General features: G+C 37.7%; 1 protein-coding gene and 1 pseudogene across 2 annotated transcripts; one reads left to right on the plus strand and one right to left on the minus strand.

Moving 5' to 3' along the window:
* The first annotated feature begins 4,437 nt into the window (after nucleotides 1-4,437).
* On the plus strand, nucleotides 4,438-42,367 carry LOC112637845 (annotated as a pseudogene).
* A 21,589-nt stretch (nucleotides 42,368-63,956) lies between these two features.
* LOC112637847 (acyl-CoA Delta(11) desaturase-like) lies at nucleotides 63,957-70,086 on the minus strand. Of its 2 annotated transcripts, none has more exons than XM_025408503.1 (5): nucleotides 69,791-70,086; nucleotides 65,202-65,311; nucleotides 64,928-65,133; nucleotides 64,450-64,632; nucleotides 63,957-64,342 (listed from the first exon to the last, which is right to left on the minus strand). In XM_025408503.1, the coding sequence occupies exons 1-5, from the start codon at nucleotides 70,038-70,040 to the stop codon at nucleotides 64,069-64,071; spliced, it is 1,023 nt and encodes a 340-aa protein (XP_025264288.1). In that variant the 5' UTR covers nucleotides 70,041-70,086; the 3' UTR covers nucleotides 63,957-64,068. The 2 variants fall into 2 exon arrangements, with proteins under 2 accessions (XP_025264288.1, XP_025264287.1); XM_025408502.1 differs by having other exon boundaries at nucleotides 65,202-65,332.
* Nucleotides 70,087-72,089: the final 2,003 nt, after the last annotated feature.

A 72,089-nucleotide genomic window follows, 5' to 3' on the forward strand; every position in this document is an offset into this window, starting at 1 on the left:
GCAAGAGTTATACTTTTGAAATATCTGAATCAGATATTGCCACAGAAGGCCTCTCCGAGCTCAAAGTGGTTGAACATGTTGAACAAATCCTATGAATGGTTCAGCACATTTCCAAATATCTCGTATCTAGCAAAATATTATACAAATAGTCTGTTAACCCCAGTAGTATTTTCAGAAGCTATGCGTTTTATTCCAAATGACGCGGTGACGATTGAGATAGCGCCGCACGACATTCTACAATACATTCTTAATGATTCGTTAAATGCAACTGTGACAAATGTCGCGTTATACAAATTCTCTCACAAACCAAACATTGAGATATTCTTACACGGAATTGGAAAACTTTATAATGCAGGATTACAGCTGCAAATCGCAAAATTATATCCGAAAGTTAAGTTTCCTGTGAGTCGTAATACATCAATGATTTCTCATCTTATAAGGTAAATTTTGTTTAACGTAACATAAGATTCTTCAACGTTATGTTTATTACAAAAAATAGCAGAAAAAAAACAGAAAAAAACAGAAAATTAAATTTGCATTATTTTTAACGACATTAAACGCTAATAAAGCTAATGTTTTACATATTTTTAAATTAATAACACGTTTTACAGATGGGATCATTCCGAAGATTGGTATGTATGTCATTATTTCGGACAAACAAAATTTGATATTGGGGAAGTAATTGTTACCATTAATTTACTCGAGGAAGAATTTTCATATATGACTGGGCATGTCGTTAATAGAAAAAATTTATTACCGGCTACAGGATATCTTTTTCTGATATGGCAAATGATCGGCTGGTTAGAAAAGCAAAATTATCTCGATGTACCAATTGTATTTGAAAATGTCAATTTCTTACGTTCTACAGTTCTGTCGAAACAAAATCCAATCGATTTAACTCTTATGATACAAAAAGGTAACTTGTGCAATTAAAATAATTTTATGATATAGATATATAAAAAGATAAACATTTTTTAAGACATAAAATGTGAATAAGCAAAAAAATTCAATTGAAAAAAATAAATTAAGAAAAGATTTGTATCTAATAAACAAACTATTAACAGTTTGCCAATAAAGTAGCAGCAAATTTGAGCAAAAATTGCAATATATTAGTACTGCATTAAGTTTGTTTCTGCTGAAAAAGTAAACATAATCAAGAAATTTTAATTTCTGCTGTCAGTTTACAATAAAAAATGTATTGTTAATTTTGTTGATTTATTTAATTTTTATACATATCATTTTTATTTTTATTTTTGCTATTTTAATTAATGTATTGCTAAAAATCTATGCTCGATAGATTGCAATTTAAAGATACTATACCTAAATTAATTTTCTGTAATTCATTAAAATTATTGGTTACCCAATATAACTAAGTTTCTTATGCAAATGCATATCAGAAGTAGCACTTATCTGACCAATAATAATGCTATGGGAACACTTTCATTAAAATGAAAATTTATTTTTATTTATTTAATTTGCAAATTATGTACTATGATTGGTATTTCCTTTTCATGATTGAAGGCTGGCTGGAATTTATTCTTTGTTAAAAATATCCTCTCATTATAACACATAGTATAGAATTTCGTTATAAAACATGGAGTACAATTTCCGTTTATAAATTAAATATTCACACAAGAAATTGATAATTGTACTCTTATAGATAGTTGCAAATTTGAAATAATCGAAGGAGAGAGTACTGTCGTCACTGGAACAGTACGAATTCCAGTTAATATTGAAGACGAAAAAATATGTAGCACATTTGTTGATCGAAATGACAATGACACAGAGGAGATGAATACAAAAGATATTTACAAAGAATTGAAACTTCGTGGTTATCAATATACCGGCGAATTTCGTGGATTAAGAAGCGCATCAATCACAGGAAAGAATGGTCATATTGCCTGGAATGACAATTGGATAACGTTTATGGACAATATATTAGAGTTGATGATTTTAGGGCAGGATTCGAGCAGCCTTTTTGTACCAACAAAAATTCATAAAGCGGTAATCGATCCAAAATCTCACATAAAATATATTGAAAAACTTTCAAATGAAAAAAAACGTAAGTATTACAGTATTATGAACTATATACGTATTTAATCGAATATTATTTTTCGAAAAATATATACTTGATATGCTATTGTCTTTATATCCGCAGAAGTCCTTGTACAAAATTATAAGCACTTAGATGTTTTGATATCTGGAGGAATAGAAATACACGGTCTCATAGCTACAGCTATATCTCGTCGACAAAATGTAGTCAACCCCGTTTTTGAAGAGTACAAGTTTGTTGCTCATTGAGATTTAAATATGACATCTTTGGAAGATGCAATAAGAATGTCGGTGCACGTTGCACTTGAGTGTCATAATCTGATAAACGTAAAAATCATTGAATTTATCGAAAGTAGCGACGAAATGATGCCGGAGAATTTAAATTCTTTACATGTTTATAAAATTTTAGACGACTTACCGCAAATTTGTTACAATATCAAAATAGTAACGAGTAACGAACGATTCAAAGATATTTCTTTGCCCGACAATATTTCTACGATGGAATTTGATAAACTAACGAAAAATGAAAATTGTTTGATGATCATAGGTTTCGGAATTTTAACAAAAAATAGAAACGATTTATACGAACAATTGTTGTCTGCCATAATGCCAAGAGGATTTCTTCTGACATTGGAAGAGTTAGATGCTATTTACGATTACTCATGTCTGGACAAATATGAATTAAAAGTAATTTTGGAGAAACGCACCAATGATAAGACAATTATATTATTAAGAAAAATACAAGATTTTAAGACGAATCAGCAGATTGTGAATGTAAATAATTACGAATTTTCGTGGATAAATGAGATTAAATCATTCATGAACGTGAAAAATGACAACATAAATACGAGGATTATAATCGTTGCAGAAGGAGATTTCGAATGCGGTCTACTCGGCCTTGTCAATTGTTTGCAAAAAGAACCGGGTGGTGAAATGATTAGAAGTGTATTTATTCAAGATGGAGATGCGCCTGCTTTTTCATTGCAAGAATCGTTATATATGAAGCAGCTACAACTAGATTTACCCATCAATGTTATACGTTCCGGCATTTGGGGATCCTATAGACATTTTCCATTATCATTATTAGAACAAAAACTCGTACAGAATGCTTATGTTTCTCAAATGATACGATTTCAAAAAGATTCAGTATTTAGAAAAATAGTGATAATTCCCTTAATAAATTAAGAAATAGTTTTTTTTACTGTAATTTTAAGAAGTTTAAAATAACTTGTTATATTTATTTATTTTAGGTGCGAGGTGATCTAAGTACTCTTTGTTGGATGCAAAGTAGGATATCTTTAGTCAACAGTAATGAAGAAAATCTAGTAAGAGTAGTCTATGCATCTATCAATTTTAGAGATGTCATGATAGCTAGCGGTGGACTCGCCATTGAATCTATTACAACCGAACGAAATAATAATTCTTTAATTGGAATGGAATTTACTGGTTTTAATAAAACTGGGCAAAGAATAATGGGATTATGTTCAACAGGGTAAGCGAATATTAGATAAAAACTTGATAAAATCTTAATATGTATGTGAATAGAATCTTAATGTGTATATTCTTAATAAAAATAAACGAATATTCTAAACGTATATTCTTAATGAAATAATTAAATATTTGTATATTTAAATTAGAAAGTTGTTTTCGGTGAAGTAAAAAATGAAAAAGTTGCTATATTTTACATGCTTCTTTTCATTCTTTACCTAACCTTTACATATTATTCACAAAAAATATTAAAAAACTTCTTTGACTTAATTTTAACATAATATATTTTTATATGATTTTCTAAATTATATTATTTTCAGAGGAATGACAAATATTCTCATAACTGACAAATATCTCTAGTTGGATCATACCTGACATGCGGACGATGAAAGACACGGTTCCTTGTGTATATAGCACGTGTTATTACGCTTTGTATTTGAGTGGTAAAATGAAAAAAAACGACAAAATATTGATTCATTCTGGTACGGGAGGTGTTGGTCAAGCTGCCATTTATCTTGCCCTTTACGATGGTTGCGAAGTGTTTACGACGGTTGGGAGTATCGAGAAACGAGACTTTATAAGAAAAACGTTTCCTTCTATTCCCGAGGATCACATTGGAAACTCTCGTGATACGAGCTTCGAACAAATGATTATTCAGGGAACAAAAGGTCGCGGAGTGAATATCGTATTAAATTCTTTATCTGAAGAGAAACTACAAGCGTCCGTCCGTTGCTTAGCAAAGGGTGGTCGTTTTCTCGAGATTGGAAAGTTTGATATGGTCTTCAATAATCCTCTAGAAATATTTGCATTTTCAAAAGATATTAGTTTTCATGGCATCTTATTGGATAAGTTATTTTCTGCAGAACCAGAGAGTAAGGCATACTATGGAACAAGTTAATGAAAGGCTTAAAGAATGGCGCCATCAAACCGTTATGCAGAAAAGTTTTTGAAAAGCATGAAATAAAAACTGCTTTTAGATATATGGCTGCTGGAAAGCATATTGGAAAGGTATGATAGTTAATGTACATATAATGGAGGAAGTATAATTACAATTGAAATATTAAATTTTCAAAAAAATGCGCACATTTTTTGTTTTCTTTATATTATCTTTAATATTAGAATTATTTTAATATAAATAAAAATCACTCCTGTTTATATTTTGAAACACAAACATATCTGTGCCAAGAATACTTCTGTTTATTTTCCTTAATTAAATTTTAATATTGAATGTAAATTGTGACGCAAACTTTTCCACTTTAAGTAATATTTTTATCAAGAGATTTTAAAATAAAAAAATTAAATAGCTTTTTCTGATGTATCTTCTTAACTATGTTGTAATATGTAAAAGTCCATTGTGCTTCTTTTCTCTTTATGTTTATTCCGTATGTTCCAACCGGAATCTGGATCGCGGAAGCCACCTATCGATCACGCAAGCCTCAGATGTTCGCGCGACTCCTCCGAAAACTATCATTCTTATTGCGATACGTACAATTATCCGCCAATACAATTAAGCGCCATCCCTTCGCGTCCACTGAAAAGTTCTGGCGCCGTATTCTAACTGCGAGCTTACGCCTAATTCCGGCGCGCAGGGATTTATCGATCTGCCAATCCTCAATCGATTTATAACGCGTCAACAATTAATTGGTCCACACAAGCAGCAAGAAAGCTTCCGCCTTCTGCTCCGACTTGTGTGCCTGCTTCTTGTTTTGCCGTTTGTTGCTTCAACATCGCGCTGCTCCTCAGCGTTTGTTGTTTTCCCGAAGTACCGCGAATGAAATTTGCTGTGAAAGTTTCACGTTTGTCGCGTGTAATTAAAATCGCAAATCGAAGGCGAGTTTCGTCCTGTTGGTCCCGCGCGTGGTCAAATAAGGAAAGCGAAATCTTCCTCGCCGTGTGTGCGGATTCTCTGCTATCTTGGCTATCGAAGGACCGGGGAGAAATTCACGAGAGCATGTGCGAAAGAAATATTTTCCAATGGTCCGCGTAATATCAATTGACTGTCGCGTGAATAATCAAATTTCATGAACATTGTAAGTACGATTCCGAAATATATTTGTGACTCTTATAGTGAGAACAACTCTGATTCTTTCACGCTTTCCGCGTATCGGTTCCCAGTCGGGAGCGATCCCGCGCCTGATCCCGATTAATTATCCTAATTTCTATACAATGTTTATTTGGAAAAACTCTCTTTCTTTTAAATATTTTTTATCAATTCTTTTAAATCTCTTTACAAATACATTTTATTTGATAATTTATTCATTTTTATAGGTTCTTATCTGTAATCTTCATTTTTCCTAATAGCTTCTCGCCTTTTGTATGTTCTTCTTTTTTCCTCTTCCTGATACTTTAAAATATAATGTAATATTATTTACAGATAATGATAAAAGTTCAAAAAGAAGTTGAACTGGAAGCACCTATACTTGCATATCCCCGGTATTATTGCCTGGAACACAAATGCTACATCGTTATAGGTGGTCTGAGTGGCTTCGGTCTAGAATTAATTGATTCGTTAATTTTACGTGGCGCAAGAAATTTAGTATTAACTTCGCGTACTGGGATAAAAAATGGTTATCAACAATCAAGAATAACGTTATGGCAATGACGTGTCTGTCATCAATCTTATGAGGTGAATGTTCAAATCGTTACAGCTGCTGATACTTCGAAATACGAAGACTGTAAATCTATATTGCAATTTGCCGAAGAACAAGGTCCCGTGGATGCTATATTCAATCTCACAGTTGTGTTGAAAGATGACATATTCAAGAATCAGTCCCCACAAACATTCGAAGAATCCTTTATCTCAAAGGCATGGACGACGAAAAGAATGGATGAAAGTAGGAGTATAGGGAGAGTTCTAACTCTGGTCCTCTCAGGGGGGTGAGGCGCGCGGGGGATTACGGAGGCGCGGGGGAATGACGTCACGCGGGACGGAGGGATTTCGGCGGCGGCGCGTGTTAGATGTTTTATGGTAATATTATATTACATGCCCGGCTGATAAACAGTATTGCGTACGGACATGTTCGGTTTATAAATAATATAAACATCAGCATTTTTTAAATTGAGATTATGATCATAAGTAGGTATATAGGGGGAGTTCTAACCCTGGTCCTCTCAGGGGGGGGTGAGGCGCGCGGGGGATTACGGGGCACGGGGGAATGACGTCACGCGGGACGGAGGGGATTTCGGCGGCGGCGCGTGTTAGATGTTTTATCGCAATATTGTATTACATGCCCGATTGATAAAATATTTATAAACAATATAAACAGCGGTACTCCTTAAGCAATATTGTATTATATATCCTAACGCGTTGGAACATGTTTTTGCAAAACAAAATGGCTCTCGCGGTACACCCCACCCCCACCCCACCCCCTCGCCTCCAATATAGGTACCCACCACCACCCCCACCCCCACTCCCTCACCTCCGATATAAGTAACTCTAGATTTTTTTCCGTTCAACGTATCCTTGTCTCTCTCTCATTGAATTACGCAGCATGCACATTTATAAACAATATAAACAAATGGTACCTCCCTGAATCGTCTTCCGCAATTTTTTCTCGGAAGGAATGCAATGCATATCAGCGCAGATGTTCGGCTGCTTTGTACCCTTGCTTCCACCGCTCGTATATCAGCGCCGATGTTCGGCTGCTTTGCGTTTTCGCGGTACATCCCTCACCCTTGATATAAGTAATTCTAGATTTTTTCCCGTTCGACGTATGCTTATCTCTCTCATTGAATTACGCAGCATGAGAATTTGTAAACAATATAAACAAATGACACCTCCCAGAATCGTCCTCCGTAATTTTTTCTCGGAAGGAATGCAACGCGTATGAGCGCCGATGTTCGGCTGCTTTGCACCCTTGCTTTCGTGGTACACCCCTTACCCCCGATATAAGTAATTCTAGATTTTTTCCCGTTCGACGTATCCTTATCTCTCTCTCATTGAATTATACATCATGCGAATTTATAAACAATATAAACAAATGGCACCTCCCAGAATCGTCTTCCGCAATTTTTTCTCGGAAGAATTTTTAACGTATCAGCGCCGATGTTCAACCTTTTTATAAACGCAAGCAAACGCAAAAAAAAGTACACCACGATATAGTAAACTTAAAACTCTTTATTCATGTTTTTTTTACATATTTGTTGTCTTACGTATTATATGGACTAAAAGTTAAAGCCGCCAGCTCGCAATCAACGAGTTGATGCTTGTTGAAAGCGTCACTCGCGCGTATTACATTCGATACTTCTTTAAGATCCGTTACAGCGGACGCGATATTGGAGAATTGCGTAAATTTGACATCGACTGTTTGGATAATTTTACCTAATCGATCAAAAGTTACATCTATGCATTGATCGAGATCGAACATACGATGTAACGTCGATTCTACCATCATCATGCATACGTTCGAAGATTCGAGACTTATGAGTTTAGCGTCGTTAATCGTACGAACTCGCACTGTTAGCGGTCCAACGCTTATAAAATTATACATGTCGTGAGAGTCGTTCCGAAGGAGATTTAGAATATCGCGACGTTGCTCGCAGAGTCCCTTCCATGTTTCGAGAGATAATATCAGTCCCTTTCCCCGATGATCTCCTATGATAATCTCCACGTAACTCGGCGGACCCACGTTGATACAGATTTCGAGGAATTTGAATTCCGTAGCTGTCAATGCGTATCGTCTGCCTAGTATACGAACCGCACGACGCTCCGACGAAATGCTACGGGAAAAATTAAAATTAAGTAATACTAATAATACAATTTGTAAAAAATAGAAAAATGTTAAACGAAACTTACTCGTCGTATTTGTTCTCAAACGATGGAGTTTTATCACGACTCGGCACGTAATTATTCACGTGTCTTCCGATACCGCCACTGCTGCTACCGCTGCTGCTTCTTTCAACGTAGTACATTTCTCTGGGAGGTTATGAAAAGTGAATTCACGAGCGGTTAACACGACACTGATCGTACAGGAATTAATCGGTTATACCCGACGCTCATTTATTAAAAATATAATGTAGTGGTGGGGAATCAATGTTTCTAACGCATTGGAATTTAGGAGAAGGGGGAGGCGGTGCTCGAACAAAAGAATTCTTAGAAACGCATGCAAAGGATTAGGGTGGGGTAAATAAGAGATAACGCATATTAATGTTTACATATTTTATTTTTATCGCAATTCTTTCTGGCGTCGCGACCACCAATTAAATATTTTGAATACATTTTGTAAGGCGCAATTCTTAACATGTTTTCCACATCGCATACTATTCGTATCGTCTAATTTATTTAGAGCATCGATATCTTCGTAATCCGCATCCAAGGTTTCAATAATACAGCCGTTCCCCGCATCGTCTAGTATATCGGCCAACCATTTTCGCTTTTCAAGTCCTTTGACGTACACGACGGACGATTCTTCTTCTTCTTCTTCTTCGTGTATCGTACCAACGACAGCTGTTGTAATCGCACGCTGAGCCAAGCCATACGGAACGTTTCCGTCTTCCCATTGTAATCCGTGATGATTTCTAATCAGCCATGAGACTTGACATCGCTCAGATTTTGTAAGCGTGTGCCACGGTACGGGACTTGCGAAAAAATAATGCGATAGAACGTATCCCTTTCTCAAGATTGCCGCTTCCTTCACGATAAAATTTTTCCCAACGATAAATCCTTGCAGATCCACAAACGTTGGTACGGACATGACGAGATCTCTCTCTCTCTTCGATACGCCAGTCGAGAGGAACGGCAAAACTCTAAAACCATCTCGCAAGACTTTGATTTATATCATGCTCCTCTTCCCCTTCTCTCTTGCGTCGATGTTATCGCAAACACTTAGGTGATTTTGCGTACAACGTTGGTCAACGGATTGTACTGGATCACGCGATCGTGTATGATGAGACAGTACGCAGTGGTATTCGGCGGCACGTTCTCCTTACACTCGAATTCCAATCTCACATCCACAGTTGCGCTCTTGACCGATTCGTTTTGTCGAGAACAATCGATAATCACGAACGGACCGTAAAGTTGAAACATCCCGACGGAGAGACTCGGCTCGAGATACTCGTATCCGCAATAATTCTTGCAGAAGCGCATATACGTGTCGTACAGAATGGAATATCTGTTTTTATCGAAATCCCGATTCATATCATCGTACGGATAATATTCCGAATTCAGATAAAGTTTAACGTTGACCAATTTACAGTGGTCGAATTCACTCGCATCCTTAGACATGACATTCTTCCGACCTGCCTGCAAAGCGAAAACGACGTATCGTGGTTTCTCCAGCTGAGTCGCGGTCTTAATGGCCCACGAATGCTTGGTTGTAAGCTGCAATAGCGGATACTCGTACAGATCCCACGAGCGAAAAGCCATGCTGAGATATCGTCCGCTTTCCAGAGCACGGAGCATCGACAACTTTTTGATTTCGCTCAACAGCACGTGAGGTATTCGCCATTGTATCTTGAATATGTCGAGCTCAGGCTCCTGCGCCGAATTTCCATGCAGACAATTGTCGTCGTTGCGCGATCGTATCAAGATTAATTCGTGACGAGCGTTAATCACCACGCGTCTGTAATCCTCGCAAAATCCCAGCAACATGTAGAGCGGTACGCAAAAATTGAAATATCCATTCGCGTTGGTCGACGGCTCCCAGCCGGCGTTTTTCATAATCACGCTTCTATCGGATGATACCGTTACATAGTTTTTGAACGTAGTAGTTATTCCTACGTTTCTATTGCGATCAATCTCAACGCCGTCGAGTTCGTATCGAATTTCGTCGAACATGAATGCGACGCAATTATTTCCCAGTACCAATTCACTTTCTCCTTCAGCTGCTGGTCTGTGTTTCGTTAGTCGTCCCTCGATGTATAGGAAACTCTCATGCGGCAGCGTATACAGATCCTGTTGTTGTATGGGTATTCTTATCTCGTCATTGTGTCCGAACGTTGTATTGGCGAACGGGTTGTGTGAGTCTCAACCTTGACGATACGATCGTCAAAGATAGGTTCGTCACCGATGTTGAGAATGTCGGTCATCGTTCAGCTGTTTCGCACCGCGAATCCCAAAGATTGCAAAAACGCAACGTTCGATGCGCTGAGTTTCTTTTTCTCGGATGATTGGATATTAGCGAACGTCGACGTTGATGTTGTTGGTGTCGCTGATTTCGTAAAGATTGCGTTATCTCTCGCGTCTTTCGATCCGTTCAACACGAGCATCTCATACGTCGCATACGTACGTTATCGCCGCAGCCGTCGTACGTGCAATCTTACGGTGATCTCTTCTCCTCGAAAATCGAGCAATCGTCCGTTCTGGTCGACAATGCGTAACGTTAAATCCGTAATGCTCCGCGCGATGATCGGAAGGTAAATGATCTGCGCCGGCGTTTCCGATATCTTATATCCCGGCGGTACCCTCGGTGAAAATTCGTGTATCGTATGAACGAGTTTGCCGTTGTTGTACGCGCCCGCGGTCACGTTACATTCTACGCGGATAATATTAACGTTGATAATGTTAATCGGCATGTTCGATTCGTACCATTTTCCCGGCTCGAGAATACGATTCGAGAATCCTAGCAGCGATCCAATGTTGTCGGGTTTGCTAAAGTTTAATCTGTATGCGCATTTGATCTCGCTTCTCATTGTATTGTAATTAGCGCGGAGCACTATCGGATATTCGCCATCTTCGTAGTCATCGCCGTCAATGTATTTCTTATCGCGATGTTTCCGTGAAATTGCACGTTTCAAAAATTCATGTATATCTCGCAACTCGTACGATCCCTCGGGAATCGTAATTTCCGCGTCGTCTTTGCCAAAGTAAAATTTATTATTCGAGGAATTCACGTTCGGTATCGTGTGATAAGTCTCAAAATCCGTTAGACCGAGTTCGTATTCATCGTCGCCCAAGTCTACAGTGGGAAAGAAATTTGCCGCGAGAACGCTACTCTTCCCAGTCAACGTGAATGTCATAGACATGTCGACAAAACTGTTGAACGAATACTGAGTTAAATAGCGCGATATCCGTCTTTAAACTCGCACGCATCGACCGTTCGAAGAAATTGCAAGCACAATTGTCCGCAAATGCTCTGATCGTAAGTTTGAACAGGCGTGTGATTGTACTGTATCTTCGTTACGTTTCGTCCGAAATATCGCACAAGTTCCTTGGGAGGTCGAAGATTGCCGAAACTGTCGAAATATACGACGCGATTCCCCCTCTTTGCGTACGCTACCCAATGAGTACCCGGTCCTTCGACGCTATCTAAATTTACGATGCCGTTCTCGTTTTGATAAATATCACCGATCGGTAAAGAGTCGCGCATGAAAACGCCTCTAAAATATGGAATGCGCATACGTTTCGCCAGTTGTAGCAATTGTACGTTGGTAGTTGCGCCCTGCGGCATTTTTAACGTCTCTTTGACGTTTTTTTTTTTTTCTTCTTCTCGTTGAGACTCCTCGTCCGTGTTTGTAAGGAGCGAGGTATAATCCGCGACCTTCCATGGCGCGATTGTGACGTAGCATCTCGTGCATCTGACGTTGCGCGGCTTTTCCGTCGTTCACCACCTTCGCTACACCCGCCGCTCCGCCGATCAGGGATCCGAGCGCGCCCAGCATTGGTAGAATCGGCAATACGCCGCCGCATTTCGCTACCGGAAGTATCCGTTTCTTCACAGTTTTCTTCTTCGTCTTCGTCCTCTTCAGGCCCATACCGAGCTTCGTCTTGGCTTTCATCGCCGCCCAGACAGCTGTGGCGGCGGCTCTCTCAGCGAGAGTCGAATCTCTCGCACCGATACGATTTCGCGCTTTCTCGGCGAGTATCTTATCCGCCGCGTGTCTCTCGGTGAGATCGTTGCTCCGAGAGTACGCTATATCGTGCTCGCGACACGCCGCGTCCAATAAATTTATACCTCGATCGCCTCTGGCTAATCGCTTCCGCAACCGCGTGCCTGGGCTGCAAAACTGATAGCCGGGAATATGGAATTCGATCGGAAGTGCGTTTATCGCACGATTTAAGAGACCGCTGCCTCTTACGATTCTCGCTGACATACGTAGCAATCTTTTATCAACGGAGGCGGACTGTCAATGTGCGTTCGCTGCCACGGCTGGTTGTAATGTCGCATGCACGAACGATATTGTCGAACCTCCGGATCAGCCTTTATATATTCAGGAAGCTTGTCCCACAATCGTTCCACGTAATCACCGAAATTTTCCAGTAAAAGAATCTTCGGAATATACTGCAGCTGTTTGGCGGTAAGTCCGAGAATGTCTCTCTCGTCCGACAGAAGGAGAAACATTTTTGATACTGAACGGTTTCGAGTCGCGACACCTCTATAAATAGGCCTCCCCCTCGCGATCATTCGCAAAATTGATTCGAAACAGAAAACATGCGGTTCGTACGACAGCCTTTGACGATACGCGTGACGAATTGCGACGACAGATTACGCTCGATGGGGGACAACGCGGAGATGCGCAGACACGGTACGATGTTACCGACTACTATACGCGCGATCGTTTGTGGTCCCTCGAATTGTGGTAAAACTAACGTTTTGATAAGTCTACTGGAAAGTCCACACGGTGTACGTTTCGAGAACGCGTACGTGTACTCAAAGTCGCTGCAACAGCCGAAATATCGATATCTGGAGAATTTATTGACGCCGATCGACGAAATCGGCTATTTTACGTTCTGGAATAACAGTGACGTCATTCCACCGTGCGAGGCACGTCCAAACTCGATTTTTGTCTTCGATGACGTGGCGTGCGACAAGCAAGATACGATAAGAGAGTACTTCTCAATGGGTCGTCACTCGAACGTCGACTGCTTCTATCTTTGTCAGACGTACGCGAGAATACCGAAACATCTTATACGCGACAACGTTGAACCTGCTGATCTTGTTTAAACAGGACGGTACAAATTTGAAACACGTGTACAACGATCACGTGAATACCGATATGTCGTACGAGGATTTCAGTGAATTATGCCGTACTTGTTGGCAGCAAAAGAATGGATTCCTAGTGATTGATAAGGACAGCGCGCTTACGAACGGGCGATACAGAAAAGGATTTAACGTGTTCGCGATACCGCGAAATGATTAGTCGCTGTCGACATTCCGTCGAGAAGGGTGAAACGCTCGACGTTCCGTCAACATGGCTGGAAACGATAATATTCGCGAGCGTGAAAGGATTGCGCGGGAGATGGAGAAAACGAACGAATCGATCCGCAAGAAACATCGCGCTTTGGAGACCGGTAAGATCGACGAAGATATCGCGGTCACGACTCATTTTAGACTTATTATCGAGCCGCTGCAAAAGATCGTCGACAACTCTAGCGCAATCGCGGTGAAAAAAGAGCCGGAGAGTAACGCTGACGCTATAATTAAAACGTTACCCATCAAGCGATACAAGGAGGAGGAAGAGGAGGAGGAGGAGGAGGAGGAGGATGCGATACCGAAAAAGAGGAAACGATCGGTGAAGGCGAAACGTTTATCGATGTCGCGTATATCCGATCTATCGGAGACTTTATCGGATGAACCGCCGATAACCTCTACACCGTTCGCGCCTAAAATCGCGCAACTCGCGATACCCGAATCACTCGCGATCGAAGATGTTTTCGAAACTACGGGCAATCCGCCCGAAACATCCGTTCGAAACATGTTACAAACGTCGGAAGGTCAAGAAGTGTTACGAGAGAACTTGGGACCACTGGGGCAAAAATACATGGGCGGTCTTCTTAGCGGTGACGAAAGAAAAAAAAACGCGATCGATCACGTGTATGGCGTCTATTTCGACGAGAATGGAATGCGTCTCGGTAACAAACGATTCGGCATTGACAAAGATGACTCTATAATCATAGACAATGTAAGATACATCGGTACACCGGGATTATACGAGTTGATCTTCATGAGAATTCCCAATGACGCCATATATACTGAGGACGATGCGCAAAAATATAAGAGCATATTGATGGCAACGAGTGCGCATAAACGTCGATATAATGCGCAAGGTCAATTAAAAAGCAACAAGGGATACAAGTATAAACAAATAATCGCGCCGTTGATGTCGTTCGAATCGAAAAAGAAAAAAACGGGAACGGGAGTATTCACGCCTCGCGCGATGACGCTAACCGACAATAAGATCGATTACGTGCACTGGGACGATCCCAACGAGCTAGTGGATCGCCTGCGATTGCTCGATGCTTCGCGTCGAGCTGGCCACAACGCTCACGACAACGAGATCTTGTCGATCATAGAGGAACTTCGCGAAGCCGGCATTATTATAAATTAAACGGCGCCTCGACGAAACTAATCAGTCGATCGACGTCACTCGCATCGAAAAACAATGCCTATCAACAAATTTGGATTATTCGAACGGAGAAACGAAGAAATCAGCACGAGCGATCATTGGGGTAAATTGGTGACGAGTTACTTGCGTCAAAACGCTCTGTGTCGCGTCACAACGGACTATGACGCGAGGTCGCGCAAGATTCGCCGTGTAGCGCAACCTGAGGCTGATACCGATGCTGTCAACAAACTGTACGTGGAAGAATGCGTTAAAACGTTGAAAAATCAACGGAAAGAATCAGATGAGAAGCTGACTGCGTTCGAGAAGGATCTGCGAGCTTTGCAGGCTGCGATAAACGAGCTTCGTTGTACGATTAACGCTAATTCAGAAACGGCTATCAATCTGTAATGTGCTGTAGTGAACGGTTAAGGAACGGCTATTGTACAATTATTAAACATCTAGAAAGGTTTACCGAACGGCTACGAACAATTATCCGACGATTATCGAGCTATAATGAGTGGCAGTGATCGAAGAGGAAACGGTCTCGAACGAGGCTACGAACGATTCAAGAACAGCTGCGAACGAGGCTACGAGCATCTCAAGGACGGCTGCGAACAAGGCTATGAACACATCAGGAACGGCTACATACGAGGCGGCATACAAGTCCACAACGGCTACGAACGAGTCAAAAACGATTGTCAACGAGGCTACGAACGGGTCAGAAACGACTGCGAACGAGGCTACGAACTGCTTAAAAACGACTATCAACAGGGTCAATCGCGCCAACAAAGTGATCAAGAACGGCAGTGAACGGCAATTGAACGGCAGTGAACGGCTAAGGAACGGCTATAAACGGCAATCGAACGGGTCAGTAACGGCAATCAAACAGCTATTGAACGGGTCAGCAACAGCAATCGAACGGCAGTGAACGGCAATTGAACGGCTACGAACGGCAATTGAACGGCTATAAACGGCAATCGAACGGGTCAGCAACGGCAATCAAACGACTATTGAACGGGTCAGCAACGGCAATCGCAGGCGATCCACTAGCTCGTTGGGATCGTCCCAGTGCACGTAATCGATCTTATTGTCGGTTAGCGTCATCGCGCGAGGCGTGAATACTCCCGTTCCCGTTTTTTTTCTTTTTCGATTCGAACGACATCAACGGCGCGATTATTTGTTTATACTTGTATCCCTTGTTGCTCTTTAATTGACCTTGCGCATTATATCGACGTTTATGCGCACTCGTTGCCATCAATATGCTCTTATATTTTTGCGCATCGTCCTCAGTATATATGGCGTCATTGGGAATTCTCATGAAGATCAACTCGTATAATCCCGGTGTACCGATGTATCTTATATTGTCTATGATTATAGAGTCATCTTTGTCAATGCCGAATCGTTTGTTACCGAGACGCATTCCATTCTTGTCGAAATAGACGCCATAAACGTGATCGATCGCGTTTTTTTTTCTTTCGTCACCGCTAAGAAGAGCGCCCAAGTATTTTTGCCCCAGTGGTCCCAAGTTCTCTCGTAACACTTCTTGATCTTCCGACGTTTGTAACATGTTTCGAACGGATGTTTCGGGCGGATTGCCCGTAGTTTCGAAAACATCTTCGATCGCGAGTGATTCGGGTATCGCGAGTTGCGCGATTTTAGGCGCGAACGGTGTAGAGGTTATCGGCGGTTCATCCGATAAAGTCTCCGATAGATCGGATATACGCGACATCGATAAACGTTTCGCCTTCACCGATCGTTTCCTCTTTTTCGGTATCGCATCCTCCTCCTCCTCCTCCTCCTCCTCTTCCTCCTCCTTGTATCGCTTGATGGGTAACGTTTTAATTATAGCGTCAGCGTTACTCTCCGACTCTTTTTTCACCGCGATTGCGCTAGAGTTGTCGACGATCTTTTGCAGCGGCTCGATAATAGGTCTAAAATGAGTCGTGACCGCGATATCTTCGTCGATCTTACCGGTCTTCAAAGCGCGATGTTTCTTGCGGATCGATTCGCTCGTTTTCTCAATCTCCCGCGCAATCCTTTCACGCTCGCGAATATTATCGTTTCCAGCCATGTTGACGGAACGTCGAGCGTTTCACCCTTCTCGACGGAATGTCGACAGCGACTAATCGTTTCGCGGTATCGCGAACACGTTAAATCCTTTTCTGTATCGCCCGTTCGTAAGCGCGCTGTCCTTATCAATCACTAGGAATCCATACTTTTGCTGCCAACAAGTACGGCATAATTCACTGAAATCCTCGTACGACATATCGGTATTCACGTGATCGTTGTACACGTGTTTCAAATTTGTACCGTCCTGTTTAAACAAGATCAGCAGGTTCAACGTTGTCGCGTATAAGATGTTTCGGTATTCTCGCGTACGTCTGACAAAGATAGAAGCAGTCGACGTTCGAGTGACGACCCATTGAGAAGTACTCTCTTATCGTATCTTGCTTGTCGCACGCCACGTCATCGAAGACAAAAATCGAGTTTGGACGTGCCTCGCACGGTGGAATGACGTCACTGTTATTCCAGAACGTAAAATAGCCGATTTCGTCGATCGGCGTCAATAAATTCTCCAGATATCGATATTTCGGCTGTTGCAGCGACTTTGAGTACACGTACGCGTTCTCGAAACGTACACCGTGTGGACTATCCAGTAGACTTATCAAAACGTTAGTTTTACCACAATTCGAGGGACCACAAACGATCGCGCGTATAGTAGTCGGTAACATCGTACCGTGTCTGCGCATCTCCGCGTTGTCCCCCATCGAGCGTAATCTGTCGTCGCAATTCGTCACGCGTATCGTCAAAGGCTGTCGTACGAACCGCATGTTTTCTGTTTCGAACCAATTTTGCGAATGATCGCGAGGGGGAGGCCTATTTATAGAGGTGTCGCGACTCGAAACCGCTCAGTATCAAAAATGTTTCTCCTTCTGTCGGACGAGAGAGACATTCTCGGACTTACCGCCAAACAGCTGCAGTATATTCCGAAGATTCTTTTACTGGAAAATTTCGGTGATTACGTGGAACGATTGTGGGACAAGCTTCCTGAATATATAAAGGCTGATCCGGAGGTTCGACAATATCGTTCGTGCATGCGACATTACAACCAGCCGTGGCAGCGAACGCACATTGACGGTCCGCCTCCGTTGATAAAAGATTGCTACGTATGTCAGCGAGAATCGTAAGAGGCAGCGGTCTCTTAAATCGTGCGATAAATGCGCTTCCGATCGAATTCCATATTCCCGGCTATCAGTTTTGCGGCCCAGGCACGCGGTTGCGGAAGCGATTAGCCAGAGGCGATCGAGGTATAAATTTATTGGACGCGGCGTGTCGCGAGCACGATATAGCGTACTCTCGGAGCAACGATCTCACCGAGAGACACGCGGCGGATAAGATACTCGCCGAGAAAGCGCGACATCGTATCGGTGCGAGAGATTCGACTCTCGCTGAGAGAGCCGCCGCCACAGCTGTCTGGGCGGCGATGAAAGCCAAGACGAAGCTCGGTATGGGCCTGAAGAGGACGAAGACGAAGAAGAAAACTGTGAAGAAACGGATACTTCCGGTAGCAAAATGCGGCGGCGTATTGCCGATTCTACCAATGCTGGGCGCGCTCGGATCCCTGATCGGCGGAGCGGCGGGTGTAGCGAAGGTGGTGAACGACGGAAAAGCCGCGCAACGTCAGATGCACGAGATGCTACGTCACAATCGCGCCATGGAAGGTCGCGGATTATACCTCGCTCCTTACAAACACGGACGAGGAGTCTCAACGAGAAGAAGAAAAAAAAAAAACGTCAAAGAGACGTTAAAAATGCCGCAGGGCGCAACTACCAACGTACAATTGCTACAACTGGCGAAACGTATGCGCATTCCATATTTTACAGGCGTTTTCATGCGCGACTCTTTACCGATCGGTGGTATTTATCAAAACGAGAACGGCATCGTAAATTTAGATAGCGTCGAAGGACCGGGTACTCATTGGGTAGCGTACGCAAAGAGGGGTAATCGCGTCGTATATTTCGACAGTTTCGGCAATCTTCGACCTCCCAAGGAACTTGTGCGATATTTCGGACGAAACGTAACGAAGATACAGTACAATCACACGCCTGTTCAAACTTACGATCAGAGCATTTGCGGACAATTGTGCTTGCAATTTCTTCGAACGGTCGATGCGTGCGAATTTAAAGACGGATATCGCGCTATTTAACTCAGTATTCGTTCAACAGTTTTGTCGACATGTCTATGACATTCACGTTGACTGGGAAGAGTAGCGTTCTCGCGGCAAATTTCTTTCCCACTGTAGACTTGGGCGACGATGAATACGAACTCGGTCTAACGGATTTTGAGACTTATCACACGATACCGAACGTGAATTCCTCGAATAATAAATTTTACTTTGGCAAAGACGACGCGGAAATTACGATTCCCGAGGGATCGTACGAGTTGCGAGATATACATGAATTTTTGAAACGTGCAATTTCACGGAAACATCGCGATAAGAAATACATTGACGGCGATGACTACGAAGATGGCGAATATCCGATAGTGCTCCGCGCTAATTACAATACAATGAGAAGCGAGATCAAATGCGCATACAGATTAAACTTTAGCAAACCCGACAACATTGGATCGCTGCTAGGATTCTCGAATCGTATTCTCGAGCCGGGAAAATGGTACGAATCGAACATGCCGATTAACATTATCAACGTTAATATTATCCGCGTAGAATGTAACGTGACCGCGGGCGCGTACAACAACGGCAAACTCGTTCATACGATACACGAATTTTCACCGAGGGTACCGCCGGGATATAAGATATCGGAAACGCCGGCGCAGATCATTTACCTTCCGATCATCGCGCGGAGCATTACGGATTTAACGTTACGCGTTGTCGACCAGAACGGACGATTGCTCGATTTTCGAGGAGAAGAGATCACCGTAAGATTGCACGTACGACGGCTGCGGCGATAACGCACGTATGCGACGTATGAGATGCTCGTGTTGAACGGATCGAAAGACGCGAGAGATAACGCAATCTTTACGAAATCAGCGACACCAACAACATCAACGTCGACGTTCGCTAATATCCAATCATCCGAGAAAAAGAAACTCAGCGCATCGAACGTTGCGTTTTTGCAATCTTTGGGATTCGCGGTGCGAAACAGCTGAACGATGACCGACATTCTCAACATCGGTGACGAACCTATCTTTGACGATCGTATCGTCAAGGTTGAGACTCACACGTACAACCCGTTCGCCAATATAACGTTCGGACACAATGACGAGATAAGAATACCCATACAACAACAGGATCTGTATACGCTGCCGCATGAGAGTTTCCTATACATCGAGGGACGACTAACGAAACACAGACCAGCAGCTGAAGGAGAAAGTGAATTGGTACTGGGAAATAATTGCGTCGCATTCATGTTCGACGAAATTCGATACGAACTCGACGGCGTTGAGATTGATCGCAATAGAAACGTAGGAATAACTACTACGTTCAAAAACTATGTAACGGTATCATCCGATAGAAGCGTGATTATGAAAAACGCCGGCTGGGAGCCGTCGACCAACGCGAATGGATATTTCAATTTTTGCGTACCGCTCTACATGTTGCTGGGATTTTGCGAGGATTACAGACGCGTGGTGATTAACGCTCGTCACGAATTAATCTTGATACGATCGCGCAACGACGACAATTGTCTGCATGGAAATTCGGCGCAGGAGCCTGAGCTCGACATATTCAAGATACAATGGCGAATGCCTCACGTGCTGTTGAGCGAAATCAAAAAGTTGTCGATGCTCCGTGCTCTGGAAAGCGGACGATATCTCAGCATGGCTTTTCGCTCGTGGGATCTGTACGAGTATCCGCTATTGCAGCTTACAACCAAGCATTTGCGGGCCATTAAGACCGCGACTCAGCTGGAGAAACCACGATACGTCGTTTTCGCTTTGCGGGCAGGTCGGAAGAATGTCATGTCTAAGGATGCGAGTGAATTCGACCACTGTAAATTGGTCAACGTTAAACTTTATCTGAATTCGGAATATTATCCGTACGATGATATGAATCGGGATTTCGATAAAAACAGATATTCCATTCTGTACGACACGTATATGCGCTTCTGCAAGAATTATTACGGATACGAGTATCTCGAGCCGAGTCTCTCCGTCGGGATGTTTCAACTTTACGGTCCGTTCGTGATTATCGATTGTTCTCGACAAAACGAATCGGTCAAGAGCGCAACTGTGGATGTGAGATTGGAATTCGAGTGTAAGGAGAACGTGCCGCCGAATACCACTGCGTACTGTCTCATCATACACGATCGCGTGATCCAGTACAATCCGTTGACCAACGTTGTACGCAAAATCACCTAAGTGTTTGCGATAACATCGACGCAAGAGAGAAGGGCATGAGAGAAGAGGAGCATGATATAAATCAAAGTCTTGCGAGATGGTTTTAGAGTTTTGCCGTTCCTCTCGACTGGCGTATCGAAGAGAGAGAGAGATCTCGTCATGTCCGTACCAACGTTTGTGGATCTGCAAGGATTTATCGTTGGGAAAAATTTTATCGTGAAGGAAGCGGCAATCTTGAGAAAGGGATACGTTCTATCGCATTATTTTTTCGCAAGTCCCGTACCGTGGCACACGCTTACAAAATCTGAGCGATGTCAAGTCTCATGGCTGATTAGAAATCATCACGGATTACAATGGGAAGACGGAAACGTTCCGTATGGCTTGGCTCAGCGTGCGATTACAACAGCTGTCGTTGGTACGATACACGAAGAAGAAGAAGAAGAAGAATCGTCCGTCGTGTACGTCAAAGGACTTGAAAAGCGAAAATGGTTGGCCGATATACTAGACGATGCGGGGAACGGCTGTATTATTGAAACCTTGGATGCGGATTACGAAGATATCGATGCTCTAAATAAATTAGACGATACGAATAGTATGCGATGTGGAAAACATGTTAAGAATTGCGCCTTACAAAATGTATTCAAAATATTTAATTGGTGGTCGCGACGCCAGAAAGAATTGCGATAAAAATAAAATATGTAAACATTAATATGCGTTATCTCTTATTTACCCCACCCTAATCCTTTGCATGCGTTTCTAAGAATTCTTTTGTTCGAGCACCGCCTCCCCCTTCTCCTAAATTCCAATGCGTTAGAAACATTGATCCCCCACCACTACATTATATTTTTAATAAATGAGCGTCGGGTATAACCGATTAATTCCTGTACGATCAGTGTCGTGTTAACCGCTCGTGAATTCACTTTTCATAACCTCCCAGAGAAATGTACTACGTTGAAAGAAGCAGCAGCGGTAGCAGCAGTGGCGGTATCGGAAGACACGTGAATAATTACGTGCCGAGTCGTGATAAAACTCCATCGTTTGAGAACAAATACGACGAGTAAGTTTCGTTTAACATTTTTCTATTTTTTACAAATTGTATTATTAGTATTACTTAATTTTAATTTTTCCCGTAGCATTTCGTCGGAGCGTCGTGCGGTTCGTATACTAGGCAGACGATACGCATTGACAGCTACGGAATTCAAATTCCTCGAAATCTGTATCAACGTGGGTCCGCCGAGTTACGTGGAGATTATCATAGGAGATCATCGGGGAAAGGGACTGATATTATCTCTCGAAACATGGAAGGGACTCTGCGAGCAACGTCGCGATATTCTAAATCTCCTTCGGAACGACTCTCACGACATGTATAATTTTATAAGCGTTGGACCGCTAACAGTGCGAGTTCGTACGATTAACGACGCTAAACTCATAAGTCTCGAATCTTCGAACGTATGCATGATGATGGTAGAATCGACGTTACATCGTATGTTCGATCTCGATCAATGCATAGATGTAACTTTTGATCGATTAGGTAAAATTATCCAAACAGTCGATGTCAAATTTACACAATTCTCCAATATCGCGTCCGCTGTAACGGATCTTAAAGAAGTATCGAATGTAATACGCGCGAGTGACGCTTTCAACAAGCATCAACTCGTTGATTGCGAGCTGGCGGCTTTAACTTTTAGTCCATATAATACGTAAGACAAAAAATATGTAAAAAAAACATGAATAAAGAGTTTTAAGTTTACTATATCGTGGTGTACTTTTTTTTGCGTTTGCTTGCGTTTATAAAAAGGTTGAACATCGGCGCTGATACGTTAAAAATTCTTCCGAGAAAAAATTGCGGAAGACGATTCTGGGAGGTGCCATTTGTTTATATTGTTTATAAATTCGCATGATGTATAATTCAATGAGAGAGAGATAAGGATACGTCGAACGGAAAAAAATCTAGAATTACTTATATCGGGGGTAAGGGGTGTACCACGAAAGCAAGGGTGCAAAGCAGCCGAACATCGGCGCTCATACGCGTTGCATTCCTTCCGAGAAAAAATTACGGAGGACGATTCTGGGAGGTGTCATTTGTTTATATTGTTTACAAATTCTCATGCTGCGTAATTCAATGAGAGAGATAAGCATACGTCGAACGGGAAAAGATCTAGAATTACTTATATCAAGGGTGAGGGATGTACCGCGAAAACGCAAAGCAGCCGAACATCGGCGCTGATATACGAGCGGTGGAAGCAAGGGTACAAAGCAGCCGAACATCTGCGCTGATATGCATTGCATTCCTTCCGAGAAAAAATTGCGGAAGATTCAGGGAGGTACCATTTGTTTATATTGTTTATAAATGTGCATGCTGCGTAATTCAATGAGAGAGAGACAAGGATACGTTGAACGGAAAAAAATCTAGAGTTACTTATATCGGAGGTGAGGGAGTGGGGGTGGGGGTGGTGGTGGGTACCTATATTGGAGGCGAGGGGGTGGGGTGGGGGTGGGGTGTACCGCGAGAGCCATTTTGTTTTGCAAAAACATGTTCCAACGCGTTAGGATATATAATACAATATTGCTTAAGGAGTACCGCTGTTTATATTGTTTATAAATATTTTATCAATCGGGCATGTAATACAATATTGCGATAAAACATCTAACACGCGCCGCCGCCGAAATCCCCTCCGTCCCGCGTGACGTCATTCCCCCGCGCCCCGTAATCCCCCGCGCGCCTCACCCCCCCTGAGAGGACCTAGGTTAGAACTCCCCCTATATACCTACTATCATATAATAGAGATGTGACATTATCGCCATATCCTCGTAAACGCCTCGTAAAAAGTACGCGCGGTCCCATATATTTATCGAAAGTATATGAAATATTGTATCGCATGCCCGGTTGATAAATAATATAAACATCTGCATTTCTTTGAAATGCATCGCGTGCGAGAAGAACGCGTGCGAGAGAGAGACTTAAGATTAACGCATGAAAGAGAACGATACTTATAACTAGCGCAGGGATAGGAACGCAAGAAGAGGTCTGTAAATAAATACATTTTTTCCAATTAAAAATATAAAATTTAATCCGTTATATTATAGAGTGTCCATAGCTCATCAAAATTTACATAACAATCGTCATTATGATTTCTACTTAGATCTTCATTCAGATTTTTCATCTCTCCTGAAACATTTTCCTACAAAAAATCACCAAAAATAATTACTTGAATATTTTAAATTAATTTCGTAATTATATTAGCAAAAATTATCCATTACCTGTACATTCTCTTCCTGTTGCTTTTTCTTTTGATATGCATACTTTTTGTATATAATTTCAGGTGGACATTTACATTTACGAGATTGACATTGTGTACAATACCGCGTTATATATAATAATTTATGATGATTACCAGCAATGCATTTTCTAAAATCATCATATTCAATATTATGATAAAAATCATTCCAGATTATTAAATCTATGTACGTTTGGTTTATGCCCGTTGGGATACGTATATTTATACACGGCGTGTATGTACAGTCATTGATACACCTATCTACCCAACTGTAATCGACATTTTTATATATATAAACATGGTCTTCATATTCAAATATTTGATCGCAATTATTGCGTCTAATACATTGGTATTGGCCAACCATCTTCTGAGTCTATGATTCGAGTAATTTTACGTTTACTGCCGAAATAAGAGTAATCATCATCATCGTATACATCAATTGAGAAGTGTGTCTTCCGAATTTCACGAAAAATTTTCGGTTGTACATGATCGGGCCATTCGATATACCCATTCTCGTACATATTAACCTCGGCTTGTCTGACGAAACGTTGCTTACGCATACCTCGTATGCCTAATTCTCGATCGCGCACATATTGTGTTATCGACATCTGTTTAGTGTTCGATTTTCCATAGCACTATTGTTGTCATCTCGGAAAAGGGTGATTATGCACCTCCATTCGTCTATACGTGTTTGCAGCTCCATTGTTGTAATATGAAAAAATATTCACTTCTTCACTTTCGATTTCTCGACTCGCGCACTGCCAAACTCTTTCTGACAAGGCAGCGAGATCTCGAAACGAGATCGTATAATAGAGATGTGACATTGTCGCCATATCGTCGTAAACGCCTCGTAAAAAGTACGCGCGGTCCCATATATTTATCGAAAGTATAAACAATATTGTGTTGCATGCCCGGTTGATAAATAATATAAACAAATAGTACCTCAGAATCGTCTTTCACGATTTTTTCTCGGAAGAATTTTTAACGTATCAGCGCCGATGTTTGGCTGCTTTGTACCCTTGCTTCCACCGCTCGTATATCAGCGCTTTCGCGGTACACCCCTCACCCCCGATATAAGTAATTTTAGATTTTTTTCGTTCGACGTATCCTTATCTCTCTTTCTTTCCTAGTGTTTGCTCTCTCATGATAACTCTCTCTCTCTCGCAAGGAGCTATGCATGAAAGTTGGGATGGGCAAACGCAAAGAAAGTACACCACGATATAGTAAACTTAAAACTCTTTATTCAAATTTTTATATATTTTTTTGTCTTACATATTATATGGACTGAAAGCTAAAGCCGCCAGCTCGCAATCGACGAGTTGATGCTTGTTGAAAGCGTCACTCGCGCGTATTACATTTGATACTTCTTTAGGATCCGTTACAGTGGACGCGATATTGGAGAATTGCGTAAATTTGACATCGACTGTCTCGATCACTTTATTCAATCGATCAAAAGTTACATCTATGCAATCATCGAGATCGAACATACAATGTAACGTCGATTCGACCATCATCATGTATACGTTCGAAGATTCGAGACTTATGAGTTTGGCATCGTTAATCGTACGAACTCGCACTGTTAGCGGTCCAACGCTTATAAAATTATACTTGTCGTGAGAGTCGTTCCGAAGGAGATTTAGAATATTGCGTCGTTGCTCGCAGAGTCCCTTCCACGTTTCGAGAGATAATATCAGTCCCTTTCCCCGATGATCTCTTATGACAATCTCCACGTAACTCGGCGGACCCACGTTGATACCGATTTCGAGGAATTTGAATTCCGTAGCTGTCAATGCGTATCGTCTGCCTAGTATACGAACCGCACGACGCTCCGACCAAATGCTACGGGAAAAATTAAAATTAAGTAATACTAATAATACAATTTGTAAAAATAGAAAAATAGAAAAATAGAAAAAAATGTTAAACGAAACTTACTCGTCGTATTTGTTCTCAAACGATGGAGTTTTATCACGATTCGGCACGTAATTATTCACGTGTCTTCCGATGCCGCTGCTGCTTCTTTCATCGTAGTACATTTCTCAGGGAGGTTATGAAAAGTGAATCCACGAGCGGTTAACGCGACACTGGTCGGAATTACAGGAATTAATCGGTTATACTCGACGTTCATCTACCAAAAGTATAATGTAGTGGTGGGGGATCAATGCTTCTAACGCATTGGAATTTAGGATAAGAGGGAGGCGGCGCTCGAACAAAAGAAGTCTTAGAAACGTATGCAAAGGATTAGGGTGGGGAAATAAGAGAGATAACACATATTAATGTTTACATATTTTATTTTTCTCACAATTCTTTCTGGCGTCGCGACCACCAATTAAATATTTTGAATACATTTTGTAATGCGCAATTCTTAACATGTTTTCCGCATCGCATACTATTCGTATCGTCTAATTTATTTAGAGCATCGATATCTTCGTAATCCGTATCCAAGGTTTCAATAATACAGCCGTTCCCCGCATCGTCTAGTATATCGGCCAGCCATTTTCGCTTTTCAAGTCCTTTGACGTACACGACGGACGATTCTTCTTCTTTTTCTTCTTCTTCATGTATCGTACCAACGACAGCTATTGTAATCGCACGCTAAGCCAAGCCATACGGAACGTTTCCGTCTTCCCATTGTAATCCGTGATGATTTCTAATCAGCCATGAGACTTGACATCGCTCAGATTTTGTAAGCGTGTGCCACGGTACGGGACTTGCGAAAAAGTAATGCGATAGAACGTATTCCTTTTCCAAGACTGCCGCTTCCTTCACGACAAAATTTTTCCCAACGATAAATCCTTGCAGATCCACAAACGTTGGTACGGACATGACGAGATCTCTCTCTCTTCGATACGCCAGTCGAGAGGAACGACAAAAACCATCTCGCAAGACTTTGATTTATATCATGCTCCTCTTCCCCCTCGCTCTTGCGTCGATGTTGTCGCAAACACTTAGGTGATTTTGCGTACAACGTTGGTCAACGGATTGTACTGGATCACGCGATCGTGTATGATGAGACAGTACGCAGTGGTATTCGGCGGCACGTTCTCCTTACACTAGAATTTCACAATCTCACATCCAATCTCACATCCACGGTCGCGCTCTTGACCGATTCGTTTTGTCGAGAACAATCGATAATCACGAACGGACCGTGTTGTAGAAACTTCAGGACGTTGAGACTCGGCTCGAGATACTCGTATCCGTAATAATTCTTGCAGAAGCACGTATATACGTGTCGTACAGAATGGAATATCTGTTTTTATCTAAATCCAGATTCATATCGACGTACGGATAATATTCCGAATTTAGATAAAGTTTACCGTTGATCAATTTGCAGTGATCGAATTCACTCGTATCCTTAGACATGACATTCTTCCGACCTGTCTGCAGAGCGAAGATAACGTATCGTGGTTTCTCCAGCTGTGTCGCAGTCTTAATGGCCCACGAATGCTTGGTTGAAAGCTGCAATAGCGGATACTCGTACAGATCCCACGAGCGAAAAGCCATGCTGAGATATCGTCCGCTTTCCAGAGTACGCAGCATCGACAACTTTTTGATTTCGCTCAACAGCACGTGAGGCATTCGCCATTGTATCTTGAATATGTCGATCACAGGCTCCTGCGCCGAATTTCCATGCAGACAATTGTTGTCGTTGCGCGATCGTATCAAGATTAATTCGTGACGAGCGTTAATTACCACGCGTCTGTAATCCTCGCAAAATCCCAGCAACATGTAGAGCGGTACGCAAAAATTGAAATGTCCATTCGTGTAGGTAAACGGCTCCCAGCCAGCATTTTTCAAAATCGTGTATCTATCGGATGATACCGTTACATAGTTTTTGTGCGTAGTAGTTATTCCTACGTTTCTATTGCGATCAATCTCAACACCGTCGAGTTCGTATCGAATCTCGTCGAACATGAATGCGACGCCATTATCACTTCATTTTCTCCTTCAGCTGGTGGTTTGTTTTTCGTTAGTCGTCCCTCGATGTATAGGAAACTCTCATGCCGCAGCGTATACAGATCCTGTTGTTGTATGGGTATTCTTATCTCGTCATTGTGTCCGAACGTTGTATTGGCGAACGGATTGTACGCGTGAGTCTCGATCTTGACGATACGATCGTCAAAGATAGGTTCGTCACCGATGTTGAGAATGTCTGTCATCGTTCAGCTGTTTCGCACCGCGAATCCCAAAGATTGCAAAAACGCAACGTTCGATGCGCTGAGTTTCTTTTTCTCGGATGATTGGATATTAGCGAACGTCGACGTTGATGTTGTTGGTGTCACTGATTTCGTAAAGATTGCGTTATCTCTCGTGTCTTTCGATCCGTTCAACACGAGCATCTCATACGTCGCATACGTACGTTATCGCCGCAACCGTCGTATGTGCAATCTTACTGTGATCTCTTCTCCTCGAAAATCGAGCAATCGTCAGTTCTGGTCGACAACGCGTAACGTTAAATCCGTAATGCTCCGCGCGATGATCGGAAGGTAAATGATCTGCGCCGGCGTTTCCGATATCTTATATCCCGGCGGTACCTTCGGTGAAAATTCGTGTATCGTATGAACGAGTTTGCCGTTGTTGTACGCGCCCGCGGTCACGTTACATTCTATGCGGATATCTCTCGCGTCTTTCGATCCGTTCAACACGAGCATCTCATACGTCGCATACGTACGTTATCGCCGCAACCGTCGTATGTGCAATCTTACTGTGATCTCTTCTCCTCGAAAATCGAGCAATCGTCAGTTCTGGTCGACAACGCGTAACGTTAAATCCGTAATGCTCCGCGCGATGATCGGAAGGTAAATGATCTGCGCCGGCGTTTCCGATATCTTATATCTCGGCGGTACCTTCGGTGAATATTCGTGTATCGTATGAACGAGTTTGCCGTTGTTGTACGCGCCCGCGGTCACGTTACATTCTATGCGGATATCTCTCGCGTCTTTCGATCCGTTCAACACGAGCATCTCATACGTCGCATACGTACGTTATCGCCGCAACCGTCGTATGTGCAATCTTACTGTGATCTCTTCTCCTCGAAAATCGAGCAATCGTCAGTTCTGGTCGACAACGCGTAACGTTAAATCCGTAATGCTCCGCGCGATGATCGGAAGGTAAATGATCTGCGCCGGCGTTTCCGATATCTTATATCCCGGCGGTACCCTCGGTGAAAATTCGTGTATCGTATGAACGAGTTTGCCGTTGTTGTACGCGCCCGCGGTCACGTTACATTCTATGCGGATAATATTAACGTTGATAATGTTAATCGGCATGTTCGATTAGTACCATTTTTCCGGCTCGAGAATACGATTCGAGAATCCTAGCAGCGATCCAATGTTGTCGGGTTTGCTAAAATTTAATCTATATGCGCATTTGATCTCGCTTCTCATCGTATTGTAATTAGCGCGGAGCACTATCGGATATTCGCCATCTTCGTAGTCATCGCCGTCAATGTGTTTCTTATCACGATGTTTCCGTGAAATTGCACGTTTCAAAAATTCATGTATATCTCGCAACTCGTAGGATCCCTCGGAAATCGTAATTTCCGCGTCGTCTTTGCCAAAGTAAACTTTATTATTCGAGGAATTCACGTTCGGTATCGTGTGATAAGTCTCAAAATTTGTTAGACCGAGTTCGTATTCATCGTCGCTCAAATCTACAGTGGGAAAGAAGTTTGCCGCGAGAATGCTACTCTTCCCAGTCAACGTGAATGTCATAGACATGTCGACGAAACTGTTTAACGAATACTGAGTTAAATAGCGCGATATCCGTCTTTAAATTCGCACGCATCGACCGTTCGAAGAAACTGCAAGCACAATTGTCCACAGATGCTCTGATCGTAAGTTTGAACAGGCGTGTGATTGTACTGTATCTTCGTTACGTTTCGTCCGAAATATCGCACAAGTTCCTTGGGAGATCGAAGATTGCCGAAACTGTCGAAATATACGACACGATTCCCCCTCTTTGCGTACGCTACCCAATGAGTACCCGGTCCTTCGACGCTATCTAAATTTACGATGCCGTTCTCGTTTTGATAAATACCACCGATCGGTAAAGAGTCGCGCATGAAAACATTTCTAAAATATGAAATGCGCATACGTTTCGCCAGTTGTAGCAATTGTACGTTGGTAGTTGCGCCCTGCGGCATTTTTAACGTATCTTTGACGTTTTTTTTTCTTCTTCTCGTTGAGACTCCTCAGTATTTGTAAGGAGCGAGATATAATCCGCGACCTTCCATGGCGCGATTGTGACGTAGCATCTCTTGCATCTGATGTTGCGCGGCTTTTCCGTCGTTCACCACCTTCGCTACACCCGCCGCTCCGCCGATCAGGGATCCGAGCGCACCCAGCATTGGTAGAATCGGCAATACGCCGCCGCATTTCGCAACCGGAAGTATCCGTTTCTTCGCAGTTTTCTTCTTCTTCGTTTTCGTCCTCTTCAGGCCCATACCGAGCTTCGTCTTGGCTTTCATCGCCGCCCAGACAGCTGTGGCGGCGGCTCTCTCAGCGAGAGTCGAATCTCTCGCACCGATACGATTTCGCGCTTTCTCGGCGAGTATCCTATCCGCCACGTGTCTCTCGGTGAAATCGTTGCTCCGAGAGTACGCTATATCGTGTTCGCGACACGCCGCGTCCAATAAATTTATACCTCGATCGCCTCTGGCTAATCGCTTCCGCAACCGCGTGCCTGGGCCGCAAAACTGATAGCCGGGAATATGGAATTCGATCGGAAGCGCGTTTATTGCACGATTTAAGAGACCGCTGCCTCTTATGATTCTCGCTGACATACGTAGCAATCTTTTATCAACGGAGGCGGACCGTCAATGTGCGTTCGCTGCCACGGCTGGTTGTAATGTCGCATGCACGAACGATATTGTCGAACCTCCGGATCAGCCTTTATATATTCTGGAAGCTTGTCCCACAATCGTTCGACGTAATCACCGAAATTTTGCAGTAAAAGAATCTTCGGAATATACTGCAGCTGTTTGGCGGTAAGTCCGAGAATGTCTCTCTCGTCCGACAGAAGGAGAAACATTTTTGATACTGAGCGGTTTCGAGTCGCGACACCTCTATAAATAGGCCTCCTCTCGCGATCATTAGCAAAATTGGATCGAAACAGAAAACATGCGGTTCGTACGACAGCCTTTGACGATACGCGTGACGAATTGCGACGACAGATTACGCTCGATGGGGGACAACGCGGAGATGCGCAGACACGGTACGATGTTACCGACTACTATACGCGCGATCATTTGCGGTCCCTCGAATTGTGGTAAAACCAACGTTTTGATAAGTCTACTGGAAAGTCCACACGGTGTACGTTTCGAGAACGTGTACGTGTACTCAAAGTCGCTGCAACAGCTGAAATATCGATATCTGGAGAATTTATTGACGTCGATCGACGAAATCGGCTACTTTACGTTCTCGAATAATAGTGACGTCATTCCACCGAGCGAGGCACGTCCAAACTCGATTTTTATCTTCGATGACGTGGCGTGCGACAAGCAAGATACGATAAGAGAGTACTTCTCAATGGGTCGTCACTCGAACGTCGACTGCTTCTATCTTTGTCAAACGTACGCGAGAATACCGAAACATCTTATACGCGACAACGCGAACCTGCTGATCTTGTTTAAACAGGATGGTACAAATTTGAAACACGTGTACAACGATCACGTGAATACCGATATGTCGTACGAGGATTTCAGTGAATTATGCCGTACTTGTTGGCAGCAAAAGTATGGATTCCTAGTGATTGATAAGGACAGCGCGCTTACGAACGGGCGATACAGAAAAGGATTTAATGTGTTCGCGATACCTCGAAACGATTAGTCGCTGTCGACATTCCGTGCAGAAGGGTGAAACGCTCGACGTTCCTTCAACATGGCTGGAAACGATAATATTCGCGAGCGTGAAAAGATTGCGCGGGAGATTGAGAAAACGAGCGAATCAATACGCAAGAAACATCGCGCTTTGAAGATCGGTAAGATCGACGAAGATATCGCGGTCATGGCCCATTTTAGACCTATTATCGAGTCACTGCAAAAGATCGTCGACAACTCTAGCGCAATCGCGATGAAAAACGAGCCGGAGAGTAACGCTGACGCTATAATTAAAACATTACCCATCAAGCGATACAAGGAGGAGGAAGAAGAGGAGGAGGAGGAGGAGGAGGATGCGACACCGAAAAAGACGAAACGATCAGTGAAGGCGAAACGTTTATCGATGTCGCGTATATCCGATCTATCGAAGACTTTATCGGATGAACCGCCGATAACCTCTACACCGTTCGCGCCGAAAATCGCGCACTCGCGATCGAAGATGTTTTCGAAACCACGGGTAATCCGCCCGAAACATCCGTTCAAAACATGTTACAAACGTCGGAAGGTCAAGAAGTGTTACGAGAGAACTTGGGACCACTGGGGCAAAAATACATGGGCGCTCTTCTTAGCGGTGACGAAAGAAAAAAAAACGCGATCGATCACGTGTACGGCGTCTATTTCGATGAGAATGGAATGCGTCTCGGTAACAAACGATTCGGCATTGACAAAGATGACTCTATAATCATAGACAATATGAGATACATCGGTACACCGGGATTATACGAGTTGATCTTCATGAGAATTCCCAATGACGCCATATACACTGAGGACGATGCGCAAAAATATAAGAGCATATTGATGCGACGAGTGCGCATAAACGTTGATATAATGTGCAAGGTCAATTAAAGAGCAACAAGGGATACAAGTATAAACAAATAATCGCGCCGTTGATGTCGATCGAATCGAAAAAGAAAAAAACGGGAACGGGAGTATTCACGCCTCGCGCGATGACGCTAACCGATAATAAGATCGATTATGTGCACTGGGACGATCCCAACGAGCTAGTGGATCGCCTGCGATTGCTCGATGCTTCGCGTCGAGCTGGCCACAAAACTCACGACAACGAAATCTTGTCGATCATAGAGGAACTCCGCGAAGCCGGCATTATTATAAATTAAACGGCGCCTCGACAAAACTAATCTGTCGATTGACGTCACTCGCATCGAAAAACAATGCCTATCAACAAATTTGGATTATTCGAACGGAGAAACGAAGAAATCAGCACGAGCGATCATTGGGGTAAATTGGTGACGAGTTACTTGCGTCAAAACGCTCTGTGTCGCGTCGCAACGGACTATGACGCGAGGTCGCACAAGATTCGCCGTGTAGCGCAACCTGAGGCTGATACCGATGCGGTCAACAAACTGTACGTGGAAGAATGCGTTAAAACGTTGAAAAATCAACGGAAAGAATCAGACGAGAAGCTGACTGCGTTCGAGAAGGACCTGCGAGCTTTGCAGGCTGCGATAAAAGAGCTTCGTCGTACGATTAACGCTAATTCAGAAACGGCTATCAACCTGTACTGTGCTGTAGTGAACAGCTTAGGAGCGGCTATTGTACACTTATGAAACATCTAGAAAGGTTTACCGAACGGCTACGAACGATTGTCCGACGATTATCGAGCTATAATGAGTGGCAGTGATCGAAGAGGAAACGGTCTCGAACGAGGCTACGAACGATTCAAGAACAACTGCAAACGAGGCTACGAGCATCTCAAGGACGGCTGCGAACAAGGCTATGAACACGTCAGGAACGGCTACATACGAGGCGGCATACAAGTCCACAACGGCTACGAACGAGTCAAAAACGGCAATCGAACGGGTCAGCAACAACTACGAACGGCAATTGAACGGTAATCGAACGGCAGTGAACGGCTAAGGAACGGCTATTGAACGGCTATTGAACGGCTATAAACGGCAATCGAACGGGTCAGCAACAACTACGAACGGCTATTAAACGACTATTAAACGACTACGAACGGCTATTGAACGGCTATAAACGGCAATCGAACGGGTCAGCAACAGCTACGAACGACTATTGAACGACTATTAAACGGCTACGAACGGTTATTGAACGGCTAATTCGATCGACGAATCGAAACAACGATGGGCCGATGATCGGGAATAACCGAGGAAGCGAGGAAACAACATAGTTTAGAGAAACGGCAGTTGGAACGAACTGCACGCACCGGCGAGAAAAAATTTCCCCCGAAGACACGTAATAGTGCGGGGATACGATGATCTGTGGCAAGCCGACATTGTCGAGATGCGTCCGTACTCTCGTTTCAACAGAAGTTACAACTACATACTCACAGTCATCGATGCGTTGAGCAAGCACGCGTGGGCCATACCGTTCAAGAGTAAAGGCGGAAGCGAGACAGCTGACGCTATCGCCGAGATAATTCGAGATAGCGAGAGGTGTTCGAAAAACATACAGACCGACATGGGGAAGGAATTTTATAACGCTGACGTGCAACGGCTCATGCGAAAACACGGCATAAATTATTATTCTACGTATTCGGTATTGAAGGCATCGATCGTCGAGCGATTCAATCGCACGCTAAAAGACGACATGTGGAAGATGTTTACGCTGAACGGATCTTACAAGTGGGTCAACGCGTTGCCGGGACTCGTATCGGATTACAACGCGCGCAAGCATCGAACGATCGGTATGCGACCAGTCGACGTTACCCCCGCGATCGCCGAGAGACTCTTCGCTACTGTATACAACCGTGTAAATATCGCGGGTCCGGCGAAATTCAAAGTAGGTGACTCGGTACGCGTTAGCAAGTACAAGACAATTTTCGAGAAGGGTTACACGCCAAATTGGACAACCGAGGTGTTTAAAATTGTAAAAGTGCAGCATACTAATCCCGTAAGTTATCTACTTGAGGATTATCGCAAAAAACCTATCGCTGGAGCATTTTACGAGCACGAGTTGCATCGCGCGAATTATCCCGACGTGTATCTCATGGAGAAAGTACTGCGCAGGAGAGGTGACGAGGTTTACGTGAAATAGCTGGGATTTGACAATTCGCACAACTCTTGGATACATAAGGACAATATGATTTAATTTATATACAGTGTTTATTAATATTTCTTTTAATAATACTATATATATATATATATATATATATATATATATTCTTAATATAAGTATGTAAGATATGCTTTACATAAAATATATGAAATATAAATGTGTAAGATGTGTATTATATAAAACTACATGAAATACAAAATATATACAGTAATAAATAAAATATATACATGTATTTACAAAGGTATGCTATAATGTCCCCATGGTAACGTGTCAGTCGAATCAGGTACGATATATCGCTTGTCATCGTACGGACTCAGAGCAATTTTCGTCTCGCGGACGGTATAAACTTTGTGCAATTTCGATCTTATACACGACTGCTGTCGCGTCATTTCAATCTCTTCGTTTAAACACCGCGTGTAATCTTCGAAGGTTATATTACGCGCTACGACATTACTTTTGACGCCTTTAACTTTCTTCGTGTCTTTCTTTCCGTCCACTCGTAACGCGTACATCTTTGCCCTGAGCCCGATGAATTCGGTCATTATCGCACCGTTATTTTCATCCTTCATCAGACCCGGTACTTTTTTATTTACAAGCGGTATATCGTACGCATTGTCCATCGCATAATCGCTCGTGTCAAATCTGACGATATCGCGCTTCATGTTCACATAGACATCCGCGCACTCAATGTGATATACGAGACTGTCCGTATCGGTGTACATGATCTTACATTTGTCGCGATACAGAAGAAATATGTACTCGTGATGAAATTCGTACAGACACGTCTTGGATATGTCGAATATGCACATACCCACGTAAATCGGTTTGTAAAATTTCACCTCGAGTTTACGCAATTCTACCGCAATCAGATTTTCCGAAAAAACGCTTCTGCTGTGGAAATTCGGTTTCGCGATCATCGCTTCCGCGCCGTATCGTCCGTCCCATTTTGTTAATAATTTTACATCGACACGATTCCGCACATTTTCCCTCGTTTTACCAAACACAGCATTATTCATTAATTTGTATAAATTTTTCTCGAAATCGTTTTTCGCGAGTGTTCTGAAATGTGTATTTAATTCTATGTAATTTCGAAGCCACGGAGATTGAGAAAACTATAAAATTCTATGTATTTTTGTCACACGAAGGCCGTGACGCGTACACTGCTGTAGGTTACGGTAGTATATCACGTAACACTTCTTATCGTATAACGTTGCGAGCAGTTTGAATTCCCGCTTACCGGACGGCTTGTCGCGCGTCAGGCAAAACGGTAGGTCGGTGTGCGTATCGTGAAGATGTTGCGGGTACTCGAGATCGACTTCGAGGATATACCCCGTGGGCGAATCTAACGCTATAGATGATACGTCAAAATTCGACGCGTCGTCGACCCATCGAAAATCGGCGTAAGGCAACGGTTGACACATTGCCCATCCGTATAAATTATTAACGTCAAAATACATCAAGTATGACGATGGTTTCGATGGATCGTACGATTGTCGCATGTACTTGTTATTAGCGCGCGCGTATCTGTTGGAACATTGGCTCAGACCACCGCGTATACCGCGTTCTATAAACATGACCATGTCGATATCTGTAAGCAACTCGAATGTGATCTTTGTATGCTTTAACATGGCGTCCCACGTGTATCCGGGGAGAGTATAGTAATACGCGGGATCGAGTCCGTAACTTTTGATGTAGCTATCGCGAAAATTTTCGAAAATATCTGCTAATAACAATACGTCGATTTTGAGATACATGTCGCTATATTCGCCCAGCGTTCGAATGGAGAATCGCGTCCAGTTGTTCTCGGCGTGCGCGTAATCGCTCTCGGATATAGTTTCACCGGTCAAGGAACTGTAAAACGATTCGCGCGGTGGTAAACGCGTATCTCGCAACCTATCTACCGAGTCGACGTATTCGTATGGAAAGACGCCTTTCCGTGTTAATAAACTGAAATTTTCCGCGGATAAATTTTTAAATTTCGATTTTAAAATTTTGAGCTTATCTCTGTCTAGATAAGATGCTAATTTGTTGAGACTCGATGTAAGAAATTTGTACGAATCGATGAAGCGTAATTTTACATTATTTTTCCAATCACCTTTCTTAAGGTCGACATTTTTTGTAAAAGAAATATATTTATCTTTCGTTATCGGAAGTAACTCGACGCTCCCTTCGAATGCTGTGGCTATTTCCTCGATAATAAAGTGTGAATCATAACCGGATAAATTGTGGAAAACTATCGGAATACAAAAAGATTCTTTGTAATTTAAATTGCAATTTGAATGCGCGGGACCTCTGTACCGCCGGTCAGATGACAATGATCGCGAACGCGTGTATCGTCTTGCGCGAACGGCTTTTCGCATATATGGCATTGAGTGGCGTTGTGAAATTTTTCACACTCTTCGGACGTTAAATTAACCATGGGGACATTGATCGTTAAAATATTCTTAACGCAAATCGCTAAATTTTTAAGATCTTCGACGAACCACGCTATACAATCGACGCTACGACGCGAATGATACGCCGATAAAGATTCACCGTACGAACAATGCATATAATACGCTATACTAAATACCCGATGATGCTGGTACAATTTTTGTTGTTGTTCTTCCTCCGTTTTGGTCAGAACGCATTCCAGATCGGTGTACACGACGAATGGGAGCCGCTCTTTCCTGTTGTAATTGTTGAACTCGAGCCACTTGTCCTTGTCGCTCGGCAACCGGATAGCGCAGTCATTCATCTCCCCGCAGTCGACCGTATGCGACTGCAACTTGTCATCTGAACTAAAATAATGCAGGCATCTGTAAAAGAAAAATTTTTTAATTAAAATTAGAACAATTTGTTATATAAATTATAATTATTTTATATTAATATATACATACCGATTATTTTATATTAATATATACATACCGATCGCAGATATATCTTTGACCGTTGTGTTTGCTCAGTTGCGAGCTCACGAGCCTGGATAAATTTTTTATCCACGCGAAATGTCCGACGCTGTTGCCGTCTTCCACGTATAGCAGATTCACATGCTTATCTCGCTTCTGCTCCGAAAGACGTATCGGGACGATACTGTTCTTGTCTTCGATGCCGTACACGTTGATCGAGATATTGTTCGCGAGTTCAAATTTTTTAATTTGATTTAAAGTTACTGGAAACTCAATGTCCCGGAGATTCAGCACTGTCGCGTAAGGTGGATACGATGATTCTCGTTCCACCTTTCTTTCTGCGGGATATAGAGCGGCAACCACTGCCCACGCGAAGCACGCATTGTCTTTAGACTGTACGTTAACCACCGCTCTTTTCATCATAATCCCCCGCGACAATTTAATGTGGCATCCGCGCGCATTGGATTATATTTATTTACATTAACAGTTAAATTCTGTATTCGCGACAATGCCCAGCCGCTATCGCGTTCCTGAAACTCTTCCAGAGACGCTAAAGTGGGCTCGATAACGCGGCGCTCGAACCACTCGCGTAAATCCGATGTGCGAAAGAGTTCACAGTTTCTCGTATTTATACTTTTATTCGCGCGCTTATCAACCGACACAAATTCACCGTTGAATATAGTATTTACTTTTACACTGTCTTTTTAGAACGTCTTGCACTTGCTCGAGCACGATGTCTTCGGCATCCTCGAGAAATTGACGAGGTTCGATATAGTTTGCGTTAATCACGGCTCACCGGTCAGAATACGGCTGTCGAACGCCGTATCGATCTCTCGCCAAACGAGTCTTTCCGCGTTATTGTCACCGCTGTAATCACCACCACTGGGAATAAACCGTCTTTGCAATCGAGTCTTCGCACTTTCTAGTCGCGCGATTTTAGTCACCAGAGATTGTCTATTTCCGATCGAGAGCCGCGGACGCTTGACACGACTGCGTTCTTCGAGCTCTTTGATCAATTCCTCGCAACGCTGCAGCCACGCGAAATACTCGCCCAAGGTGGCAATTCGGCGAGATCCCTCCACCAGATCGCGTTCGGTCGGCTCGATGTTTTCCATTTTCCTATCTTTTTCGCACTCACACTTTTAAAACACTATGTCACAGTTTTCTACGGATGACTTTTGCACGCGATAAACAATACCGTTCGCTATCTTGAACGTGAAATAGGCGCAAAAATCTTTCTAACAGGACACCGCTACACTTTTTTTTACTGCCGACGCGTCGATGGGCGTTCAAATCACATACTATGATGATTTGATGCGCTTCAATCATTCTTATATATGAAGGAGAAAACAAAGCAGCCAAACATCGGCGCTGATACGTTAAAAATTTTTCCGATAAAAAAATCGTAAAAGATGATTCTAGGAGGTGCCGTTTGTTTATATTGTTTATAAATTTATGTGCTGTGTAATTCAATGAGAGAGATAAGGATACGTCGAACGAAAAAATCTAGAATTACTTATATCGGGGGTGAGGGGTGTACCGCGAAAGCGCTGATATACGAGCGGTGGAAGCAAGGGTACAAAGCAGCCAAACATCAGCGCTGATACGTTAAAAATTCTTCCGAGAAAAAAATCGTGAAAGACGATTCTAGGAGGTGCCGTTTGTTTATATTGTTTATAAATTTATGTGCTGTGTAATTCAATGAGAGAGATAAGGATACGTCGAACGAAAAAATCTAGAATTATTTATATCGGGAGTGAGGGGTGTACCGCGAAAGCGCTGATATACGAGCGGTGGAAGCAAGGGTACAAAGCAGCCAAACATCGGCGCTGATACGTTAAAAATTCTTCCGAGAAAAAAATCGTGAAAGACGATTCTGAGGTACTATTTGTTTATATTATTTATCAACTGGGCATGCGACACAATATTGTTTATACTTTCGATAAATATATGGGACCGCGCGTACTTTTTACGAGGCGTTTACGACGATATGGCGATAATGTCACATCTCTATTATACGATCATAATCTCAATTTAAAAAATGCTGATGTTTATATTATTTATAAACCGAACATGTCCGTACGCAATACTGTTTATCAGCCGGGCATGTAATATAATATTGCCGTAAAACATCTAACACGCGCCGCCGCCGAAATCCCCTCCGTCCCGCGTGACGTCATTCCCCCGCGCCACCGTAATCCCCCGCGCGCCTCACCCCCCCTGAGAGGACCTGGGTTAGAACTCTCCCTATACTCCTACTGATGAATTATCGAGAACAATTTGTCCTCAGCTCCGACTTTTTGTCGTTTTTTCTTCCGTTTCATGCGGAAGAGGTAACGCGGGCCAAACAAATTATGGAATGGCAAATTCCGTAATGGAAAGAATTTGTGAAAGAAGAATGAATGAAGGTTTACATGGTTTGGCTATACAGTGGGACGCGATTGGTGACGTAGGACTTGTCGCAGATATGCAAGAAGATGACAAAGAACTTGTTATTGCTGGTACATTGCAACAAGAAATATCCTCTTGCTTAGACACATTAGAAGCGTTCTTGCTACAAGATCGGTCAATCGTAAGCAGCATGGTTGTTGCTGAGAAAAAAAAAGGGTGGCGAACCAACGAATCCATTTGAAGCGGTTGTAAACATTATGAGTGAGTTCATAAGTGTTATGTAAAAGATTCGTTTGTAGGAGAGCTGTCCACGTTTTGCACATTTCGGCCGATTTCCGTGAGTCAACGCCTAACGCCGCCCCCCCTCCGTCCTTATGTCTCAAGATCTTAACAATGAGCCAGCTGACAACTGTAACCAAGATGCGCGACACTTTACTTCAGGTACGGCTCATCTATAACACGATCTTGTTCCCTACGCCCCGTCTACTAACTATTAAAATTTTTAAAAAATTTTTTAAAAATACACGAGTTTCTTAAAATCTTTTTAAATAATTAATTCAAAATGTATAACAAAGTTTTAATTCTCGATTATTAATTACATTAATAATAAAATATTGACATGTGGCAGATGGGATGTAGGGAATGGCATCGCGTTATAGATGCGCTGTATCCGAAGTGTCTTGGTTATGGTTGTTAGCTGGCTCCTTGTCAAAAACTCGAGACGTAAGTGAGGGGCGATAGGCATTACCTCATAGAAATCGACCGAAATGTGCAAAACGTGGACAGATCAGGCTTATATAAAATAAATTTTTATTAAAATAAATGTTTAATTTTTGCAAAAATGTAAATTTTAATAATCATTATATTGCGGTTTTAAGATTAAATAAGATCCGATTAAAATCATGTGTAAATATTTAATTATTTTTCTAATTTTTAAAATAGGATTGAAAAATCCAAACGTGGCAGCGCCAAACATGTCATAAGCTGAACTAGGCATAGATTCAATGATGGCAGTGGAGATTAAACAGACATTGGAGAGAGAATTTGATATTTTATTGACGGCCCAAGATATTCGAAATCTCACTTTTGCAAAACTTAGAAAATTGACAAATACATCTGAACAAGAAAAGATGTACCGAGAAGATGAGACGGAAGTTAATGTAAATGATTTGGATGGTTTAAAAATATTGATTCGAAAACTTAACGATTCAGACTTGAGTTCAGACATTTATATAAAACTCGCTACAGAGAGGAAAGTTGCTGGGAGTGAAATATTCCTTATACCAGGAATCGATGGCTCTGCAAGTGTATATAAATTGATAGGATCGAAAATTAAATCATCGGCGATATGTTTGCAACACAGTGTATTTAATATGCCAGGTGTTACTTCGTCAGTAATGAAATCAGCAGCATATCTTCTGTCTGTACGAAATTATAATATAATCTATTTAAAATCTTTATTTTAATTGCTGTATTTAAACTTTAAACAATGATACATATTTACAATTATGCATACGCGCATACGCGCATGCATGCATGCGGGCCATTTTTGCGTAATTTCATACATGTTTGCTTACTTTTTTAGCACGTATTGGAGAAAATACAAAGTCAAAAAGGATTTCTAATTGTCGGTTATTCATTTGGATCTTTAATTGCTATCGAATTAGCGAGATTATTAGAAGCTAAGAACTTTTTCGGACGTTTAATACTTATAGATGGAGCTCCTGATAAAATGAAGTTCTTGCTTGAAAAACTTTTTTATCATACTACCGAACAAGAGCTACAAAATATCATTTTACTTTATTTAATAAGCTTGTATTTTGACTCGAACAATGAAATAGTTAGTGAATTATTAAAAATATATTATGACTTAATTAAATAAATAACTTTTTATTGGAAAAGTTACTTATTTAATTGCATTTATATATGTACAGTTAATAGAATAGTATATAGTTAATAGAATGAGATATATAGTTGTAACGGGCCACCTTTCTCGACGCTCCGGAACGGCTCGTCGGATAGCCAGGATTCGAGCGAAGGGGGGGGGGGAATAATTAAACTTGTACGATCATTTATTCTTAAGACTAGATGTACGTTTATTGAATGAATGTTTTATGTACAACAAGGTGTGTGTGTGTGTGTGAAAGTATAAATGTCGGTGTGTGTAAGGAAATGCTTAAGTATCGCTGTGTGTGAATTCCAGTATAAATGTCGGCGTGTGTTTAACTAAGCTAGGAAAAATAGTACCCGGTGTACGAATCGGAATGACAGGGTATCCGGTGTACAGATCGGAACGGCAGGTCCGGCGCGAATAAGAGATATATAACGGGCGCACGAATACTAACTAGTATCGGACGGTCACGGAAACACGGACTTACTCTACGGAGAAATATACAACGAGCGCGCGAAGACTCCAATATCGGGTGGTCACAGAAACACGGATTTACTCTACGGAGAAATATACAGCGGGAGACGGATATTCGGGACGGACGCGGAACCTAGGACTAGGGGCTGGTTTGTCAGTACGGCGTAGAATTGCCGGCGACACCCCGTGCAGTCGGGCGTTTGCCTCGACTGAGACTGCGTACAGGGAAAACCCGGAGTTACCCGGTGGATCGGACGATAAGTCGTCTCGGACTGGAGCCGGAAAACCGGAGACACCCGATGGATCGAGGAACGCCTCGACCGGGACTGGTACAGGAGCCGGAGACACCCGGCGGGAGTCGAGAGACACCTTGACCTGGAGCGGTTTCAGGAAGCCGGAGACACCCGGCGGATCGAGGAACGCCTCGACCGGAGTGAGAGCCGGACCGTTTCCGGAAGTCGATTGCAACCGACCGAGTACGGGAGCGCCCGTACCCTGGACCGGATCGTCCATGGTTCGAAAGAAACTCCTGGTTATCGGATTCACCCGACCGAGCACGGTAGAGACCGTGCTCTGAACCAGAGAGCGAGGACAGGAGCTCGGTAGGTTTCGAGCGGGATGGGATGACCGACACCGGGAGCACCCGGTCGAGCCGAGGAGCACCTCGGCCCGGGCGAGATCTGGTCAGGATTTGGCCCCGAGGCACTGGTCGTGCCGGCTTTTATACCTGGCCGGAGATCCCCTACCTGACGAATTACTCAGGTGGGGCACGACTGCGAAAATTTGGGAAAGATTCGGACAGAGCGAGCGAGAGCGAGACAGCAAGCGTAGAGCGGCAAGAACAAGCGAGAAAGCGAGCGTGTGAGCGAGATAGCGTGCGAGCATGCTAGGTTGCGAGCGAGATAGCCGATATATAGCGGGAGATTAGCGGATGCGAAGACAAACGTGTCAGAAATAAATAATATATTTATTGAAAAAATAATAAGTAGGGACGAGGCGCAGGCGCATCGTTACATAGTTAATAGAACAGTATATAGTTAATCGAATGAGAGCAAAAATTATAAAATAATTTGTTAGAATATGCTTTAAAATTATAAAATAAACTAAACTTTTTTATAAAACTTAATTATAAAATAAACTAAACTTTTTTATTATATTATTTTATTATAGTATTTTATATAATCTAAATTACAAAGGTTTTGTAAAGTTTCTTTAACGTAATTTAGATTATATGAAATAACATAATATAACATAAGTATATTTTATCTCAGTTTAAAATGCAGATTGTCATTTTGTTGTACTGATGCAATATTATTATTTACAGCTTGCATTAGAACTAAATAAGTGCAATACGTGGGAAGAAAAATTAGAATTAGTTTCTGCTCGTTTTTCCAAGGATATCATTGAATTAACTGTTGAAAATCAGAAACTTTTATGTTCAACGATTTACGATCATATAATCGCTATACAAGATTATAATATCATTGTATACAAGATTATAATATCATTGATATAACATCATTGTCACGTCTTAAATCATCTATAATCTTATTAAAACCCACACTTACTTCTATCACTTTTACTGAAGAGGATTATGGTCTACATAAGGTAAATTTATTTAGAACGTAATATATTATCATTTTTAAGATTATTTTTATAAATAAAAAATATTTTTAGATTACCGAAAGTGCAATACAAATACGTTACGTGGAAGGTACTCATGTCACAATGATGGACAACGATGAAGTAGTATCACTTATTAACGAATCATTGTAAATTATAAAAATATGAATAAGAAGAGAGAACTGTACGCGTTTTCTCTACAATGATTCTATCCAACAATAAAAGGAAATAAAGATAAACCTGAACCAATAACAAACAATAATATTGCTATTTGAATATCTCAATTCCATATGACAAGATTCAGCTAATTTTATTATTTAACTGGCATTTTATCATTTAATCTGTCACTACTCAAAATGCAGTTAAATTATTGTTATAGATCATTAATATCGCAGAGCATCACTAATGCAATCTTTTATCAAGAGTGAAACTGTACGTTTTCTCTTTGTGTGTTTGTGATGTGTGTTGATAGCGGTGATGTTAAAGATGCTTCTTAAATGAAAATTTCCATATTTGGACTTTATATCATGATATCTTCATTTAAAGATCAAGCAGAATATAAATAAAGATACTTTTTTCATACAAATCAAACTCGCTGTATCGATTAAGCTTAATAAGAATTCGATCCATTCAGCCGTTGTTAAAATTTGATAATCTGATGACTCCCGATCCGATTCGCGTATAGATATACGGAGTGCTTCGCTAATCCTTTGGATGGCAGGAGATATATAAAATCATGATGATATAAATCCTTAAAATAAGATAAATAATTAATAATATAAATAAATATGTATAATATAAATAAAACTTAAGAAATTATATATTTAATTAATTTTAATTAATTTTATTAATTTTACAATTTATATTATAAAATATTAATTATCAAATTAAAATATAAAACTTTTTAAGTTTTTTTATATTTATTCATATTATTAATTTATATTATTAATTATGTTTATTTATCTTATTTTATATCATCATATTTTTATATGTCTCGCGTCAAGTTCATGCGAAGGATTAGGGAGGCACTCTGTGTATCTGTACGCGAGTCGGATTGAGAGTCATGAGATTATCGAATCTCAATAACGATTGAACGGGCTGAATTCTTAAGCTTAATTGATAGAGCGAGTTTAAATTGTATAAAAAAAGTATCTTTATTTTTGTTCTGCGTGATTTATAAATGGAGATATCATGATGCAAAGTCGAAATATAAAAATTTTTATTTAAAAAAGAGCTTTATCATCACCGTCAACGCACATCTACACAATACAAAATAAAAAACGTACAGTTTTTCTCTCGATAGAAAATTGTGTTAGCGACGCTCTGAGATTTTAATGACATATGACATTAGTGACATGTATAATTTAACCGCATTTTGAGTAGTGAAAAATTAAATAATAAATTGCAAGTTAAATAATAAAATTAATTAAATAATAAAATGAATCTTACCATATGGAATTGAGACATTCAAATAGCAATATCATTGTTTTTTATTGGCTATTTTATAGGTTTATCTTTTAATTCTTTTTTCTTTGTTGGAATGGAAGCTGCGAAAGATATATGTTCTATATAACGAACTTTATAATCTGTTTAATTTTTATTTTGTCATAGTATATTTTATTGTTATGGTATATTGTCATGGTATATTATGTAATTTTTATTATTATTTTTCTAATTTATGTTTATTATATATAATATGTATTTTTTATGTGAATATATATATTTGGGCATTTTCATCATTCTCTAGATCCTATGTATAATGAAATAACTTGGTATTTAATTTCTGCAAGATGCTTTTAAATTTTTTGCTAATATTTTTTTCAATAATCGCATAAACTTTTTGTATGTATTGCGACGCCGTTGCCCACCTCGAGAACGCCGATCCCGAGGGGTAGCGTGCAAGTTTTGGCCGATACGGTATTTAACGGTATCAGGTTTTAAGCGGTATCTCCAAATTACGGTAGTGTGCGGTAACTTATAATGCGGTAACGTATTTCCTGAAATTAAGAAGGTAATTGGGCGCCAGGCGCGGTATTTCCGCACTACGATAACGATACGGTAACGGCAAGATCCGGTAACCCAGGGCTCAGTATGTGGTAGAGGGGTAAGGTTCTTTGCGAATTTTATACAGAGAGAGAACTCTAGATAAGGTGTGGGAGAGAGAAATAATCGACACTGAGTTAATCTTACTTACAATTACTTAGAATATATTAAACAGTTATAATACAGAAGAAATAATGTAACAGAGACCAGAATAATATGATATATCCCATAAAAATTCATAAATGAAAAGATCAAGCCATGTTCAAAAAGAAACCCTCAAAAATTTAATGAATATCTAAATTTAACAATATATTACCATGAAAAGTAACTGATATATTATTCAAAGTGCCAATTCAAAATAAACATCTAATAATATATTATCATAAAAAGTAACTGATATTATTCAAGGTACCAGTTCAAAGTGAACATAGAGTGTATATTATGTAAATTTAATAATATATTACCATAAGATGTAACTGATTATATATTATTCAAGATGCAAGTTTAAAATGAACATACATTTATAGAGTGTATATAAGTAAAAATGATTAAAACTTGAATCGAGAAAGTAAAGACATGTTATTCTTAGTGCACAAAATATAAAAATCATTTATTTAAGTTTGATTAGAAAATTTATACCAGCCTAGACAATGAAAAATATAATTGCTTGTAATTCCAGAGTATCAATTTGTTGATGACTCGGAAAAAGAACATGGCGGCCTGCTCTCAAAAAACTTTCGATGGATAGAATAAATAATTGCATAAAAATTGAATAGAATTTGTTAAAAATTTTGAAAACTGTTTAGATTAAAAATCTCCTTGAAGTATCCAATCAAAGTATTTACTTTGTTGCAGAGCTTTTGAAAATATAATGTTTATCCTAATCTATATACAGGGTCTACCAAAAGTGTGGAAACCCCTAAATATCTCGGAAAATATACGTTTTACAGAAAAGTGTTTCCAACAAAAGTTGTAGGGTTTAAGAAGATCTATATACTGATTCTATCAGTTTGACCTTGGATGGCGTCGTCAAGGTTAGGTCAAGGTCACATTGACTTTTTTAAATGACACCCCCTACATTTGATTGCATATTCTTATAGCTTAATTCAAGAGCTTTCCAAAACACTATAATAATGTTCATTTTTATTAAGTACTTTGCGAGTTATGAGGGTTGAATGATAGAGTAGCGCCGGTATTAACATTATCCAAGGTGTACTACATGGAGGTTACTCGCTCGGATTTGCATCTGTTGTGTGTGTGATCCAGCTAACTAAGGCAAGATCGATTCCTCAACATATCCTCATATTTCGCTGAAGTCAAATTGCCAATAAAAATTGCTCCATAAAACGTGTATGAAACGTCTCGTTAGTTCCTTCATTTACCGCTATGTGACGCACTACATGCAGTCTAACTCGCATTTAAAATTCAACTAAGAATGTATAAAGCTATCAAAGAACGAGCACCTTCTAACTTCAGCTTTGAGCAAGCAGAAATTAATTGTTATCGTCCAAATACAACGTACGATTAATTAAAATTAAACGTTTTAAAAATGGCTGGCGACTTGTCGGAACGTGAAAGAATCACTATCCTCATGATGCGTGGATGGGGTGATAACGAAAGATCGTTCTCTGATGTCGTTCGATTATTTAATGACACGTATCCGAACCGTCGAATTAATAAGTCCACTGTGTTAAAAACAATAGAACGTTTTAGACAAACTGGTAGCGTAAGAAATCGCTCTAAGTCAGGAAGACCATTGTCTGCAACCAACGAAGAAAAACAACTTGATGTTCTGCAGACATTTATTGAAGATCCCAATTCTAGTGTTCAGAGAGTCGCTCAAACTCACGATATTGCTCCCATGTCGGTTTGGAGAATTTTAAAGAAGAACAAGTTCCATCCATATAAATTGCAATACGTTCAAGAATTGCAAAACGGAGATGAGGAGCGTCGTATACATTTCTGTGAAAGAATGATGGCACTAATAGATGTCCGGCCCATCTTCCCTTATCAAATTGTTTTCACAGACGAGGCAACTTTTACCTTAACGGGAGAAGTTAATAATCAAAATTTTCGTTTCTGGTCAGATGAGAATCCGAATTGGGTGCGGGAAACTCACACACAACATCCACAAAAAATAAATGTATGGTGCGGAATAATAGATGGCTATTTAATAGGGCCGTTTTTTTTTTGAAGAATATTTGAACGCTCAAAGGTATGAGAGATTACTTGTTGATCAAATAATTCCAGCCATACAGAATACTTTTCCAAATAATTTCCAAGAAATATGGTTTCAGCATGATGGAGCTCCTGCTCATTTTGGTGCAGGACCACGTCGTATTTTAAATGAGACTTTTCCGCTACGGTGGATAGGAAGAAGGAACGGAAATGAGGGAGGAGAGGATTGGCCACCTCGGTCACCAGATCTAACTCCTCTTGATTATTATCTATGGGGATATCTGAAGAGTAAGGTTTACAGAACAAAACCTAAAACCATTCACGAATTGATACAGCGAATAAGGGATGAAATGGCTTTGATACCTTTTGAAACGAATCGTAAAGTCATTTCTACATTCTACCAAAGATTAGCATATTGTCAGGAAGTAAATGGCAGCCACTTTCAGCATTTACTTTAACACATTGAAACACATTTGCAATCGTTTGGTGCAACCTAACCTGATCTTTGTATACACGCACCGCACGCACGCACACGCACACATTTCGAACAATTATTATGATAAATGAGCATCCACAAATTTATTTACTGTTTACTATGTCGATCGCTTTCCAGGTCTTTAAATGCTCGATTGTAATTTGGTTGGGTCTTTGCTTTTGCTGACTGGATCCACGACCGATCTTGCCTTAGTTAGCTGGATCACACACACAACAGATGCAAATCCGAGCGAGTAACCTCCATGTAGTACACCTTGGATAATGTTAATACCGGCGCTACTCTATCATTCAACCCTCATAACTCGCAAAGTACTTAATAAAAATGAACATTATTATAGTGTTTTGGAAAGCTCTTGAATTAAGCTATAAGAATATGCAATCAAATGTAGGGGGTGTCATTTAAAAAAGTCAATGTGACCTTGACCTGACCTTGACGACGCCATCCAAGGTCAAACTGATAGAATCAGTATATAGATCTTCTTAAACCCTACAACTTTTGTTGGAAACACTTTTCTGTAAAACGTATATTTTCCGAGATATTTAGGGGTTTCCACACTTTTGGTAGACCCTGTATAATACTTTTTGTACTTCAAGTGTTGCAATAATTACTGTAAAAGCGTCGACATCATTTTTCTCCAGTAGATACTGAGAAACTCATCGGAGAAACTTATCGAAATTTTAACAAACGTCTTTTGAACAAAAATAGTGTCTTGTAATCAAGAAAAATAGATTTTAAATAACAAGATTTCATTTGACAATTTTTTCTGTTCAGAATTGCAGAAGAAGAAGACATTTCTACGTAATTTCGTGTATTCACTTCGTAATAGAGCTTTTGAAAATATGATGAACTCTTATTCTATTCTAATCTAATTTTATTCTAATCTAATATTTTTCGTACTTCAAGTGTTGCAATAATTACTGTAAAAGCTTCGATATCATTTTTTTCCGATAGATACTGAGGAACTCATCGGAGTTTTTTGAGAGCAGGCCGCCATGTTCTTTTTCCGAATCATCAACAAATTGATACTCTGGAATTACAAGCAATTATATTTTTCATTGTCTAGGCTGGTATAAATTTTCTAATCAAACTTAAATAAATGATTTTTATATTTTGTGCACTAAGAATAACAGGTCTTTACTTTCTCGATTCAAGTTTTAATCATTTTTACTTATATACACTCTATAAATGTATGTTCATTTTAAACTTGCATCTTGAATAATATATAATCAGTTACATCTTATGATAATATATTATTAAATTTACATAATATACACTCTATGTTCACTTTGAACTGGTACCTTGAATAATATCAGTTACTTTTTATGATAATATATTATTAGATGTTTATTTTGAACTGGCACTTTGAATAATATATCAGTTACTTTTCATGGTAATATATTGTTAAATTTAGATATTCATTAAATTTTTGAGGGTCTCTTTTTGAACATGGCTTGATCTTTTCATTTATGAATTTTTATGGGATATCACCTACTTTTTAAAGTACATATATGTACGGCGCTTGGGGTAGCCTTCTATAATAGTAATGCAAGCATCACGAATCACCTCAAACGAGTAGTTAAGGTATAGAATTCTACATCAAATTTTTCTAATTGGATGCCTAGGACAAGCCCGATTTCAGCGTTATTGCATTCAATATTTTAATGCGGCGCTTACGGCAGCCTTAATACAGCACCAGAGCAACCGATATTTTATTTTGGCGCTTACGGCAGCCTTCGTACACCGCCAGAACAGGCGATTACTTGTTATAATGTTCCGAATTTGAAAAATAACATTAAATGACTAAAATGATCAATTTCAATAGTTTATTAAGGTTCATGTAAAAAAAATCCGTTACATTCTAAGAAAGTGTCATTAATTGTTAGTTATTTTTAAACTTACTTAATCTGCTCCAAGAACAATATGTACGCCCCTTGTGCTCCTTTGGGCCATTTGTTTTTAACAACTTTCATGTCATTAGAGCAGTACCATTCCGATTTTTTGTCTATTCTCAACATACACATGTAGTGACCACGATTAATTTCTTCGCCTTCGTGAAATATAGCGCTTATTACCTTGTACTTTTTTTTATTAATCGCGATATTAGTTGTCGGTACGGCGTTGATCCGATTGTTAATAACTTTTTTAGAAACACCATTCACTAAAGTGTATAAATTGAGCTGTATTACTAAGACGGATAAAGTCGATTCGATTACGGTTTTCTTTTTCAGAACGGTACCCATACATTCGTTACAATTGCCGTTTATCGTTTCCCATTTCGAAAATTCCAAACCAATCAAAGTTTGTAACGTGACACCTTTTTTCCTTTTTAATGTTGACTGTATAGGTAATATTAGCAAACAACTCTTTTCCAGCGTAGTTACCGTGTAATTACATTTAGCATTCGAGCAACATGTTACGTGCTTCAATTCGAATTCCAATACATCATTGATTTCGGAATACATCGACATTAGAGATATAAAAAATTCCGAAGCATCTTGTTGTGTTTGTTCTTCGAAGCGTTTTCCGACAGATCTTCTAACCGCTTGAACGTTGCAATATTTACGCTCAGCATACGCGCATATAGCATCAGTCAGTGCGTTCGATGCTTTATTTTTCAGTATTTGTTGCCTGATACGCACGCAATGAAATGCACATTGCAATATTACATTAGCGTAACACGAAACATTATCGTTATTACGAAGGCCGTAAATTTTCCACGTCACTACACTTTCTGGTTCCTCACAACCATAATTCTGTACATCATCAATAATATTAGGTATGGCCCATCGACGATCGTGAACTTTTACAGCCTTTTTCTCGGACGAATCAATTTGTGGTAGCTGAGATTTGAACAAAGATCTCAGTCGATTATATTCTGCAATGGCTCCCGAGTGTGCTTTAACCGATGCCGGATTGAAGTTTATCAAATGTAGGCCTTCCAATGTACTCACTCGTGACAAACCTACATAGGCTTGGCCATTGCTGAATACAGTGGTTCCCAGATCCATCATTGCATTCTTACACGTAATTCCTTGACTCTTGTGTATAGTTATTCCGTAACTGAGGGACAATGGAAATTGTTTCCGATGTACTACTATTTTGTGAAATACCTCGAATTTAATATCTACTTTTGTTATTATGAATTCTTTGTTATTCGAAGTAGCTACTTTGATAGAATCAATACAATTTCCGTCAGCAGCGCGATTAACTGCAACTACATTGCCTATCGTTCCATTGACAAGTCCCAGAGTTACGTCCCAATGTTTCGTCGAATCATCACTTTAGCGCCAATTTTAATCGCTATAACTCTTTCAATACCAGCTGTTTCCGAAACTTTGTCATCTTTGTCTTCCAGGGTTTTTTGCACTTTTTTTTTCATTGCTGGACCGCAGTCGATATCATCTTCCGCTATCAATAGAATTTCATCGCCGTCGACTCTATCGAGCATTGCCGTGTTTAAAACTTTACACAAATAACACGTGGGCAATAAACATATTGTATCAATCGGTAATTGATTCATATAAATGCAAAGTTCATTCAATCTTTCGTCGCAATTACTTTCTTTGAAATTGATTTTCCTTGACTGAAGAACATTAATGTCAGAATTTGTTATCAAACATATTCGTATTCTAGAAAGTGCGCTATATCGCGATATGTGTTGTCGGATCTTTGTCGCATATTGATCAAGAGTTCGTCGTAATCAAACAATCTCCACAAATCAGATCCGCCCATGGTACCTAAATACTTTTGAACCTCTGATTGAGACATTTTAACGAACGGAGGTTGTCCTTTTACAGGGGGAAGCTGCAATAAATCTCCAAACAAAAGAATGTATTTTCTGCCAAAGAAACCATCATCCGTATCTATCGTATCAAAGATTTCACATAATCGTAGATTGATAAACATAAGTGTTACATTCGAAATCATGGATACTTCATCGATTTTATAAATAGTTCAACATTCTTCAATTTGTCTCTCAAAGTTTTTAGGACCATGTCTGACAATTGCACGTACTTTGGCGTAGATTCATGAGTGACGGGCAACTGAAACATTCTATGAATTGTCAAGCCATCGATATTGAATGCTGCGATACCCGTGGGAGCAGATATCGCAGTCGCTTTTTTCAAATTTATTCTGATCCAATGTTTGATCGTTTCAATAAGAAAACTTTTCCCTGTATCACCCTCGCCACTTACGTACAATCGCAGAATCTGATTTTTATTCTGTAAAAACTTGACATACCTTGTCGACTTGAAGACTCTTTTCTGATCTTCGTTCAATCGCGACATCATTTGCGGTAAATTAATCGGCACGTCAATCTTGCCAAAATCTTCCAAATCTTTCATCGCGCCGTCAGCTTCTATCGGATGACAATCCAATTCATCGTCATCGAATTTGTCTCCGTCTGCCGTTTTCAGATCATTTTCGCGCTTCTCCATTAATTCAGCAATGTTTTCAAAAGCTTTTTGTATTTCTTCGAGCCTTTCATGATATTTCATTGCCTTCGTTAAAGCAGACTCTGAATTCTTAAAGGCATCCGTGTAAGTCTCCCATGTACCTTTGAGTTCACTCAAATCTCTCCATGGTTTGAACAGAAGAAGTAGCGAGTAAAAGTACTTTTCAGGTTCAGTTTTTACATTAAATCGATAATGGTTAATTAAATAACACTTTTTTCGTTTCTTTACAAATAAACCCGGTATCAGTTCGTAATATTCGATTTCCTCACTTTTTGGCATCCGTTTCGTAATTTCCCAGAATCTGGCAAAATCATACAAATTTAATGATTCTAATTCCTTAGGTCTGTTTGGATAGTAGTCATCGATGAGCGACGGACAATAGATATTCATAGAATTTTCATCGAGAGCTTCAATTTCATTGAACGTTTTAACTTTTCTGTTTCTCACCTCATTGACGTCGATCCATTTGACAATGGTATCCGTACCGTACAAGGAATTCCCTAATAGTGTATCCGCAGCTTCTAAAGCACCGCATTCTCTGTTATTCAAAGAACGCATCGCAAAATTCCACAGTTTCGATGCCAAGGGCTTATTGGAATCTATCATTGCAAAGTCTATGTTGCATTTTTCCGACTTTGTCGTATATTTTGTTAAATATGAGTTTAAAAACTCTGACTTTTCTCCAATAAATTGTATGTCCATATTTCCCTCCCAAGCCAATTTGATAGCCGGATTATAATCATTGATAAACCTTTCTGACTTCTTGCGAGGAAGATCGTACAATCTGTTCTTACTGCGTAAATTTTTTCTACGCACTATCGAAGTGACGACGTCTCTTAAAACGAAATTTTTAGTAACTGGCCGAGGAAAATCGAACCGACACTTTTTGTAAATATTTGTTTTGGTTTTTTTGTACGCATGCAATACGAGTTATGTTTATGATTCTGATCACTTATAACCGTTTCGTACAATGTTGGCGAAACGTTTTCATCTGGAATTGCACACGTAACGTATTTTTGAATGAACGTAGCTACTTCTTCATCTGGCGATTTTCCCAGCACAGGAGCATCTTTTATCCAAATCATGCAATGCATGTGCTGGATACCTCTAGTTTGATATTCTAGTCGCCAGAAGTAGTGAATAACCTCTCCTATTGGGTTATCGGTCGAACAAATAAAATCAATCATGGCTTTGAATTTTATGCACATGAATCTAGACGTGCTTACAGGATCATATGCGATTAGTTCACTGATGCACAACTTTTTTTTATCGGGATTCATGTCTCGTAAATATTCACCCAAATCGGACCATTTCCATTCACTAGGACTCAAAGTCAAAAACCACGTCGCCGGGCCGTAATGCAGAGTCATGCATTTTACATTATTGGATGGTTGTCGCCAAAACTGATCCGTATTTCTCAATTTTGCGAAAATACTCGTTAAATTCGATTCCAATTGTTCGTCTTTCAATTGCTTCAAATATCTACCAGCAGTGTATCTCTCTCGTGGGTTAGCAACCATCATCGTATAATAGACCTTTTCAAAAAAAGGTAAAAAAAAAGAAGTCGAGTCATCTCAGTAGTAAAAAATTATTGTATAAAACTATTTCACAAAAAATTATTTTTAATTAAACATTGCTGTATTAAAAAAAATTGTGTAAAATAATTGTCTTAATTATCTACAAAAATTAATGATATATTTAAATAGAAAATTGCGTCGAGAATAAGAGTGCGATTTTATTTTACGTTTATCAACATTGTATGTGTGTTAGATGTGATTGACTGCTGATAAATAATTAGATGAAGAAAAATTATGTTTCTATTTTCGTCGAAAGTTATTACATCTTTGTCGTAAAATTCAGAATCCTGATTCAACGATGAATATTTGATTCATGCAGCTCGTATGTATTAATGTGCATTTGTATTGATTACATCGTATCATTTTGACAAAATTTGTCACACGGAAAAATGCGTACTAGAAGTTCATCCGCACATCTAACAACGTCTACTAATGTAAAGTGAAATCGCATCCAAAAAATTTACGCAATTTTTAATAGAAGAATTTATAATTGGAAAAAAAACCATTGTATAAAAAAAACTTACGCAATTTTTTATAAAAAGATTTTTATTTACCAAATTATTGTACAAAAGAATTGGTTTAATTTCTTATAAGAAAATATTTAAATTTAAATATTTATTTAAAAATATAAATAATTAAAAATTAATGAAAAATTAAAATTAAAAAAATTTAATTATTGGAAAACTCGACGCTGCTGAATAATATACTAATAAATTGAGCAGCGTGGAGTTTTCCAATAATTAAATTTTTTTTAATTTTAATTTTTCATTTATTTTTAATTATTTATATTTTTAAATAAATATTTAAATTTAAATATTTTCTTATAAGAAATTAAACCAATTCTTTTGTACAATAATTTGGTAAATAAAAATTTTTTTATAAAAAATTGCGTAAGTTTTCTTTATACAATGATTTTTTTTCCAATTATAAATTCTTCTATTAAAAATTGCGTAAATTTTTTGGATGCGATTTCACTTTACATTAGTAGACGTTGTTAGATGTGCGGATTGACTTCTAGTACGCATTTTTCCGTGTGACAAATTTTGTCAAAATGATACGATGTAATCAATACAAATGCACATTAATACATACGAGCTGCATGAATCAACTATTCATCGTTGAATCAGGATTCTAAATTTTACGACAAAGATGTAATAACTTTCGACGAAAATAGAAACATAATTTTTCTTCATCTAATTATTTATCAGCAGTCAATCACATCTAACACACATACAATGTTGATAAACGTAAAATAAAATCGCACTCTTATTCTCGACGCAATTTTCTATTTAAATATATCATTAATTTTTGTAGATAATTAAGACAATTATTTTACACAATTTTTTTTAATGCAGCAATGTTTAATTAAAAATAATTTTTTGTGAAATAGTTTTATACAATAATTTTTTACTACTGACAAGGAAAGGGTCGGAAGTGTCCCCCTCCGATTTTAATGAGCTTTGAATATGTTGTAGTCTAGATCAAAATAGGAGACACGTATTTTTTTATAAGTGCTGAGTCGGCCGTTAAGGGGGTGAAACACCTTCTTGAAAAAAATCGATTTTTTCATTTCTCAGCGGATACCGTCGAAGCGATAAGAGATATAAACAAAAGTTTCAAATAAAAGTTTTATGGTCTTTAATGTACTTCAAAATCATGTAATCAGATTTGTCGAAAATGTCATATTTTTCGAAATCCCCCCCTCCCTTTTAATGTTTGAAAATTTTTAAATTTGTCTCATAACAAAACTTATAGCTCATTTAACGACAAATTCAATCATATATAATAAAGTTGTATTCCGAAGTCACATTTTTCAGAAATAAATTAAAAATATCCCTATACACTACTATACGCCCGCTTTATCCGCCTTATGACGCTCGTTATTCACAGCGACAGTCATTTTTCTTCGCAAACTCACAGAGGCAACCATAAATTAGCAATAAATAATTTATGAGAATATATTTTTATAAATTATAGAAATTATATTTATAAATATAATTATAAATTATATAATAATTATAATTATAATATATGTCTATATTATGTGACAATAAATATACATATAATTTATATGGAAAAGTAATGTTTTTAATGCATGAAAAATAAAACTAGTCGGACAAGGAAAATTATTGATCAGATGCCGATGTTAATAGATTCAATTCTATGAATAAACAGATGTCGCATTCGCGAAATGAGTTGGTGCAATATATTATTTTATTAACAACTGCGTGCAGTGGAACACATATTACTATTAAAGCGTCTATCGAATATACGCGAGCGCGATAGTAAATATATTTATATATATAAGAAAATAATTAAAAGGATTATAACTTATAAAGCGAGCGAAAAAATGCGTCGCGATAAGAAAGTCAGCTGCCCGAAGTGCTGATACAGCCAGTATCACACGGCCAAGTCATCAAACAGAGGAAGAAATCACTCTCGAAATAGCGCTGAATTGCAATAAAATGCGAGGAAGTCTTCGGACTTCCTTCGCTTGCATTTTGATCACGCCACTTTAGAAATAACCAATGATTTTATTTGGTCATGCCACCGCGCGATCCTCCTCCGATAATCGTTCAGAACCGGAGGCGTTAAAAGCCACCGCCTAGAAGCGGCGGACAGTCACAAATCAGTTATCAAATAATTAACAAGTGCTCGAGTTAATTAACAAGACTAGCCGTTATCCTGAAAAAACAATTGTGCCCCACGCACACAACAATACAGTATGTATGTACTTTTTCGATTTTTAAAACTTTTATAGTTTTTTGCTTTTACTTACACTTCATTCAAAATTGCGGTTTATCTGTTTTGTTTTAATGTATTTAAATTATAATTAATATTTTATTACTTTATTTAAGTTATGTGATAAAACTGTTCTATTTTTCATGAAACTCGGAAAACGTAACAAATTATTAATACGCATTAAATAATAAAATATTTTTGTTGCTAATAAGTATTTTTTTGCTAATATTTATAAAACAAATATACATAATGTTAATAATTTTTTTAGATAATGTTTAATCCAAGAAATGTAGCAGTACTGCTATACACTGCACTGTATATGACTGGGGAATTCCCAGAAAGTCCTGTTACAACAGATGAAAATGAAACAAAAGACATGATGGAAAATATGCTTCGATCAATGTATGAAGAAGCGTTTGAAGTTTATGAAGAATCATCATTAGATTTTCAAAACGAATTTGATATACCTGAAGTAGAACCTGTAATTGATGAAGAAAGAGAAGAAGACACATATTTTGTAAAAGAAATTGAATGTGTTGCGGATTCTGTACCAATAGAATATAAAAGAAATGCAGTAGAGTTATGGAGAAGTGGAACAAAAAAGTCAAGAACTCTTGCATCTATAAGAAATAGATTTCGGAAAGTCACGTCATTACGTCAATTAAGAAGATGGGAGCAGCAAGTAAATCAAGGTGGCAACAGATTTGATAAACTGAAAGAAATTTCAACATATACGTTAAATAAATTCCATGAAGGTATTGAAAAGGGAATAATTATTCATGACATTGATATTGCTCGATGGGCTCTTCGCGCACAGAAGGAAGTAAATCTACTTGGGTTTACAGCATCATTATCATGGGTAAAAAGGTTTAAGCTTGCACATAATATCGTATCTAGAAAAATTACAAAATTTATAACAAAAAAAAATTTAGCGTCAGACAAAGATTTAGAAGCACGAAGCAAGTCATTTATCGAAAATGTTAAATCTTCTATTATACAATATGGAATTGAAAATGTATATAATTCGGACCAAAGTGGATTTCAATTAGAATTTCATTCCGGTCGTTCACTATCACCTATTGGTATTAAAAAAGTAGAGCGCATAGTACAATCCATATCAGCAACTACACATAGTTATACTATACAACCTATTGTTTCAGCTGATCGTAGATTATTATCGCCTCTGTTTATTGTTTTAAAAGAACCTACTGGAACATTTGGTCCAATAGTAAAAGAAACAATGTTTAAAGATAATAATATCTTTGTCATGGCATCAAAATCTGGAAAATTAACATCGCATCATTTTGAGATCTGGATAAAAGAAGTGTTTTTTCCAAATGTTGGACCAAAATCAGTGTTATTATTAGATTCTTGGACTGGTCATTGTCCTGATATAATTCAAAGAAACAAACCAGATTTTATAGACAATATTAATTTGTTAACTATACCAGCTGGAGCAACGGGAAAAATACAACCTTTAGATGTATTCGGTTTTCGTTTATGGAAAAATTTTGTTAGACATTTTTCAGATACCATCATGCTTTTAGATCTTGACGTCAAGCTTCATTCAAGAAACAATATTTTAAAATTACAATCATTAACACATAATCAATTTTCATCACCAAGGTTTAAAAATTTATTCAAATATGCATGGTATAAAAGTGGTTATTTAGAAAAGAAACCAGAAGAATTTGATACACCAGTAGATTTTTGTTTCAAAACTAATTTAAAACCAACATGTGATATTTGCGGTGAAATTGCTGTAATTTCTTGCGCATGGTGTAAAAAATCCCTTTGTATAAATCATTTCTTTCATGATCATCATCTTTGTAACCGATATCAACCATGAATATTTGTTATTCTTGTATGCAATAATTATGTACGGTATTTTATGTAATATTTCCATATACATATATATAATGACTTCGGAATACAACTTTATTATATATGATTGAATTTGTCGTTAAATGAGCTATAAGTTTTGTTATGAGACAAATTTAAAAATTTTCAAACATTAAAAGGGAGGGGGGGGGATTTCAAAAAATATGACATTTTCGACAAATCTGATTACATGATTTTGAAGTACATTAAAGACCATAAAACTTTTATTTGAAACTTTTGTTTATATCTCTTATCGCTTCGACGGTATCCGCTGAGAAATGAAAAAATCGATTTTTTTCAAGAAGGTGTTTCACCCCCTTAACGGCCGACTCAGCACTTATAAAAAAATACGTGTCTCCTATTTTGATCTAGACTACAACATATTCAAAGCTCATTAAAATCGGAGGGGGACACTTCCGACCCTTTCCTTGTGAGATGACTCGACTTCTTTTTTTTTACTTTTTTTTGAAAAAGTAATTTTTTTAGTAATATTTACTGCTTTCTCTCTATACGAACTTTTATAATATACTCTATCTTCGTTAGAAATTTTTGCGCTGAAGATGACTTGAAAGTAAGTCGAAACATCCGCACACATCTTTAACATCTATATATATTATAACTATTTTGTTTAAAGCTTGTAATTATGGTTTATTAATATATATTTGGATTAACTTATCTACACTATTGATTCTTCAGCTCTCTACGCCTGATTGATCACTTTAATTATATAATTAATTATATAATTAAATATATATAATTAAATAAAAATTTATTAGTGAGGAAAAACTTATTTGATATTTTTTGATACTCAATGACATTATATAAAAATATTAATGTTATTCATATTCAATTTTTTGTGCGTGTGTATGTGTAGCTAAAATTAAAAAAACAATTAAAACTTAAAAAAAGTATCAATTTTAATAAAAAATGTCACTACATTTTCTATTTGCTATTTCTATTTTCTATCATTTATACCTTATTCCAGAAAATGTAAACATATAAAAAATAAATTATCTCTTTTTAATTTACATTTGTAATGAGAAATTTTATACAAAACTATATATTTGAAAATATTTATTTCCATTAAAGAAAATACCTTATTATATGTCTTGTTATATCGTATCAAGGCCTGATAAATAATTAATTTAAATTTGTTAAACAGCTTTTTGATTTTGATAAATAAAACAGAAATAATAAGTCAAACTTCTATATTTTGAAAGTATTCATAGAAATTAGCATGTATAAATCATAGACGTATAAAGATAGACCTAGCATTGATTATATATATATTTGGCTATATATGTTTTTTAAGCTATTGAAAAACCGCGACTAAATGACCAAAATCAATAACCTTTTTTAACTTGACACATATATCGTTTCTTCAAGGTGTTGTGCCGGACGCGGCACAGGGTGTGGGGTAGCCGGGAATTTCAAGTTAATTCCTGGATTTTTTTGTGCAACTTTTATTATAAATTTCTTTTATACAAATATATTCATTTATTCGACATTAGTCAGTTTCTTTCGAGCCCTCTCTTCGTCGTCCTTTTCTAAATCGCTTCGTTCTCAGATTTAGGGTGTTATCAATTTCGTCGGATGTTTCGTCGTACTATATAATGGTTAGCCCTCGGTCTCGCACTAGTTGTTTGATTTATAATTAACGACTGTCCGCCGCGGATTCGCGATGGACGGTTTTTATTTCCTCGGTTTCGGGGGTGTTTTGGAGGGGATCGCCTAGCAACATGACCATGTATGGTCATGGGGATTCTTCGTGGCGTTCAAAGTCCAAATGCAAGCGAAGGAGGTTCAAAGTCGAATCCCTTCGTTAGCGTCTTTCGCGTTTCCGGCGAGCGTTCTCGCGCGTGGTTTGCTGAGATGGCGATTTTGCACGGTTCGCGAATGTTCTATTATATATTCTATTATAATGGTATAATAAGTTATAGTCTCTCGGACTATAACAAAGGTAAAACTATTGAAACAGCAAGTTGGTTCAATTTGTCCTTAAACTTTAAAAAGATGATGACATCTGTCAAGTCTAAAATAAAATCTAGTGTTCTTATTTAGTTGACTTTAAATTTTAAAGAGACGTGATTGTAACGCTTAAAACGAATAAATTCAAAATAAAATCCAACCTTCTTGAACAATAGAAAAGTTCTAAATAATATACAATCGTCAAAGACAAGGTTCGTTCAATATGAAACATATAAATATAACTGCAATTTTTTAATTAATTTATCTTTTGTATATATATATATATATATATATATATATATATAGTTTGAAAAGAAGTAATTAAATATAAAATACACACATATACACAAAAATAAGTCTTTTCTTATAATCTATTCTATTTCTTTTGTATTTTTTATACAGTCATAAAAATACTAATTCATTAAATTTAGCCCCGAATAGAATATGTATTTTTCATATATATCATACATAGACAATAAAATGTTTGTGTAATACGTGAATTCAAAATTTAAACAGTTTATAATTTAAGAATTCATTTGGGAATCTATGTATGTTTGTACATTAACATTTTCTTATTAATACAATTTGTAGAAAACATTAGCAAAATATGAACAAATATTTTAAATTTATATCCAATATATTTGCCAACATAAATGCCTGAAATATATATAATTTACAAATTACTACAAATATTGATGTCTTGCTTCAAGGAATTTTCATACAATTTAGATTATAATTGACATTGATTAACTTGATATAAAAAATTTTAATTTTATAAATTTTTTTATTATATGCATATCTATTATCTTAATATTTAATAGCACCTAAATCATATATTGTCATACTATCAATGTTAAATAGGTAGCGAATTAATAATGATTAAATATGTACTTTTAGAACAATTTCCCATTTATAATCGATTATACCTTGTTTTTTCGCTGTACTTTGTTATTTATACTCCCTTTAAATTTCATTACAAAATTTTCCAATATATTGAGAGTCATGCTGTAAACAGTATGTGTTTAATATATAATAATAAAGTATAGTGCCTTTATTTAAGTTATACAATATTCTTGCATTTCTGTCAAAAGTTTTAATATTAAGAGTTTTTACATTATAATTTTTTATCACATATTTAACTATGTAATCATTTTTTATTTGCAATAATATGATTTATTTCTATTTTAAAATCATACTTGATCTCTGTTGTCATTACTTTATCTACTTCTATTTTAAGATCATATAATATTTATCACTCGCAAAAATAAATATTTTTAGGAAGTTTTATATTTTATATTAAAACATATGATTATATCAGAATTTTTTCCTATATTGAAGAACATGCATGTATATACAAATACACAAGATAAAATATACAAAAATATATTAGAAAAATACAATAATTAAGGAAAGAAAGAATAAAAGCTACAAAACGTTTATATTGCATAATTAATTTTATTGAAACTCTTAGAATCTTGAAAGAAATTTAAAAATTGTAGGAAATGCAAAAAATTCGAATGATATAATTCTCAATATGCTATATAATAATTTTATTATCATTAACTATATTGCAATCATTACTTTAATCTAATTTCTATTCTTAAAATTATCTTCTTTTATTTTAACATATAATTCGATATAATTTTTAATATTAGATTAAATTACAAGAATTATGTAATTATTACATATTCTCATTTTTACAATTAATTCTAAAAATATAAATATAAATAGCAAATTACAGCAACAATATAATATATAGCATACAATATATATAGCATAATATCATTTTATTTTAATTTTTAATTCGTAAATAATAACTTTGTAAAAAATGAATTATTTTTATTAAAAATAATTCAATTGCACTCTAATTAATTTTGTTATATGATCTGTCAGTAACTTCAAAGCATTTTTATAATGTTCTTAGTGAACATTAAGAAATGCTATTCTATCAAATTTAAAAAATTGATACAAATATTAATATTATTAATCCTAAAAATCTGACGAATCCGTTGAGGATAAATGTTTACATTTTAATTGAGTTGTTAATTGAGTTTATTTTAATTGAATGGTCTGTTGCTGAATTCCGAAAAAAAAATATTTATCTTTGTTAACCAATTTTACGGCTTTTATGTAATACACTTTGTCGTAGAGAATGATCATTTCTCATTACGACATTCCTTATGAGCTCTTCGGATGGTTGCTTAAGATCGTATGCCCAACCAATTTTTGCGCAGAAATCAATAAACATCGTAGTAAAATTTAAACTGTAATTGCCTAATTCGGCCGTCTTATAATCCCATGGAAACACGTGATGATAATTGTGCCAGCCTTCACCGAACGCTACAAAGGCAACGTATTTGTTTTCCGACGGATTTATGGACCTGTTTTTAAAATGCATACGATAAAATTACTTGTGCAATAAAGAGACACTGAAGCTTCTTTCAGTCAAGTTTATATAAACGCATTTGTGTAATTTCTATCTGCTTACATATCATATGGCTTTGAACCCCAAAGGTGAGCCACGCTGTTGACACTCCATATACAATTTAAACCGTAAACATAATGTATAATCTGTGCCATGAAAGCTCTGGACCAAGTTTCATTCCATCCGTAAACAGGCACCATTATAGGTACTAGAAAGGCAAAGATGAAGCTTAATATCGAGAAATATCTGCAAAGAAACATAAATTAATTAGTACACATATACAATTTCTCGTTATATGAAATCGTATGTTAAATGATCTTGTAAAAAAACTCCTGAAAAGAAAGAAGATTAACACGAAAGTGTAAAATTTAGAAAAAGGAATTGCTAAAATATTGTATTTAAAATAATAAATGCATTTTCAAAATGAATTATATGTATAAATATAAATAAATTTCACACACATCTTATATTCTTTTTCGTTTCTTAGATAATTATTTTAACATAATATAACATAATTAATATTTTTAAGACATGGACTTACTTGTAACCAAACATGACGACAGGATCTGCCAATATATTTCTCATATCGATTTGACGACCCTTTCGAATCACATCTGGATGTTTCTTCAACATCAACCAGCCAACGTGAGAGAAGAAAAATCCTCTGTTACTATTATGCGGATCCGCATCCGTATCCGTGTATTTATGATGCACTCTATGATCTCGAACCCAGTCAAAAAGATTATTCTATAAAAAATTATTACAAAGAAAATTTTTCCCCTCTAGCTCAAAAAATCAATTCAAAACTTGTTTACCTGGCCGGCCGAAACATAGCAAATCAAAAGTATAATTCTAAGCGGCCATTTTGCTTTGTAAGCTCGATGAGTCCAAAGACGATGAGCACCGGCAGTAATGCCTATCCCTCCTATCACAATTAGAATGAGCACTTGAGGCAAAAAGAATCAAATTAATTAATATATTTATAAAATTATACATAATTAATAATATAATTATACGTATTTTGTACGGATGTCATGTACTGATTGATCTACAATAAGTCCATTATAAAACGCTACTATAAATTATAACGATTTTAATTAAATTTAAGATATTAAATTTTTACAAAAAATTATATAAAGATTAAAATCTATCTTTGATTATACAATCAAATTTAACATTTTTAACTTGGATATCTTCAAAATGGAATCATATATGTATGTTTGTTCACAATGTGTTTGTGGTAATTGATATCCCTAAAAAATTACCCTTTTAAAAAAAAGGTAAAAAAAGGTGCTAAGTCCGCGTAAAAAACAGTATATGTATTTGCAAAATAGTGTATTATTAACTGTAAAAAACTACTGTATTGTATATCCTACAAAAATAATGATATCAAAAAAGTTGCGCTAAGTGAAAATAAAAGCTTATAAAAATACTTTAACCAAAAAAAGTTATACAAAATAGCTGATTTAATTTTCTACATTATATCCTAGAGAAATAATGATATCCAAAAATTACGCTAATTGAAAATAAAAACTTAAAATAATTTAACTAAAAAAAATTGTACAAAATAATTGTTTTAATTTCATACAAATAATATTAAAAAGTTGCGCCAATTGAATAAAAATTTTTACTATAAAATAGACATATTTCTTTTTTATTTTCAATATTAAAAGAAAAATGATATTAAATGAATTGTAATATATCTATTATAAAAAATCGAATTGAAAATATGAACAATCATATACATTGCAATAATCATATGCATATATCCTGAAAAGTTTAATTAAAAAAAAAAAGAAAATGATAATACAAAATACAAAATTAAAAATTATTTAAAAAATTAAAAATTAGAAATTAATAAATAAAAAATAAAAATTTATATAAAAATTAAAAATTAATACATATAAAAAAATTTTAGTTAAAAAACTTAGCGCTGCTAATTTCATTAGCACATTGGTTAGCGTAGCAGCGCTAAGTTTTTTAACTAAAATTTTTTTATATGTATTAATTTTTAATTTTAATATAAATTTTTATTTTTTATTTATTAATTTCTAATTTTTAATTTTTTAAATAATTTTTAATTTTGTATTTTGTATTATCATTTTCTTTTTTTTTTTTAATTAAACTTTTCAGGATATATGCATATGATTATTGCAATGTATATGATTGTTCATATTTTCAATTCGATTTTTTATAATAGATATATTACAATTCATTTAATATCATTTTTCTTTTAATATTGAAAATAAAAAAGAAATATGTCTATTTTATAGTAAAAATTTTTATTCAATTGGCGCAACTTTTTAATATTATTTGTATGAAATTAAAACAATTATTTTGTACAATTTTTTTTAGTTAAATTATTTTAAGTTTTTATTTTCAATTAGCGTAATTTTTGGATATCATTATTTCTCTAGGATATAATGTAGAAAATTAAATCAGCTATTTTGTATAACTTTTTTTGGTTAAAGTATTTTTATAAGCTTTTATTTTCACTTAGCGCAACTTTTTTGATATCATTATTTTTGTAGGATATACAATACAGTAGTTTTTTACAGTTAATAATACACTATTTTGCAAATACATATACTGTTTTTTACGCGGACTTAGCACCTTTTTTTACCTTTTTTTTAAAAGGGTAATTTTTTAGGGATATCACTCTTTTTTGTACTATATGTTAAACATCTCTAAATAAATGAGCAAAGAATCCGCCATCACCCCCGTCATATTTCATTAAAATTAGACGGTCCTCTTTGCTTACTATATAGATATTCAGATCCTTCAAACTTCTTTGCTACTCTTATTGCAAAAATAACGGATAACTACAAATCAATATGTCATTAGGAACCGTACACCTCTTTTCATTCAAAAACTAAGCATTTTAGAGAAAATCGTTTTGGACAAAAATTGTATGATTTTGAGGGGAACATAAGATGGTGTCATTGGTTTGACCTCGGATGGCATCGTTAAGGTCAGGTCAAGGACATCTTTAATTTCTTAAATGGAATCACCTATTTTTTATTGCATATTCTTATAGCTTATGTCGAGAGCTTTCCAAAACACTATAATAAAGTATTTTTTCATTGAGTACTTTTCGATTTATAAAACTTAAAATAAAAATCTTAATTTTACATAAACTATAAAATATCTAGTAAAATATTTATTTCTCGATTATCTTACCTTAATACTTTTATGTACAAAATAATGAGAGGAATCAATTAGTGTAAAAAAAGCACACAGTTGTTTTTAAGAAAAAATATGTAATTGTTAATTGCAAATTACATATTTTTTCTTCGGAACAATTATGTGTTTTTTTTTAGACCAATTGATTCCTCTCATTATTTTGTACATAAAAGTATTAAGGTAAGATAATCGAGAAATAAATATTTTACTAGATATTTTATAGTTTATGTAAAATTAAGATATTATTTTAAACCTTATAAATCAAAAAGTATTCAATGAAAAAATACTTTATTATAGTGTTTTGGAAAGCTCTCGACATAAGCTATAAGAATATGCAATAAAAAATAGGTGATTCCATTTAAGAAATTAAAGGTGTCCTTGACCTGACCTTAACGATGCCATCCAAGGTCAAACCAATGACACCATCTTATGTTCCCCTCAAAACCATACAATTTTTGTCTAAAACGTTTTTCTCTAAAATGCTTAGTTTTTGAAAGAAAAGGGGTGTACGGGTGGTCTAGGACACCCTGTATACAAGGTGTCCCATTTTAATCGATGGATCCAAATTTCTCCTAAACTACGCCAGCTACAAAAAAATGTTTCAGACAAAAGTTGTATGGCTTGAAGGGGGACATAAGGTGGTGTCATTGGTTTGACATTGAAGAGTCACCTAAAGGTTACGTGAAGATCACATCCAATTTTTTAAATAGGACACCCTATATGCTTTTACATATTCTTATAGTTCATCTCGAGAGCTTTCCAAAACACTATAATTAAGTTAGTTTTCATTAAATAGTTTTCGAGTTATGAGGCTTGAAATCATTTCTTAATTTTACATAAATCGTAAAATATCTAGTAAAATATTCATTTTTTGTTTAACTTATCTTAATACTTTTGTGTACAAAATAATAAGAGGAATCAATTGGGGTGTAAAAAAAACATATAACTGTTCCGAGGAAAAAAATATGTAATTTGCAATTAACAATTCCATATTTTTTCTTAAACAACTGAATGTTTTCTTTACACCATTTGATTCTGCTTATTATTTTGTACGTAAAAGTATTAAGATAAAAGTATTAAGTATAAAAGTATTAAGATAAGATCATCGAAAAATGAATATTTTACTAGATATTTTACGACTTATGTAAAATTAAGAAATAATTTCAAGTCTCATAACTTGAAAACTACTTAATGAAAATTAACTTAATTATAGTATTTCGGAAAACTCTCGAGATGAACTAAAAAAATATGCAAAAGCATATAGGAAGTCCCATTTAAAAAGTTGAATGTGATCTTCACGTAATCTTCAGGTGACTTTTCAATGCCAAACCAATGACACCACCTTATGTTCCCCTTCAAGCCATACAACTTTTGTCTGAAACATTTTTTTGTAGCTGATGTAGTTTAGGAGAAATTTGGATCCATCGATTAAAATGAGACACCCTGTATATAATAGTCTTAACATCACGGAGCGCCGCTAGCGCAATCTTACGTCGAATGCGGCAAACGTACAACTTTTTACGCTTGCGCATTGGGGACTTGGGCGACGATGACCAAGGAGACGTTTCTTAATGAAAATTTTTCATATTTCGACTTTGGATCATAATATTGCTGTTCACGATGCACGTAGAGCAAAAATAAAGACACTTTTCTTATATAAATCAACCTCAAGCTATCCATTAAGCCTAATAAGAATTCGATCCGTTCAGCGATTATTTCAATATGATAATCTCGAACATCTCCAACTATCCGACTCGCGTAATGATACACGGCGCGTCTTGTTGCTTACGCGGGACTTAGCACAAGACACTACCGTGTCTCTTGATAAGTGACTGACGCAATGTCTGTAATGAAATCAAAGTTATACAATAGAAATGAAAGCTCTGGCTTGTCTGCTGTCAAATTTTTATCATGCTTCTCTTTTATCACGTACGTCTAATCGATTTGCTTTCAGTCAGTTAATGTCGACTTACTTTCAATCAGTTAATGTCGATTTCTGTAGTTAATAACTACGGCTTTCTTAGTAAACATGCGATACACATTCAATGAAATTATTATATATGTGAAAAGTTTACATATATTTGTAAAAGAGTATTTAAAAAAATAATCAGTCTTATATATATTGAAAAAAGGATAAATTTCATCTTTTTATTTAAATATTTTTTCCTATAAGTTAAAAATTCGAATTAATAGAAGTTGTAATCTTCCAAAGAATACTCACTCCAAATGTTTGTCCTGAAATCTTTGCACCATTCAAAAGTGAAACAAGCATACAACATGCTGATATGAAGGAAAATAATAAATATGGCATTAAACCACTTCACTTCAGTCTTGAATTTAAACAATCCTTCAGATTTTATACATGTTTCGTCTCGGTTTTGCATATCATCCGTGATGATTGAAGATTCCTCTTTTTCTTCGCAAAAATTTTTCTCCGCTTGCATTTCAGGATTCGAGGTATTGGGTGCCATCTCGTTTATGAAAATCACTGACTCGGTAATTCAAAATCCTAAAAAAATTACCTTTTCAAAAAAAGATAAAAAAAAGAAGTCGAGTCATCTCAGTAGTAAAACATTATTATATAGAACTACTTTACAAAAAATTATTTTAATAAAAAATTGCTGTATTAAAAAATTGTGTAAAATAGTTGTCATAACTATCTATAAAAATTAATGATATATTTAAATACAAAATTACGTCGAGAATAAAAGAGTGCGATTTTATTTTATGTTTATCAACAGTGTGTGTGTGTGTGTGTGTGTGTGTGTGTGTGCGCGCGCGCGCGCGCGCGTGTGTCTCTCTCTCTCTGTGTCTGTGTGTGTGTGTTTGTGTGTGTGTGTTAGATATGATTGACTGCTGATAAATAATTAAATGAAGAAAAATTATGTTTATATTTTCGTCGAAAGTTATTACATCTTTGTCGTAAAAGTCAGAATCCCGATTTCTTCAACGATAAACAGTTGATTCACGTAGCTCGTAATTTAAAAAATTTTAATTATTAAAAAACTCGACGCTGCCAAATTTATTTATATATTATTCAGCAGAAATAAATTTCGTGTACCAATTTTTTTTATGTGAGGGATTACTGCCCAGGTAGCAAGCACACGTCATTTTGACGTTCCAAACTAGTCATTTTTGGTCATATGTCGTCAAAATGACTGATTATTGTTACATAACTTTATATTGACGTCTTGCTATAACATTATTTTGACGTCATTTTTCAGTCATGAAGTGACGATTATTTTATTATGAATGTCATTAGTTAGTACATCGATCCCATAAAAAAAATCTTTTAAAATTTTTTATATGACATGACTTATTTCGCGATCAGACTTTTTATATATATATATATATATATATATATATATATACACACACACACACACACACACATATATATATATATATATATATATATACAGGGTGGGGCATTTATCTTGAGACAAGATAATATCTCAATTGGAGTCGATTATTTTGAAAAAAGTTTTAGACAAAAGTTGTAGGGCATTAAAGAGGCTATCGAAAGGTCCATATTACAACTTCCGGTCTAGACCGGAAGTGGCGTTTTTTGATCAGAATTCGTTTTTTTAAACGGAAACACCCATTTTTTGCAGCGGATTTCGATTGGAAATCGAAAAAAAAATACTTTTTGTTCTTATTATTTTTTCGATTTCACCCATATTTTGGCCATAAAAAACAAAAAAACACAAAAATCTTGAGATAACGGAGTATTGGAATCCCTTTTTTAACTTTAAGGTTGAAAAACTGTACAACTATTAACTACTTTTAGCACTACCCAGGAATAACGACGTGGACGTAGTAGTTTTTTATCCCCTTTGGGGTGCTTGTTTTAGGTGAGTCCTCTTGCCTCTCACAATTTGGTATGATTGTCTTATCTGTTTGAAATTAATTTAATTTAATAAGTGCTCAAATTGGCGACCTTCGACTTCAATGCACTTATTGATCCGAACTTCCATAGATCGTACACAACTGCGGAGTACATCAGGTGATATTTTGGCACAAGCATTTCGGATTCGTTGCATCATATTTTCACGAGATGTTGGCACTTCTTTGTAAACTTCGCTCTTTATGTAACCCCATAAATAAAAGTCTGGAGACGTAAGGTCTGGAGATCTTGCTGGCCAATTTACTGGACCCCCTCTACCGATCCAGCGTCCATTGAATTCGCGATCCAAAACTTCAGGAGCAGTTCGGGAGTAATGCGATGGACATCCATCGTGTTGAAACCACATTTGTTGTCTTACATTTAAGGGTACGTCGCGAAATTCCAGAATCGCGTGCAATTTGTCGAGTACTGACATGAGGGTCAACATTTACTGCAGCTAATACAGCAATTTCATTGTCAGTTCCAGTAACTAGGTTTCGACGGGCTCTTTTTCTCTTAGACACACTTCCCTCTTGTAGAAATTGTGTAACAACCCGATAAAAAGATGCTCGAGATCGCACGTTATCCGGAAAACGTTCAGCATAAAGTGTAACGGCATCGTCAACATTTCTAC

Source organism: Camponotus floridanus, unplaced genomic scaffold (assembly GCF_003227725.1).
Source record: "Camponotus floridanus strain SB8 unplaced genomic scaffold, Cflo_v7.5 scaffold210, whole genome shotgun sequence".
Classification (NCBI taxonomy): domain Eukaryota; kingdom Metazoa; phylum Arthropoda; class Insecta; order Hymenoptera; family Formicidae; genus Camponotus; species Camponotus floridanus.

What these genes read in the sequence shown, in the direction of transcription:
- LOC112637847 (XM_025408502.1), bottom strand. Translation starts at nt 70,040, where the DNA reads ATGGCACCCAATACCTCGAATCCTGAAATGCAAGCGGAGAAAAATTTT. An exon ending in TTTCAGGACAAACATTTGGA is followed by an intron (nt 65,333 to 69,790) that starts GTGAGTATTCTT and finishes TTTTGCCTCAAG; the next exon opens with TGCTCATTCTAATTGTGATA. An exon ending in GTCGTCATGTTTGGTTACAA is followed by an intron (nt 64,633 to 64,927) that starts GTAAGTCCATGT and finishes GTTTCTTTGCAG; the next exon opens with ATATTTCTCGATATTAAGCT.